Source organism: Vicia villosa, linkage group LG7, assembly GCF_029867415.1.
Source record: "Vicia villosa cultivar HV-30 ecotype Madison, WI linkage group LG7, Vvil1.0, whole genome shotgun sequence".
NCBI classification, from domain to species: domain Eukaryota; kingdom Viridiplantae; phylum Streptophyta; class Magnoliopsida; order Fabales; family Fabaceae; genus Vicia; species Vicia villosa.
The window spans coordinates 79,226,016-79,297,856 of NC_081186.1; the positions used below are offsets into that span (position 1 = coordinate 79,226,016).

The 71,841-nt window shown below is 35.0% G+C and overlaps 5 protein-coding genes, 1 long non-coding RNA gene and 1 other non-coding gene across 26 annotated transcripts in view; 6 read left to right on the forward strand and 1 right to left on the reverse strand.

Moving 5' to 3' along the window:
- Positions 1-18,848: 18,848 nt before the first annotated feature.
- LOC131620938 (uncharacterized) lies at positions 18,849-24,125 on the forward strand. Of its 20 annotated transcripts, none has more exons than XR_009289358.1 (11): positions 18,849-19,320; positions 19,644-19,699; positions 19,833-20,071; positions 20,282-20,428; positions 20,517-20,621; positions 20,701-21,368; positions 21,464-22,252; positions 22,414-22,586; positions 22,666-22,798; positions 23,009-23,081; positions 23,163-24,125. It is a non-coding gene; the product is annotated as an uncharacterized LOC131620938 (long non-coding RNA). The 20 variants fall into 20 exon arrangements; XR_009289364.1 differs by having other exon boundaries at positions 22,724-22,798; XR_009289361.1 differs by adding an exon at positions 19,489-19,535 and having other exon boundaries at positions 19,644-19,724; positions 22,666-24,125.
- Positions 24,126-32,769: 8,644 nt separating this feature from the next.
- LOC131617565 (elicitor-responsive protein 1-like) lies at positions 32,770-34,022 on the forward strand. The gene is made up of 4 exons (XM_058888831.1): positions 32,770-32,935; positions 33,027-33,234; positions 33,512-33,647; positions 33,887-34,022. The coding sequence occupies exons 1-4, from the start codon at positions 32,869-32,871 to the stop codon at positions 33,956-33,958; spliced, it is 483 nt and encodes a 160-aa protein (XP_058744814.1). The 5' UTR covers positions 32,770-32,868; the 3' UTR covers positions 33,959-34,022.
- Positions 34,023-37,542: 3,520 nt separating this feature from the next.
- On the forward strand, positions 37,543-37,614 carry TRNAK-UUU (transfer RNA lysine (anticodon UUU)). Its single transcript has one exon. It is a non-coding gene; the product is annotated as a tRNA-Lys (tRNA).
- A 449-nt stretch (positions 37,615-38,063) lies between these two features.
- On the forward strand, positions 38,064-40,666 carry LOC131620941 (uncharacterized). The gene is made up of 9 exons (XM_058892132.1): positions 38,064-38,179; positions 38,261-38,380; positions 38,627-38,909; positions 38,983-39,385; positions 39,474-39,573; positions 39,683-39,742; positions 39,819-39,902; positions 40,027-40,134; positions 40,247-40,666. The coding sequence occupies exons 1-9, from the start codon at positions 38,111-38,113 to the stop codon at positions 40,553-40,555; spliced, it is 1,536 nt and encodes a 511-aa protein (XP_058748115.1). The 5' UTR covers positions 38,064-38,110; the 3' UTR covers positions 40,556-40,666.
- Positions 40,667-41,143: 477 nt separating this feature from the next.
- Positions 41,144-52,126, reverse strand: LOC131620940 (AP3-complex subunit beta-A). Its single transcript, XM_058892131.1, has 11 exons — positions 51,684-52,126; positions 51,334-51,410; positions 50,720-50,969; positions 49,860-50,477; positions 47,958-48,131; positions 46,046-46,172; positions 45,862-45,971; positions 45,422-45,622; positions 43,552-44,528; positions 43,063-43,332; positions 41,144-41,575 (listed from the first exon to the last, which is right to left on the reverse strand). Exons 1-11 carry the CDS (start codon positions 51,897-51,899, stop codon positions 41,212-41,214), a joined length of 3,384 nt encoding a protein of 1,127 aa, XP_058748114.1. The 5' UTR covers positions 51,900-52,126; the 3' UTR covers positions 41,144-41,211.
- Positions 52,127-52,883: 757 nt separating this feature from the next.
- On the forward strand, positions 52,884-55,817 carry LOC131619441 (uncharacterized). The gene is made up of 10 exons (XM_058890534.1): positions 52,884-53,024; positions 53,124-53,391; positions 53,506-53,724; positions 53,983-54,073; positions 54,162-54,300; positions 54,399-54,514; positions 54,600-54,720; positions 54,811-54,981; positions 55,067-55,123; positions 55,602-55,817. Exons 1-10 carry the CDS (start codon positions 52,884-52,886, stop codon positions 55,815-55,817), a joined length of 1,539 nt encoding a protein of 512 aa, XP_058746517.1.
- Positions 55,818-67,487: 11,670 nt separating this feature from the next.
- Positions 67,488-71,841, forward strand: part of LOC131619442 (uncharacterized) — a 6,921-nt gene continuing 2,567 nt past the window's right edge. The window contains exons 1-8 of the mRNA XM_058890535.1: positions 67,488-67,831; positions 67,934-68,089; positions 68,420-68,566; positions 68,658-68,851; positions 68,986-69,075; positions 69,175-69,616; positions 69,734-70,647; positions 70,733-71,841. The exon at positions 70,733-71,841 is cut by the window's right edge and continues 94 nt beyond it. Of these exons, the coding sequence (XP_058746518.1) occupies positions 67,488-67,831; positions 67,934-68,089; positions 68,420-68,566; positions 68,658-68,851; positions 68,986-69,075; positions 69,175-69,616; positions 69,734-70,647; positions 70,733-71,841 (3,396 nt within the window). The remainder of the gene's footprint in view (positions 67,832-67,933; positions 68,090-68,419; positions 68,567-68,657; positions 68,852-68,985; positions 69,076-69,174; positions 69,617-69,733; positions 70,648-70,732) is intronic.

Below are 71,841 nucleotides of genomic sequence, written 5' to 3' on the forward strand. Positions count from 1 at the left end.
TTTCTTTTAGCAGAAGATATCTGCATATTTGTAACAGCCAGTAGTGTTGCGATTTGTAAGCCCAAGTTCAATTGGAAATAGGTTATAAATAGAAACCTTTGTAACCTAGATTAACATATAGAAAAATAGAAAACCGTGTTTAGAAAAGATGTAGTCATTAGGGTTTCTATAGGTAGACCACCCAGGCATTGGGATGGCTTCCATGTCCTTCTCGAAACCTGTAGGTAAGAGAAGTTATTGTTCTCACTCAAAACCTGTAGGTAAGAGTTGAGTATTTTGTTCTTGATTGAAGCTGTGAAGCAAGATCAAGTTAGTGTTCATTGTTAATTGTTTAAATAGTTGTTGCAGGGTTGTAACAGTTAGGTATCACTAGGGAGTGAGCAAAGGTTCTCTTGTCTTAGATGGAGTTCTAAGATAAAGGTTGCATTGGGTAGTGACTAGGTAACCCAAAGGTTGTTTATCTGTAAACTATAGGTTGTTTACATAAAATAGTACTACTGATAGTGAAATCTTCTTCCTAGCTTGGTAGCCCCCAGAGTAGGTAGTTAAACCGAATTGGGTTAACAATTCACTGTGTTATTTATCTTCTGCAATGTATTATCTGTTCAGTCTTGGATGTTGTAACATCGTGTATAACATCAAATTCAGGTTTGATAGCTGATCCATTTACAGAACCAGTGATGTTTACAATCTGGTTATGTTGACTGAATAAACATGATCCCAGTACTCATGGACTCCTTCTTAGGGGTAATTAAAAATTGGGGATCTTTCTGTTCTGCCTTTGCTAAGTTAATAACAGATCAGATGTCTTGACATCGTGAGTGACATCCTGAGTCTGTCATACCAGAATTTCACGATCAATCCTTCAATATATTGTGTTTGGTTTGAAATTAAAATGGGAATTTCGAAGGCAGAAACAAACAAGCTCCAAATATGCTTTATTATTCGTTTTGAATATCTTGCCTTATGCAACATCTTATGATTTCCTTGTTAATAATTCTATCAACTTGAGCAGTTCAATTCATATGGGTGGAAGTCTTCATTCTCAATCATATTGATTTGTTGCATATATTCCTGCACAAGAAATATTAGTGTTTTGTCAGTAAATATTACATTTGCATGAAGATGTTTGATGCAACTTTCGTAGAAAAGAGAGTAGTAAATGACCAATATCCTATCTTTATGCAGTTTCAATTTTCTAATCAGTTGTTAATTGTTTTTTTGGGATTTTGCAGCCTGAAGTCCAGCTACATCAAATAAAACAAATGGTACATCAAAGACCGTATATGTGGGAAACTTGTCATACACCGCAGAACAAGCTAGTTATTTTCTTTTTCATCATTTTCATTTTACTATTGTTCAGGGAAAAACGTTCAAAGATTATGAGGAAATTTTTTATGTTCGTCTCCATACAACCGCAAAGGGAAGTTTAATGGCCATATACATGTTCATTTTGCAAGAGAAGAGCAACACAAAAGGCAAGCATTGTGACCTGCAATTTATTTTAGAACTACCAAAAGGCAATAATAGTATATACTTTTCATATATACATGCGGTGAATTTTAGCAATCATATTTTATTCCAACACTTTTTTAATTCCTAGAATTTTCAATGGAATTTATTAATTTCATTTGGTCGCTTTTCCTAGATGAAGTCCATGATACCATATTTAGTAGTATTGTCTACTTTATGTCTTCAGTAAAGCCATCACAGTTTTGTCCTTTGACAAAATCTCTATAGATGTAATATATTTTATGTTACTTGACGCTAATGTGTAAGAGAATTCCTTCAATGACAAAATCTCTATATGTCACAAGCTTTCCTTCTATGGAAAATGTGTAAGAGAATTTGAAACCCTCAAATATGGATGAGTCTAATGTCATGGCTTCTAATGCTCTTAATGTTGAAACTAATTCAACTTGTGATTAAATTGAAAATGCAATTCCATGTGAATCTGAGGCTGAGACAGATGGTCCTCGAAAAAGAAAGCTAACTTCATATGTTTGGTTTCATTTCAAAAGGTGTACAATAAATATAAAGATGAAGGCCATTTGCAACCGTTGTAGTGCAAAACTCTTGGGGTGATCCAACATAAGGAACATCACACTTGCGTAGTCATTAGAAGACTTTCACACTTGAAAATACTCAAGATATAAGACAAGTTATTATCAAAATTGAACAAGTTGATGTCAAACGGTAATGGTTGGTTCTTATCCATTTAATCGAGACACAGCAAGATGTGCAACTCCTAAGATTATAATTCTTCATGAATATCCTTAGCGATGGTAGACCACATTAGTTTTGAAGAGTTTTGTGTTCTTATGCAACCATTATTTAATGAGGTTTATCACAACACTATCAAGTTTGACATCATGAAACTATATATGGATGAGAAAGAGAATACAATGAAGTTGTTGTCAAAAAATCAAAATCGTATTGCAATTGTAAGTGATATGTGAACTTCAAGTAACCAAAATAAAAGCTATATAACAATTACAACTCACTTTATTGAAGATTCATGGACACTACAAAGTCCACTCGTGAGGTAATAACATTAAACAATTTTGATATGCTTCTATATTTGAATTATGTTATTATTTTGTTATTGTGATGATATTTTGGTAGAGTGGTATTGTAGTATTGTGCATGTATGTTTGGTGTTGTGCATAATTTTGATATTCTAAAGCATGCATTTTGCTCTTGTGCATCATAGAATTATAGAATTATGCTATAATTTTTGTTTTTGTTTTTAATTTATAATAGGATCATTTATGTTGTCATACAATATAATGATGTGCTTTATCGATTAGCGGTACGAGATACTCAATATAAAATATTTTCTAGCGAAATTGAATGGATGGAGGCAAAAGAAATTTGTGAAAGGTTGAAAGTTTTTTATGATGCTACAACCCTATTTTTTGGTACCGCGTATCCAATTGCAAATGTTTATTTTCCTTAAGTATGTGAAATGAAATTGGCACTATGTTAGATCCAAAGTATAAAGTTGGTTTGTTAGATTACTTTTTTCCTCAAATTTATGGAGATGAAGCTGATACTAAAATTGAAAAGGTAAAAAATTTCTTTCGAAAAATGAGTTGAGTATGAATTGAAAATCAAAGGAGGATGTTTCTTAATCCTCAAGTGTAGTTGTTGTTGAAAAAGAAGAAGTCTGAAGGTTTAATTTTGCAAAACATGTTAATGCAAAAAAGAGTATCATGTTTAATGTGTCTAAATTTGACCATTATACGGAGGAGAAAGTGCTACTAGATAATAAAAAATTTGACATCTTAGATTGGTGGAAGGTAAGATGATTAAAATATCATATGATGCAAATAATTGCAAGAAATTTCTCAATAATTCATATCTCAATTGTTGCTTCATAATCTTATTTAACACTATGGGTTGGATTCTTACTCCTTATATAATAGATTGCATTCAGATACTCTAGAGGCTTGATGTGTGTCCAAGATTAGCTATATGGACTATGTGAAAGACAATAAATTTGTATACTTTAATTATAAATTTATACTAAATATAATAACTTTAAAATATAAAAAACTATTACTTAACTTATTCTTTTTATTTGTCAGGTTTTACAAGATTAAAAGTTAACAATATTGAAATTAATTCAGTTTTATAAGATACATATGCTGATATTTTTGAGGAAAAATTATGAGTTTCTTTTACCGGTACTTTTAGAATTTATTTGGAGTTTTTTTTTTATTTGGAATCAATTTTGTTTTGAAGTTTCTTTGTCATGTTAATTTAAAAGTTTATTTCAGGAACTAGGTATCAAAGTTTTTCTGGAGAATTTATTTGGAGCATGATATGATAAAAAGTTTTTTATTTTTTTGTTAAATGCAAATAGTAATATGGTAAACGAGCTTCTGCTAAGGACGTAGTTCGGAAAATATCGAGTTTGATTCTTGTTGGGAACAATATTTGACCAGTGTTATAACCTCTCGACACGAACTCTAAATTTACTAAGGCCCCTTATATATATATATATATATATATATATATATATATATATATATATATATATATATATATATATATATATATATATATATATATGAGGAGGGATCAAATTACACCCGGAGAGTTACACCACGAGTTACACTCGTTCAATAACTACATCTCGAATTAATATTTTTTAAATTCAACCGTTGGATTGAAACATAATATCATATAGATCATACCTATAAAGTTTGAGCTTAGTCTATAATGATTTACTATATCATCAAGATATCCAAAGATTAACGTCAAAATGAGCTTTCATATAACGTTAATTTTGATGTAATTCAATGACGTAGTAAATCATTATAGATTAAGCTCAAACTTTATAGGTATGATCTATATGATATTATGTTTCAATCCAACGGTTGAATTTAAAAAATATTAATTCGAGATGTAGTTATTGAACGAGTGTAACTCGTGGTGTAACTCTTCGGGTGTAATTTGATCCCTCCTATATATATATATATATATATATATATATATATATATATATATATATATATATATATATATATATATATATATATATATATATATATATATATATATATATATATATATATATATATATAAAAGATTAATTTGTTGCCGTTAAAATATATTTTTAATTAGACAATACTAATAAGCAATAATTAATAACTAAAATTCCAAATTTGAATTAATGCTTTTGTATTTTATTTATCACTAAATTTGAATTAATGCTTTTATATATTTTTTATTTGCAATTTAGCTTTTATTTTAAAATATATAAAAATATATTTATTTAATTTGTATCAAACTATATCAGATAATTTAGTAATGAAATTCACCAAATAATTTGTAATTAACTCAACCTCACCCTACTTTAATTTGATGTTAGTGTATTATGTGTTTGGATAAAAAATGTTGTGTAATATTTGTTGCTTCTCTTTAGAATATCTCTATTTTCAAATTTATGTAATGTTTGTTTAAATATATGTAATATAGGTACGTACATATGTTACCTTAATATGCATTAATTTTTGCTCTGCGTTAATTTTTACCATATTTATATTAAGGTTGATGATACTACATAAACTCTCTTTAAAATTATTTCTATTTTCTAATTTATTTATTTTTTCAATTTCTTTTCCCATTCTTGTATTATATGTTCTCATAGATATATCTTTAAATTAATTTTTATTTTTAAATTGAGAGAAATTTTTAGAGATACATCTCCGAAATTTTTTAATGTATATATAGTGCGCGTCAGACCTCCCTTTCCTCCATTTTCTGAATATTTTTCTTTCTTCAATGGAGCTCATGAGCGACACTGTACCAGTTAATTTTTCAAGCAACAAAAGAACCCCTACTTCAATCTTACCATTTCCAACTCACTCCACATACTACATTGAACATTATTCATTCTTATCAACATTTATTTGAGTAAGTTTTTCATTTAATTTTTTTTATTAATGTATTAGGTAAAAAAGTTCACTTTTAATGCATTAGGTATTATTAGAATTCGAAATAGGGTTAATACTACTTTACCCCCTGCGATATAGGCGAGATTCGGTTTACCCCCCTTTAAAAAAAAACTTATTGGACAAACCTTGCAAAATAAAGATTCCATCAAATTTGACCCTGATCAATTTTTTTTGGTGAAGATTCTAAGAATCTTGCCTACGTAGCATTTTTGGGAGTGCTGACTGTACAACACATAAGCAATGTGGCACAGTCAGCACTGCCACGTGGAATTTAATTTTTTTTTATTTTTTTTTAAAAACATTTTTATTAATTTTTTAAAATTTTTTTAAAATTTTTTTTTATTAATTTTTTTTTAAATTTATTATTTTTTTACGTTTTTAATTTTTTTTTTCCAATTTACTTTTATTATATATAAATTCGCAGGTATTTTTAAACTCGTAGGTAAATTCGCAGGTAAATCCACAAGTATTTTTAAAGGTAAATCCCCAGGTATTGTCAAATTTGTAGGTAAATTCGCAGGTATTGTCAAATCCGTAGGTGAATTCGCATGTATTGTCAAATTCGCAGGTAAATTCGCATGTATTTTTAAAGGTAAATCCGCAAGTAAATCCGTATGTAAATCCGCAGGTATTGTCAAATTCGTAGGTAAATCCGCAGGTATTTTTAAATCCGTAGGGAAATCCGCAGGTATTGTCAAATTCGTAGGTAAATCCGCAGGTATTGTCAAATCCGTAGGTGAATCCGCAGGTATTGTCAAATCCGCGGGTATTGTCGAATCCGTAGGTGAATCCGCAGGTACTCTCAAATATTTTTTTAAAACGTAAAAAAAAAAAATTTTAAAAAAATATATTATTTTTTGAAAAAAAATATTAAATTTTTTAAAAAAAAAATTCAATCAAAATTTTTTTTTAAAAAAATTTTAAAAAGTTTTAAAAAAAAATCAAAAAATTTTTTTTTTTAAAATTAAAAAAAAAATTAAATTCCAGGTGGCAGTGCTGACTGTGCCACATTGCTTATGTGATGTACAGTCAGCACTCCCAAAAATGCCACGTAGGCAAGATTCTAAGAATCTTGGTCAAAAAAATTGATCAGGGTCAAATTTGATGGAATCTTTATTTTGCAAGGTTTGTCCAATAATTTTTTTTTTAGAGGGGGGTAAACCGAATCTCGCTTATATGGCAGGGGGGTAAAGTAGTATTAACCCTTCGAAATATGTAACGTTACAGACATGCACTACGATTTTGATGCATTTTGAGTTGTTAGGGTAAGATTAAGAACTGATTATGCCATTGAAGCAAAACACAAAGATTTTATAGAGATGCATCTTCAAATTGGGTCCTTTTTTGTTTTCGAAGTTGCATCTCTGAATTTGGTCCTTTTTGCTACATAATTTCAAACTAATGTCTTTTTCCTTTTTTCAGGAGAATGACTGCAAACAACAGAATGAGACTCGGCCGTGAAATCCTAACTGCATCTGCTCGCCATGAGGGGGCTCTTAAAATAAGCAAACCATTGTTATGCGAAAAATCGTCCCTAGGCCTCATAACGAAGAAGTATCGACAGCTAGGAGTCACCTCTCACAAGGGTCTTCATCCCAAACTCACATGCACCAAGAGGAATCCCCCGCTACACGTGATGGCCTTTCTCCACTTGCAGACCCTTATTAAGGAGGGCTCATTGATACCTCATTATTGATACAGTATGGAGATCACTTTGCTCCGAATGTTCCACTTCCCCATTGGCGATATGACGGTTATGAAGGAAAATTGCGATACAATACGCAGCGGAAATTAAAATTTTCCTTTGGTGATCCTTACGAATTGGCATGATCAGTGATAGAAACGGTTGCCTCTTGTGGCGATTGAAACCTTTGATGCCAAATCGAATGAGTGATCACGAGCGTTGATGAAGAACAACGCCTCTACTCAGTCCTCACGAACAGATCCCTTCAATCTCAGTGCTAGCTAATACGAATGAAGGCTTTGAGTTAGAGAGAAGAAATACGTCTAGGATTTCTCAGAACGAATTTTCATCAAGTCAGAATGCTTCTTCACAAGGGTTCTATTTATAGAACCACTTGTATGGTTTGTAAGCTAAAAAGCCCAATTAAGTGTACGTGCACCATACTTTATGATGTACCGTATATCACTTAAGCGCGTGGTACTGATCCGCTGTCGCTCGCGGGTCAAAACGAGTAGTTTTCAAAACGTAGTATAGCGACAATGGCTCGAGTCGTATCGCAAGGATTCTTGGTATTATTAACTAAAAGCAAATTCGAAATTAGGGGGAGGTTTGGTTTAAGGTTCGATTTAACAAAAAGAGCAAATAAGTGATTTTGAAAAGTGATTATAAAATAAGTTGTTCTACTGTTCGGGTTCACCACTTATCATCGGTAATTATAAATCTAATCCCCAAGCGAATTCTATCCCCTATTCGATTACAGCAACAATAAACAAGCGAGATTGATACTATACGGTTTATATTCCTATTATCCGAATTAAGCAAACGGATTCAGCACTCATGAATTAAGCAAACATGAATTGACATACGCGAGTTAACGATAAAGCAACGTTAAATCACGAAACAGATCAAGAAACATAAACTGGTCGAATTTAATCAATAATATTATGTATGAATCGAATTAAGCATGCAACACATATATAAGATTATTGAAAGGGAAAAGAATTGGGATTAAATTATAAAACCTCAAAGATTCGGTGGAACATGAACAGTAGATCAACGATAGGATTAGTTCGCCATAGGATTCGTCAAAAGCTTGCCAAAATTCGTGAATGGAAGATGATCCGTACAGTAACTCGGCTGCTACCTTAAGGGGAAAGTGTACGACCCGTTTTACAATCCAACTGGGTCAAACATACGACCCAGGCCCAAAACTAATTGACCCGAAACTGAAATAAAACTAGTGCTGCAACTTCAACGAATATTCTGGCCCTTCTACAGTCCGATTCTGACTTTGACTCCAACATAAGAATTGTAGCTCTTTCTCTTAGCTTTCCGGCGATTATTAGAACGCCTCAATCGGACTCCTGGAACTCCATATATGATCGTTTCCGTGCAGACTGTTAATGCTGAAAAATTAATACGAAAAACAAATAAGTGCAAAAATAAAATAAAATATAAAAACATATTAAAACATAAAAATAAATAAAACAAACCGAAGAAATGCTTGAGTACAAACATGGAAGAACGTGCATTAAAATGCACTGATCAAATTCCCCCACACTTGAACTTTTGCACTCCGAGCAAAATGAAAAGAAAGCAGAAATACATCAACAGTTACTCATCCTAGGCTACAAATCTTCTTCGGGTAAGTTTGCATTGACAGGTACTAATCTTGCACACTAAGGACATCGTAAGAACACTAACCACAGATATGCAGACATAAGGCTCCTAAATACACAAACCAATTCAAATCATATTATTATACCATAGCCTAACTTACTCATCCTTTTTGCTCTTTTTCATTCAGGCGCAATCACATTAAGCCTGTTATCTCCACACACTTATAGCAGGACAACCGGTTAGTGACTCTGATCCTTTTGCACGGGGTTCCGGTACTTGCGTGGCATAACCCTTTGCTTACTCAGATGTAGTTGCGGGGGATCGGACCGTAATCCTCCCTACCAAGTTCAGCACCAGAAACCGCTGAACCAACTAACAAAGAGTTTTGGAAAATTTTTTTTTTTGAAGATTACACAACCGTTGGGTTAAGTGACCGGGTGAGGATCACCAAACTTAGAAGGTGTATTACATTTTTCTTTTCTCTTTTTTTTTTCTTTTCTTTTTGGAACATTCACTTATATTCATCGGCTTCCTGCGTAAAGTGTATGAGAGATGGTGCCGACTGCTGAAATAAACTACTCAAAAGCTGTCAAAGAATGAGAAATTAAGGCTAAAACATAATAACAAATTCAAATCAATTTCCGTATGCAGGAGACTTACGGTGTTAGAACGATACCGATCTTGTGAACTTTTCCCAAGTCTCCGCAAACCCGACTCAAATCAGTGTGTAGCCTAAAACTTTCAAGAAGATGCATTTTTTTATTGAAATTAAACAAAATACTAACACACAAAAAACAAATAAAACACACAATTTCCTCCCCCACACTTAAACTAAGCATTGTCCTCAATGAAAAGACATTACTAACAAAGTAGAGAGAAGGAAAGAAGGACTCCCTGATCAAGTTGCAGTGTAGTCAGGTGCTTCTAAAGAAAGCTCCTCTATGCTGACATTTTCAGGCACCGAACTTTCATGGAATAACTTCAGCCGCTGCCCGTTAACCTTGAAGACTTTGTCAGTACCTGCACTTTTTATTTCTACTGCACCATGAGGGAAAACATTAGTAACAACAAAGGGGCCAATCCATTTGGATCGAAGTTTCCCAGCCATAAGCTTAAGGCGGGAGTTAAATAGTAAAACCTGTTGGCCCACAGAAAATTCCTTCCTAGAAATCATTTTATCATGGAAGTGCTTAGTTTTTTCTTTATAAATCCTAGAGCTCTCATAAGCCTCTAATCTAAGCTCTTCCAACTGTTGCAATTGGAGTTTTCTTTCAATACCTGCTTGTTGCATCTCCAAATTACAACTCTTCACCGCCCAAAAAGCACGGTGTTCTATCTCAACAGGAAGATGACACGCCTTACCAAAAACAAGTCGATAAGGAGACATCCCAATGGGTGTCTTGAAAGCTGTCCTTTGAGCCCAAAGTGCGTCTTCTAGACGACGGCTCCAGTCTTTCCTGTTTGGCTGCACCATTTTCTCTAAAACCTGTTTGATCTCCCTGTTGGAGATCTCAGCTTGCCCATTAGTCTGTGGGTGATATGCAGTAGAGACTCTGTGCACAACTCCATACTTTCGGAGTAAGGCTTCCATGGTGCGGTTACAGAAATGAGTGCCTTGGTCACTTATGATAGCTCGCGGTATTCCAAACCTGCAAAAGATATTAGACCTGACAAACTCTGCAACAACTTTAGAATCATTAGTCCTAGTGGGGATAGCTTCCACCCACTTTGAAACATAGTCAACAGCAAGCAAAATGTAAAGGAAACCAAATGATACAGGAAAGGGACCCATGAAATCGATCCCCCATACATCAAATACCTCACAGAAAAGCATAGGATGTTGAGGCATTTCACTCTTGCGAGTGATGTTGGTACCTGCTATCTGGCACTCTTTACAAGTGCGATAAATCTCAAAAGCGTCCTTAAAAATAGTTGGCCAATAGAAGCCTGAATCAAGGACCTTTCTTGCAGTCCTTTGAGGACCGAAATGTCCGCCGACTTGAGATGCATGAGAAAATTTTAAAATAGATTCAATCTCATTGTCGGGGACACATCTCCTGATTACCTGATCACTACCAAACTTCCATAGATATGGATCATCCCAAACATAATATTTGGCATCACTTTTGAGTTTGTGAACCTGTGATCTAGATGCACCTGTAGGAAAAACACCAGCAACAAGAAAATTAACAATGTCTGCAAACCAAGGCGTAATCCCATGCAAAAGAAACAACTGCTCATCAGGAAAATCATCCTTAATAGGAAAAGGATCTTCATCTCTCTCTATCCTGCTCAAGTGGTCAGCCACTAAGTTCTCAGCTCCACTTTTGTCTTTAATCTCAACATTAAACTCTTGGAGCAGCAACATCCACCGAATCAATCTCGGTTTTGCATCCGGCTTCTTCAGCAAGTACTTTAAAGCTGCATGGTCAGTAAAAACAACAACCTTGGAACCTAGCAAATAAGATCTGAATTTGTCAAGAGCAAAAACAATAGCTAGCAGTTCTTTTTCAGTGGTAGTGTAATTAGACTGTGCAAAATCTAAAGTCCTAGAAGCATAGTAAATAACATGGGCAGCCTTGTCAACCCTTTGTGCAAGGACAGCCCCAACAGCATAATTCGAAGCATCACACATAAGCTCAAAAGGAAGTGTCCAGTCAGGGGGCTGAATGATGGGAGCGGAGGTCAATGCTTTCTTCAAGAAGTCAAACGCTTGTTTGCATTTGTCATCAAACTCGAAAGTGACGTCATTCTTCAACAAGTTCGACAGCGGAAGAGCTACCTTGCTGAAATCCTTGATGAAACGCCTGTAAAAACCTGCATGACCAAGAAAAGAACGAATCTCGCGAATGCAAGAAGGGTAAGGCAGTGTAGAAATCACATCAATCTTAGCAGGGTCAACAGAAATTCCTTTTTCAGAAATAATGTGACCAAGAACAATTCCCTGCTCAACCATAAAATGACATTTTTCATAATTCAACACAAGGTTAGTCTCGATGCATCTTTCTAAAATCAAATTTAAACTGTTCAAGCATGCATCAAAAGAAGAACCATAAACAGTAAAGTCATCCATAAACACTTCCATGCAATTTTCAATAAAATCAGAGAAAATACTCATCATGCATCGTTGGAAAGTGCCAGGAGCATTGCAAAGGCCAAAAGGCATCTTCCTGTAAGCAAATGTACCGAATGGGCACGTGAAAGTGGTCTTTTCTTGATCTTCAGGTGCAATATGAATCTGAAAGTAACCTGAAAAACCATCAAGAAAACAATAATGTGATTTACCAGCTAGCCGTTCAAGCATCTGGTCAATGAACGGCAAAGGAAAGTGATCCTTTCTAGTAGCCTGGTTCAGTCTCCTGTAATCAATACAAACTCTCCAGCTGTTCTGGACTCTAGTGGGAACAAGTTCATTCTTTTCATTTTTAACCACTGTGAGTCCAGATTTCTTAGGCACAACCTGCACTGGACTTACCCACTTACTGTCAGAGATAGGATAAATGATACCTGCTTGCAAGAGTTTGGTTACCTCTTTCTTTACAACATCAAGAATCAAAGGATTAAGCCTCCTTTGGGGCTGCCTTACTGTTTTCGCTCCATCCTCAAGTAAAATCCTGTGCATACACATTGAAGGACTAATACCTGGAAGGTCGGCTAATGTCCACCCGATTGCTTTCTTGTGCCTCTTCAATACCTGCAAAAGTCTGTCTTCTTGATTTAAATCAAGGTTAGAAGAGATAATAACAGGAAGTTTTTCATTATGCTCCAAGTAAGCATATTTCAGGTTCCCAGGGAGCTCTTTTAGCTCTAAGGACGGGGGCTGAATGATGGATGGAAGGCTTGGGGCAGCCGGGATGTCAAGAGCATCGACAGCAAAAACAACCTCATCGGTAACAACTTCACCTGTAGGAAATGTATCAGGCTGCAAGGAAGCATCAATCTCAGCACAAAGGACACAAACGTTAGTGTCAGTGCAGTCAGGACATGAATAATCATCATCAAAATCAGAGAGAGATGGAAAATCAAATGCAAATAATTCAGAATAACTCTCATCAACTAGTTCAGAAATCAACTCAATGTTAAAAACCGAATGCTCCTCCACAGGGTGTTTCATGGCATCGAAGATATTAAATTTTGCGACGATGTCACCAAATTCCATGGACATGGTTCCATCATCAACATCAACTTTTGTCTTCGCCGTTTTCATGAACGGTCTGCCTAAGATGATGGGAGCTCTGCTTGACTTAGTTTCTCCTTCCATGTCCAGAATGTAAAAATCTGCAGGAAAAATTAAATCGTTAACTTGAACGAGGACGTCTTCCACTATGCCGGTGGGACGTGCATTGCTCCTGTTCGCCAGTTGAACGATTAAACCTGTATGCTGCATGGGACCAAGGCAAAGGTTATTATAAATAGAAGTAGGCATAACATTAATGCCCGCTCCTAAATCAAGCAAACAGTTATCAAATTTCTTATCCCCGATAGTACAAGGAATAGTAAAAGTTCCCGGGTCCTTGCACTTTTGTGGCAAGACCTGAGAGATGGCCGAAACACTTTGTTCGGGCTGAATGAAAGCAGAGATGCTTCTTCCCAAGTTGACTCTGTCACTTCCTTTTACTTTTCTCTTGTTTGTACACAAATCCTTCAGAAACTTTGCATACCTTGGAACTTGCTTAATCACATCAAGAAGCGGAATATTTACCGCTACTTTTCTGAACATATCCAGAATTTCTTTTTCTTTGTCTCCTTCCTCAATTATTTTATTTTTTAGAACTCTATGCGGGAAAGGAACTGGTGGCACATACTCCTTTTCTTTATTTTTTTCAGTTCCGACCACAACAGAAGAAGGAGAAGAAAGCTCAGTTGGAGGAGGTTCAGAAGAAGAAAGTTCAGAAGTTACCTCAATGATTTTTTTATTTTTTTCAGGGGCTGGTTCTGTAACCTTTCCGGATCTCAAAGAAATAGCGCTCACATTAGCATTACCATTCGGATTGACAACAGTTTGTGCTGGAAGTTGGTTCGAACCTTGAGCTTGCATATTATTTATTTGAGTAGCAAGTTGTCCCATCTGTGTGGTCAAGGTCTGAATGCTAGTGTCGGTTCTTTGTTGAAACTGAAGGTTGTTCACGACCATTTGCTTAACAAGATCTTCCAAGGATGGTCCGGAAGTAGTAGCTGGAGGGGTGTGATGTGGCTGGGGTAATGGAACGGTGAGCTGTTGTTGGGAAGGCTGCTGATTTCCATATCGGAGGTTGGGATGATTCCTCCAATTGGGGTGATATTTGTTGGTAGACAAGTCAGGGGTGTTGTTGTACCTGTTCTGGTTGTAAAGGTTGGCTGCATAAGCTTGAGGCAGCTCGGTAACAGTATCATCTTTCAGAAGAGGACAAGTATCAGTGGGGTGATCATGAGCTGTACAAATGCCACATACAATTGCTGTTTGAGGTTTCGCAACTGCAAGTTGTTTAACTAAAGCAGTCAGCTCATCAAGTCTGGTTTCTAAAGCTCTGTTCGAGGAACCTTGAATTTGATGTACACCCTTGGTCTGGACAGAATTGGTTCGAGTGGTGAACTGCTGGGAATTTAAGGACATATTTTCAATGAGGGCCCTGGCAGCAGCTGGAGTTTTGTCAACAAGTGCTCCACCACTAGCAGCATCAAGAATGTTTCTATCCATAGGCAACAACCCCTCATAAAAGTACTGAATAAGAAGTTGCTCGGTAATCTGGTGTTGAGGACAGCTTGAAACTAACTTCTTGAACCTATCCCAATATTCAGCCAATGACTCGTTATCTTGTCTAATGCCACATATTTCTTTTCGGATTGAAGCAGCTCTAGAGGCAGGAAAGTATCGCTCCAAGAACACTCTCTTCAGAGCATTCCAACTTGTGATTGAATTTGGTTCGAGATCATATATCCAGTCCTTCGCTGCACCCTGCAAAGAAAAAGGAAAAGCACGAAGTTTGATATGATCTTCAGTGATCCCTTCAGGCTTCAATGGTGTAGAGCACACCACCTGGAATTCCTTCAAATGTTTGTGTGGATCCTCACCTGCAAGACCATTAAACTTTGGCAACAAGTGTATTAAACCCGATTTTAATTCAAAAGGAACAGCAACAGCATCATATTCAATACACAAGCCATTATAATTAACATCAGGGGCTGCAAGTTGCCTTAGAGTTCTATTTTCAGCCATTTCAAAAGCAAATTCAGAATCAGAATCAAACAAATTATGCAAATAGTCAGACTCAGAATCAGACTCAGCTATGGTCGGTGAATGTGAACTATTGCTAGCCTGGCCTGCTCTACGAAGTGTGTGCAAGGTTCTCTCTACCTCAGGATCAAAAGCAACAAGTTCAGGACAGGAAGACCTAGTAGCCAGGACTAGTGCACAGCAATGCAGCAACAATCGTGAAAATACCAACTATGTCCCTAAAACAACACAATGAAGCAAATCGATTAAAAATAATTCAAAAAAATAAACTGACACCAAAAATAATCTAATGACGTAAAAATAAAATTTTGATATTTTTTTCGGAATTTTTCGACTCTATGAAAACAGAAAATAAATCATTAAAAATAGAAAAACGATGAATTTGGCGATTTTGGGGTCGAATTCCCTTACTCTTTTAGAGTAAGGGAGTATTGATCGCACGATTTTTCTACTTCCAGTAGGCAAAAACAGTTTACAATCGAATACAATTTTTTGCAAAAACTGATTTTTCGACTCAAAAAGTCGTTATGGCCGAAACTGCGAGGAATCTATGGTCTAAACGCACAAACACTAAACCTAAGACTCTAAAATCAATTAATAACGACAAGAATCCCCGGCAACGGCGCCAATTTGATCCGCTGTCGCTCGCGGGTCAAAACGAGTAGTTTTCAAAACGTAGTATAGCGACAATGGCTCGAGTCGTATCGCAAGGATTCTTGGTATTATTAACTAAAAGCAAATTCGAAATTAGGGGGAGGTTTGGTTTAAGGTTCGATTTAACAAAAAGAGCAAATAAGTGATTTTGAAAAGTGATTATAAAATAAGTTGTTCTACTGTTCGGGTTCACCACTTATCATCGGTAATTATAAATCTAATCCCCAAGCGAATTCTATCCCCTATTCGATTACAGCAACAATAAACAAGCGAGATTGATACTATACGGTTTATATTCCTATTATCCGAATTAAGCAAACGGATTCAGCACTCATGAATTAAGCAAACATGAATTGACATACGCGAGTTAACGATAAAGCAACGTTAAATCACGAAACAGATCAAGAAACATAAACTGGTCGAATTTAATCAATAATATTATGTATGAATCGAATTAAGCATGCAACACATATATAAGATTATTGAAAGGGAAAAGAATTGGGATTAAATTATAAAACCTCAAAGATTCGGTGGAACATGAACAGTAGATCAACGATAGGATTAGTTCGCCATAGGATTCGTCAAAAGCTTGCCAAAATTCGTGAATGGAAGATGATCCGTACAGTAACTCGGCTGCTACCCTAAGGGGAAAGTGTACGACCCGTTTTACAATCCAACTGGGTCAAACATACGACCCAGGCCCAAAACTAATTGACCCGAAACTGAAATAAAACTAGTGCTGCAACTTCAACGAATATTCTGGCCCTTCTACAGTCCGATTCTGACTTTGACTCCAACATAAGAATTGTAGCTCTTTCTCTTAGCTTTCCGGTGATTATTAGAACGCCTCAATCGGACTCCTGGAACTCCAGATATGATCGTTTCCATGCAGACTGTTAATGCTGAAAAATTAATACGAAAAACAAATAAGTGCAAAAATAAAATAAAATATAAAAACATATTAAAACATAAAAATAAATAAAACAAACCGAAGAAATGCTTGAGTACAAACATGGAAGAACGTGCATTAAAATGCACTGATCAGGTACCTTACCATATTTCGTATTCTACTAAAGTGCATCGTACCTTATGGTGTTCCTTATTTATTTTTATCTCTCATCAATCTCTCCTTGTGTGTGACCCTGTAGGTTCTCGCGTCGTGGAAATTTTATTAAATCACGTGTTTAACATAATAAACAGTGAGTGATATCTAGCAACACATCAACTTATGTGTGTGACCCTGTATGTGATCTGACAAAAAAAAATTATGTGATAATACTATGTGTACAATTACCCTTTTGCCTTTATGTCTATATTAAACACAAGGCATAGACTGTGTCACTCTTGTCCATTTCAATATTGGACTCTTAGACATTTATCATGTTATGCAGGATGGGAAAATTCCATATAGGTCACTCATGTCCCTCAGCATGCTTGGTGGAGTATCTATCAATTGTCTTTATGATCATCCAGCTACAGACAATGTTTGATCAGCAATAAAGTATTTGACTCTACAACTAGGGTCCATAGTGGTTTCAGATCGAAGGGTGGTATACACCACTTATCACCATGAGAATAACTTATGACACTTTGCATAACATTCTATGTAGTATTCTCATAGCGGGTCAATCTAGTATAAATATTACTCCTAATATTTATACCTATGTTAAGACTTGATAACTCCTTATCCATGATCCATGAGATGTGATCATCAGTCTATCTACATAATAGTATCAATGTTTTAATGTTCTCTCACTTTGCAATAAATCTCGACTACGGATACTTTAAGAATAGTGTCCTTATGTTTAATGATTCTCATGATTAAGTCAAACTTAACATTCCATTAAACGGACTAGCTATTCTAGGAACTTTATAATTTTAGAAAAACAAACATAATAAAGAAATGTATTTTACTATTAATAAATTATTCGATACAAGTACCAAAGTATTGGCCTCTAGGGCTTACACCAACAGATTATACTAGATGATATTAATTGCCTTCTACATAGGGGTGGAAAAACAGGTCCGACCCGTCGGGCAATGCCCACTTTGCCCGCATTTTTTTGCAGGATGGGCCAAGGTTTTAGACCCTTGCTCTATAATATGCTTGTTGCGTATTAGTTTGTTATTGTGTCTTAATTTCTCATCATATAGGAAACAATCTTAACATTTCTACCACCATTTTTTACAGATCTAATGGTGAACCCATTACGAAATCGAGTGGCAACGACCACAATCGTAAAATAACCCCGTCAATGACACACCCTATCTAAAGAGACTATAAGAAGCATCCCTCTATAACAAGAAGATGTGATTGTGTCATCCTCATTTCCTGAAGTCCATGCACAACCATAGAGATGAGGGTTCCTTTATCTGTTCAAAGGGTACCCCCTTTCAAATAAGGGAGTCCATGAGATCCCACTCTCCATCTAGGAAATCATCAACTTCTTTAAAGTGTATTTGAATGAGGTAATTGAGAATTTTTAAATAATTCAAAATTCTAAGCAGTTTAAATGATTCAATTGAAATTCATTCATTTTTAATTTTTTTTTTGTTTGGACGGAGTATTAAAATGATTCATTGTTAAATTTCTTGGGCCATTTTCATACGTTTAAAAAAATTGGCCAAATTTAAAATAGAAAAAATAGGAACCAATTTGCAAATTTTGAAAGTTTCTAGGAACTAATTTGTAAATCTTAAAAATTATTATGGACTTATTTACAATTTTTAAAAATTATGATGATAAATTTGTAATTTTTATAAAATATAAGGACCATCTTGCAAAATTTCAAAAATTAATAATAAACAAGTTAACATTAAAGTTATTGAGCAATTTCAAATTCTTTACTCTTTGGTGTCATTTGAAATTCCTTAAATTTAACTTTATTAAAATACCTCATAAATTTACATCATTTTAACAACTTTTCATGTTTTTTATCCAAACAATGAATTTTGATCAAGTCATTTTAAATTTTTTTCAAAATATTACTTTCGCTCATTAAAAAGTTTCATCCAAAAATCTTGACCAAAATCAAGATGGTTTCTTGGTGGTGGTTGCAAATAGGTTCGAATCGGTTAAATTGCAATTTCTATAAATGGTGTAAAAATCCTTTGGATTTCCTGTAAAAGTTGGTTGAAGTTTTCACTAGTAGGCTATGGCTCTTGCCTTTTCCTTTGTATTTGGGTTTGAGTTTCCCTTGAACTCATCTACAATATAAGAAAGTTAGATGTTCTGGAAAAGACCTAACTGCCCTTTTGCTTCCATGTTGCTCCACGTGGATAACTTACTAGCCTTTGCTATGCTCCCAAAATACTTCATGCTATCACGTTTTCTGAACAAAGCCAAATACAAGCATTTCCAAATATTTTAATTTCTTTTCTATTTCTCTCTCTAGCACATCCTTCTCCCTTCTTTCTTCCTTCTTCATTCTTCCTATTCCGTCTTCCTCTTCTGTCTTCTAATCTTCTTCGTTCTTCCTTTTTTTTCTCCTGTCTTCTACGACATGACTTTATGATTTCAAAAACAAATCTACATTTGTTATTAACAATATTGCTAACGAAACTCTAGCCGAAGACAAAAGAACGGCTCGAAGTCTTCCTACAGATGTCAGTTTGCTTTCGTCGCATTTGTGACCGGCATCCACCGTTTGGGGTCTAAATAATCCACATCTGCTGATTCAATGGTATGTTTGATAGTTATTGAGATTTCAATTTTAGGGTTTTCTTTCTTTTTGTATTTTTGTTGGAAAAATTCAATATTTTTTGGATTTTGAATCATGGATTTTCTTTGTTTTGTTATATCCATTGGAAAAATGTAATCTTTATGGATTTTGAATCTTGGGTTATGGTAGGTTATTACGAAGAGGTTGTCCAAGGAAGAAATTGGTTGTTTAAAAGAGTAGGTTTTACACTATGCCGGTGTTGGTTCGCAGCGGACGACGATTATTATTCTGAAACAGATTCGATTCCAACTTTATCTTTTTTTTTCTTCTGATGTTGTTTATAGGTGTAGATTTCAAATTTGGAGTGGCATGCCCTTTTGATTGATAACTCAAATAACAGGTAATAGTTAGTTTGGAGTAACTTTGTAACTTTTAATTTTAAGCTATATTTGATTGAATTCTTTAAGGGCTAATGTGTTAGTTTATTTTACACTTTCTTTATTGCACACATGGTGTTTGATAAAATGTCTCAGCAAAGGAGAAAAGGAGTCGGTGAACGGGCATATGGCAACTTATTTCTTTGTTTCACAAGTTTTAACAAATGCAGTAATTTTGGTATGTTAGTATTACTCTTCTGTTCACTGATGTTATTATTTTTCCACTATCTTTTTGTTATACGTCGATTTTGCTGTTGTTCTTTGGTTTCACGGTAGTTAAAATGAGCATCAAGCACGCGTACGCATCGAGGAAACAAGGGGAGGTTGTTTATAAAGTAAGTTTTTTGGTTTTAGGTTTGTAATTATTCGATGAAAGCTCCTAAAAAAACACGTTATTTGGTACGACAGTCCCTGTTATAAGTGAAATAATTTATTTCACCTAAACTATTTAGTAAATAAAATTTACCACACCGTTGAAGCAATATCTCAAGACTAAAAACTAGCTGAAACATATTTTTTTAAACCTTTTTCCCTTTGATTTTTAGGTGTGAATGAATGCAGTTAGACAATGGTGATATCATATGCTTTCATAAAGCTTCTGCAATGGGTAACGGGTAACGGGAGAAATTAAATATACTGATAAAGCTTCATTGGTTACAAGATTGGTCAAAACTTTCTCGATGTTTGCATAGGTTCGCACGGGTTTTTGAGATTCCAAATTTAGGCATTAACTATGCAGATTATCTCAGTGATAATTCTTTCCATCTTACAATATTATAGATTAAAATGTTTGAGTATTGAGGGAAGAGGTTGCAAATGGAGCCATTGAAATTCAGCGGTGCTTATCCGTCGAGTGAGGAGTTAGAATCTCTGGAATTTAGAGGAGTAAGTAATGATTGAGGTTTTATGATGTTTACTAATCATTTATAATTAACATAAATAGTATTATGGTTCCACGGTGCAGACTAAAGCTCTTCCAAATATTAGCATTGTGTGAAAAGAAAAAGTGTCCAGGAGAGGTTATCTTGATGAAAGCAAAGAAGCTGAGAGAGAACAAGTTATTGAATCTGAAATTGATTTGACGACTGGAATTTACTCTACTGAAGTCATCAATACGGTATCTACATAGTTCATTCAATCAAAGGTTGACTGGAATTTACTTTTGCAGGTTATAAATAATTTTTTTATTGTTTACTTTTCATCTAATGGCATAGTTGCTTGGCTCAGTTTAATGTCGCTTGGCATCAAGGTTTCGGTTTCGGTGTTGCAACTGTGGTATTTGAGACACTACTTTCATTCATGACTACTAAAAGTATTGATAACGTGTTTCAATATGAGGCGGTACTAAGCTTGAATCATTCCTTTTGCTGTTTGTTTTTACTTCATCTACTTCTTCTCTGGTCCCTGCGTATTTCCGTTGTGCAGGTTGTCGTAACTGTCGGTATTACTTTACAGGTTCTGCGTATTAGTTCTCAAAGTTTCTGAATTTCTAACATGTACAAATAATAATGAGTTTTTGGTCTCATTGTTGTTGCAGTAAGATACTGGACATGGTGGTTTCTGTGGAGTATACTCTGAGGGATGATAGTGAGAGGGTTGATTAAAGCTGTAGCAGTCCCAGAAGAGGAGGAGGTGGTATCACATGTATTGTATTTGAAGTCAATTTTATGCATTTCCTACAGTTATGTTCCTTTCTTGAACTAATTTATTCTGTTATTTATCTACAGTCGTTCACCGGTACGAAGGTCAAGGACTTAGGTGATGTCTGGTTTGAGAGTAAGTAGTAGGGCTTCAATGGCACTATACAGAAATCTGGTGCTGAAGTCCTTTCCCTTGGAGATGCTTCTGGAACAACTGTCTCTCATGTGTCTGATATTATTGGTCCAGTGGGTATTAATTAAATATTGTGTATTTAACAATTTGTGATTAAGGATTGATTAGAATAACATTTTTTGTTTATGTAGACTGGAGTTGTGTATGCAGTAGAGTTCTCCCACCAAAGTGGGCTCAATTAAATCATGAAACTTATTTGTTGTACAATCAGACATGGGCGTGAGGATATATTATTCGGTTTCAGGATCGAATTCGTATAATTATTCCACAGTTTTCTGGTTGTTCGAATGGTGTTTCAGACCCGCTGATGGACAATATTACGTGCTCCGTTTTAGATTTTGCACCTGTGCCAATTCCTGAAACATTTAGTTATTTCCAGTGGTTGAAATTTCGAAAACTCTTGATAGTGATATCCTGGAAGAATACTTGGGCTGAATGAAATTTTCTGCATTTTATAGGTACTGTGAGTTTGTTTCCAATAAGTCAGCTTTTGCCAAGTATATATGGATACAAATCTGGTTCAGGAGCTTGCAGTATTTGGGTGGACCCATCAAAAATCCTGAAAGTTTATCAAAAGCATGACGAAGTCTTAGTTATAGTCCGAAAACAACTCTCGGTAGCATGATTTCTCACTTGGTTCTTTGACTATTGGATTAGCGTGACATCGACGGTTGTTATTTAAGGTAAATATCCTACCATTGTTAGATCATATCGAAAGAAAAATCATAACAACTATTACCTAATGTTATTTTTGTTATATTTTAGTTTCAAAATTTACCAGCTATTGAATTATATTTCAACAACTATTACCTATCTTTGTATGATTAAATTGAATTATGCACAGTGACTTCATAGATGATTGGGTGAAAATTGGTTTTCCTGCCAAAGTCAAAGTGCTGAAAGAATATCCAAACCATGATTTCAAAGAACAATGCAGACTCTGTGAAGTAGTTAGTTAATTATGTTGGAGAATATCCAAACCATGGATTCAAAGAACAATGCAAACTTTGTGAAATGGTTAGCTAATTATGTTGGAGAATATCCAAACCATAATTTCAAAGAACTATTTTATTTTTATAACTAATATTATTTATAGTTGTTGATATGTGGATGTCGGGATATCTGATGTGTTGGATTCAATTCGTTGAGATCAGAATCAATGTCCGGTTGAAGCTTGCATGTCAGGGTGATTTATCGGTGTCCTTGAATTGAATATTATTGGAACTTTGGTGATTTTTCTTTTCCTTGCTGGTTTAGTTGGTTTTTCTAATTAGTAACAGCTATGCAGTAACAGTTGTTTAATTAGTTGGTTTTCTTATTAGTATATTTTGGGATGGCCTGGTTTTTTACAATTTGATTGAAAAATTGTGTCATCAAGATATGAAAAATCCCTCATACCCCATATGTTTAACTCGTGGCCATTTTTTATGTCTTAATAGAGTTGCCAGGAGTTCTTTGGGTATTGCCAAATTCATATCTTGATGTTCCTAAGTCCTAACAAGGACTATGGATGTGAGTGAAGTTGTTTAAATTAAGAGTTTGGTTAACTATTGGATCATTGTTTGTTAACTTGGTTAATCTTTCCAATTTCAGGTGATTTGTTTATTGATGGTAAAATAATCCTTAAGCACAACTGAAACTAAGTTCAGGGAGGACATATGCCACCATAAAATTCTAATGAATAGTTGAAATTTCTCTTAGGTGGTGGAGAAAGCCATGAAATGTATATTCGTTTAAACAAATATTTGGTGGGAAGATCTTTGTTTTACATCTATCATTGAAGTTACTTATTCCATTCTTTTGTTTAGAGCTGCACCTGTATGGATCTTTTGCTTGATTGCATGCATTAATATTATTCATATAATCACATCTCATTTTGTGTAATCCTGCATTGCTTTTGTTGAATCAGTCATGTCAATTCTCATATCAATTTCAAACTTTAGGGCAATATGAGTTTTCTTTCATTGGGACAATTTTCAACTAACATGGATGTTATTTACAGATTTTAAAGGTGATTACAAGATATTTTGGTAAAAAAGTCAGAAGATTTTTATAGACTTCGTAGGAACATATCGGTACCGGTCGGTTCAACCGGTTGGACCGGGAACCGGATTTTGATATTCGGTCTATTTAACTTTGAAAACCACAATATTAAAAAACCGGATAACAAACTGGAAAACCGGTCGAGAACGGCGTAACCGACCAAAACCGACGGTTTGAGCGATTCTTATGGTTTGACTGGGCTTTTGAGTTTTCTTCAATCTTCATCCATGGTTACATGATAAAAATGCATTGAATCCCACTTCTATGAAAATCAACCAAAAAAAAAGTTAGAGGAAGTGAGATTTCATTCAGATGAAATGAACTTATGAAATTGAAAGGGAGTTGAGAAAATGAAAAATGAGATGAAATAAGAGTAAGAAATTGAGATGAAAGAGTGGAGGCGCATCCTCTCTCATTTTAGGTATTTAGGGTTTCATATTGAAATTGGGTCGGGTCAATAATTTTGAACTTAACTAAAGTAAATAACAAATAAAAGAATTAACCACGTGACAATTAATATTTTGGCATTTAATAAACTTAGAGTACATTTTACGGTAAGATAAGAAAATGTATAGACTAAGAATTTTTGAAAAGTAAATATATTAAATATAGCTATTTATTTTAGGGGTGTTCATTGATTCGGGTAAATCTGAACCAAACCATAATCCGAACCAAACCATAGTGTTTGAATTGGACATTTTTTTAGTTCGGACAAGAACCGAACCAATCCAATGAAATCCAATGACAATCGGTTCGGACATCGGATTTTCAATTTTCCACCCGCAAGTCAACCCAAACCAACCATAATTAATTATCATAAAAATTACTATCAAGCATTCAACTTCAAGAAAAAAATAAAATGTTGTGTGTGGACAAATTTTGCTATTTTAATTTGTTATTAGAAAATTGATAGTGTAATATGATAAATGAACATAAAATTATGAAACACATTCATTATCATTTTATTTTGAAATTATATTTAATTTAAAATACAATAGATAATGTATGAATAATTAAAATATATATTATTAATGTCTTTCTTTTAAAAAAAATAAAAAATCCATACAATTTAGATTGTATTTTAAAAATAATAATTTATTTTCATAAAATTATTTTATTTTTCTAATTTACAATTTTTTAAATATATATGTTTTTCATTTTAAATATAATACTTCTCAATTTAAAATTAAATTTAAAATTTATCTGGTATACTCAATCTAACTTAGAAGGGTGTATATATCACTTAAACTTATTTGAAATAAGAATAAAGCCTCTTCACATAAGAAAAACTATAGCAGTATTTTTGGTATAGTTTGTAGGTGACTTTTAGAAATGTGAGTTTAATTATGTATGTAATTTATATATCAAAAAATAAAGTATTGGTAATTCAAATATTTTAATGATTTAATATATTATTTTTTTTGTCAATTTTAAATTTTTATATTTATTCATAATTTTGATGTTGATCAATAATAAAAAACAAATTTCAATCATATCATAACTTAAAGCATTTATAATTACTCATTTATTATCTTTTTTTAATAATAAACTATTTTGCATAGATAAAAGTTTTTACATGTTTTGTACAATTAAAGAAAATAAAAGTAAATATATTTAAAATAATGTATAAATCCAAATTATATGCAGAAGAAAATATTGAAACCAATTTATTATCGCTTATAGTTTTAATAAACAATTTTATTTAGGCAATTTTGTCTATTTTTCACAATTGTTTTTTTTTCAAAGTTGTGTTTAATAGTTTTTCTTAACAATAGTAGTTTTTAAAAACTTATAAAATTATCTTGCAGTCCATTTTTTCTTCTTTTTTTTTTTCAATAATCTTTTGATATTTTCTAATTTGTTTGAATTTGCATGACAAACTGGTGACGTATCTACGGTCCACACACAAGACTCGTGCACGCACGGGTAACACACCAGTACCGTGTGAACGCACGGGTAACCATACCATAATTCCTGCGAATCCACGGGTTATTACATGTTTCGTACAAGTAAAGAAAATAAAAATCATGTATGAATCTAAACACGACAAAAATAAATTGTTTTTAAGTTATTCATGTTGCTAATATTCTTATTTTGAAACTATTTTTAATTTAAGATACAAAATTATTCAAAATAATATATGAAAAGTTGAAATATATACTATTGATGTGAAATAATTTTGGTAAAATCATTATGTTTTTACTTTAAAAATATGTTTTTCTTTTAAAAATTATAATCTATTTTGGTTAAATAATTTTTTTTATTAACATTTTTATTATATTTTGAAAATAAAAGCGTATATACCACACCAGTACCCGTGCAGACGCACGAATATCCCATTAATATTCAAAATATTGAATATTAACGGGAGCACGAAGTTATTGATAAATTTTGGATATTTATTTGTCTAATTTATGTTTTATATGTAAGATATTTATTTTTCTATTGATATTCAACTAATGATAAATTTTAGATATTAATTGTTTTTGACATTTGTATTTTTTATGTAATTATATCAATGTCTTTGAACAATAATTTTTTATTTTTGCTTTTCCACTTTAAAGTATATATGTTTTTTATTTTATATTAAATACTTCTCGATTTTAAATTAAATACAAACTTTCTGATATAACTGCTTCTTATTTTTTTAGATATTTTAACCACTTACTTAATAATTTTACTAATACGTTTTTTTTTTGTAACCCTCACATTGTTATCACAAGTTATATTTATTTTAAATACTTCAATATATATATATATATATATATATATATATATATATAAAATAAAATATATTTACAACTCCCCCATAATATCTGGTATGCATGTATTCTCTTTAGGACAGTGATTTCTTTTACTCGATATTTACTTTAAAAATACATCCAGCCTAATTGTTTTTTTACTTATACTATCAATTTTTTTGTTTTACTTATTTTTATATAATAAATATATTATAATATTAAGTGAGGACTTAAAATAAATGCGCGTCACGTATCAGAACCCGTGCAAACGCACGGGTTAGTTACTAGTATTGAATACAATTGTTGCTTATCAAAAAAAAAGTTTCATCCAAACACACTCTTAAAAATCTATTTGTAGTTGTTATGATCATGAGACCAACTAAGCCATCAAAATCCCCCTTTTATTCTCTTCCACTATATTTTGGTATGAACTATAAATTCCGCGAAAGATTGTACTCACCTCTCGAACTGACAATAATCATGTTTCCAAGGACCTTCAGAAACCCTTAGAGATGGGATCATACAAATGAGTCAGTGCTCCCAACAATAAGTTAGGGGTCGTGGATACAACTCTCATTTTATTAGAGTTGTCAAAATGGGCTACTCAACCCTAAACGTGTCGGCCCTGGCAGGCTCTGGACTTTTTAGGGTTGCGCCAAAAATGCTTTGTGTAATATGGGCTCGAGATTTACTACTCGAGTCCGACCCTAGATGGGCTTTGGACTATCCGGTCCTAAATGGGGTTTTTTATTTTAAAAAATTAAAATAAAACTCCATAATATTTACTATAAATAAAATTAAAAATTATGCTATTTTAAACATAATGCATTTTTAAGTACTATATTATCTCTTATAAATAATATAATATGTTTCTAAATACAATATAGGTCTAAATTGTATAAAATAATAGTTAAATATTTATTATAAGAGAAAAAGTAATCTAATACGATGAAAAAATGTTGATTATATTAATGTATAATATTGAAAAGAGAAAGATTGAATAGAATAGAAATAAAATTTAGTGAAGTTAAAAAAATCAATATGCATTTTGGATTAAGATAATATAGATATGAATAATTTTTTTAAAATTTATAATTATGCGGGCCTAATGCGCTACCCACGGCTCATATGGGTAGCGGATTTGTTGTTCTCTGGTTCAGCATTATGAATACTGGCCAAACATTGTTCCCACCACCAGAAATCGAACTCGATATTTCTCGAATATCGTTATTTGCAGAAGCTCATTTATTACTGGAGCCCAAGTGCTTGCTTAATGTTATTTTCATTTTTAGATGTAGTAATAATTGTAATTTTTTTAGCTATGCTTTTTAATTATTAATGTGGACAGTACTTCCAATATATTATTACATTCTTTAATTTGGATGAAAAATCTTAGATGACACTAATTTTGAAATGGAGTAAATAGTACTTCATCTGTTTTAAAATGAGTGTCGTTTAAAGTCTTTCACACAAATAAAAAAATATAATGATATTTTCATAAAATATTATATTTTTATCAAATTATCCCTATTAATATATCAGAAGTTGTGTAATAGTAATAATTAAAGAACACAATTGTAAAAATAACAATATTTTTATATTAAAAAATAAAAATAATATTTATTTTAAAACAAAATTTTTCTTCTAAAATACTGTAACATTCGAAGAAATAATAAAGGACATTTATATGAAAAAAAGGGAATAATAAAGGACATTTATTTTATAAAGAGAACAAGTGTGGAATACTTTGGAACCCCAATTAAATAAGGACAATTTGAAGACGTGACATTAGACCGAGACTTGATAGAAAAGAAAGTATGACAATACAACACAATGGTTGATTTGATTTGAGGTGGAAGATTCTCGTCACTGCCATTACACATCTAACACAACGAATTAGAATTTTTAAGTTGGACCAATTCATGCCTCCTTCTTACAAGACTTGTAATTGCACATTAGATAATAGATATTACACCTTCTCCTTCCTATTTCTATTCATATTTCCATCTAAAATATCCCTCACTAGTCCTAACAAAATTCAAATATCAATATCAAAAACCTAACAATTACTAAGCTTATAGATTCCATCTACAACATTACTTACTTTGATAAACGTTTAGTTTTAATATTTAAGATTAAACAATAATTTTATTACTTTTTCCATTTTAAAATAAGTGTTAGTTTTTATACACAAAATAAAAAATATAATAATAGTAATAGTACTATAAGATATTACACTTTTATTATATTATTTGTATAAATGATTTGAAAGTAGTGTAGACTGTAGAGAGTAATAACTAAAGAAAATAAATTGAAAAATAATAATATTTTTATATTAAAAAAGGATAATGACATTTTTTAAATAAATTTATTTGTTAAAACGACTCTAATTTTAAAACAAATAGAGTATTATTGTTATTATATAATAATATAAATTTTCCAATATTTTTAAAAACATAATAGTGGTCACTTATTTTACGATGTCCAAATATGAAGAAAGTTTTTTTATTTTATTTAAGTTTTCACTTGCAACTAGCAGCAGATAACTAAGGAGGATTATATTCCTTAACTTATAGCACCTCACAAAAGCTATTAAGAGTGTGTTTGGATTGGCGGTGGACATAATTGATTCTGAGAAAATTGAGTTTGGTAGAATAAATTTCAAAATAATTGACTTTAGAAAAATTGATTTATGTTTGGATACAATGTGTTTGGTACACTATGTTTTATTATAGCACCTCACAAAAATACATTTATGTTTTCAGGTTTCAAAGATACATTTTCGAACGCACTAAAATCAATACAATGTTGAACAAGGCCTTGAATCGGTGGAAAAAATTTACCGGGGATACATCTATGTATATATTACGTAGATGCATCTCCGGACGCACCCAACTTCAGTATAATTCTTGGCCAAAACATAAATTCATGCAAAATTATTTCACGGATGCGTCTCCGAAAGGTTTACATAGATGCATCTCTGGATGGTATTCGTTCAAATATGCGCTAGAGCCCCTTCCTCTTCCTCACTCAAGCAAACTCAATTCAAACCCCATTTCCAAACTCACTTATAACACACCCAAGAAAAATAAAAGAGCATTAAACATCCAACTTCAAACAATATGGAGCAACAACAATCATCTTGAAGACACAAATTTTAAATTTTTTGCTAAATTTACTGAGTTTATGTAAAATTGTGTAGAAGTTGAGTTTTGGGTTATGAAATCGAAAGATTTTTAGTGTTTGACAGCTTATAACTAATGAGGAAAGATTTAGTTAGGTAGTTTTTACGAGCAATGGATTATTTTTATGTTTAATGAGAATGCATTCCGCCATTGGCGGTGCTTGGAGTTGCATGAGATGCATATCCGAAATGTTTCAACGTTTACCCAGAACCGGATATGCATCTCTGTAAGCAGTCTATGCAGTGTGTTTGCCTCTCTTTTTTGTAATAAACTCATTGTGTAACTTTTGTCTTGTCTATTTATAAGAATTATGGTTAAAAGACCATCCCCACTGAGACACGACAGGCTTGTACAATATGGTTCCGTTCGGAGGAAAAAGAGTCAGTAATTGTAGGCTCCTTCTACCTCTAAATCGGTTGATATGGAGGCGTCGGGTTCCAGGGCTCATGTATCTCCGTCTTCTTCTTCATCTTTCCATAGCAAACGAGGGTCCCTTGCACATGCCTCCCCACCTCCATCTTCACATAGATGTGTGAGCTCACCTATTCAGGCATGAGAGGCATCCCAATCCCAGGTGACTGAGGCGGCACCTGAGGCATCCCTGGCCCAAGCAACACCTAAGGCACCTCAGGGTTTTGGAGGAGGTCCGTCAGACTTTTCACTACTGCCTCTTTACCCGGACCATGTTGTTAGACATATCTAGGATAGAGAGGTAAAATTTAGTTGGACTCAATCTTTTGAACCTATGTTTTTTGTAATATTAAATTATGTTTGTTGGATTCATTCTTATTAAATTATGTATGCATGAACGTGATCCGCTAAAAATCATCAATCATGGGAGGAAGATTACTGACCTGCCTTAGCCTAATAAGTCGTGGTTTCAGAAAGTTTTGCAGCAATCCGGGATGTGATACTTGTGCAAGATCGGTTATGTTACAGTTAACCATGGTATGCTTAATGCGTTTGTAGAGAGATGGCACACGGAGACGTCAACATTTTGTCTACCATGTGGTGAGATGACTATCACACCGGACGATGTTACACGTCTGCTGCATCTTCTAGTTAGGGGCATCTTTTACATCATGGGAAAATTAACAAATACGAGGGGATGGATTTAATGGTAAACTATCTAGAAGTTAACCCAGAGGTTTCCATTGAGGAGTTTGATTTCACCTGAGGCACTCATGCTAGGTTTACCTTCTTGGAGAAGGTATTTACATATGAGGTACTGAGAGCATAGCAGACTATTGGTGATGGTGAGCAGGTAACGCAACATCGAGTGTATGCTTTGAGAGCATACCTGTTTTATTTGCTTGGCACTGCCTTTTTTTGTGGACAAGAGTGCCACTTACGTGGATGTCAGCTACTTGTGGTACTTCGATAACTATGAGACGATCCATGAGTACTCTAAGTTATCTGAAGCTTGTATGTGGAAACGAAGCAGATGACAGGCAGTATCACACTTTTGACGGTAATATTTCTTGGTCTTTTAGTGCTTATGTGTCATTAAATTATTGCAACGATGTTATTAACTAATGATTTGTGTGTCCTCCAATGTTTTTCAGGTTTGGATCCTCCATCAATTCTCATGCATATCCGGCTGATCATGTTTACCGACTTATACTAAGGACATACTGCATGCTTCTACATTCTCCCCACTCAGAGGGAACCAAACGACGCAGTTGTTTAGAGTTTATATTGACCGCTTGATAGAAGAGGATATACACTTTCAATCGTACATCGATCACCATGATACGATTTCCTTTAATGCATAGTCATATACTCTGGATGGTTGGCTTGTGGGTCAAGTCTGACATCTCTTTATCTGCCTGAGTGTGTCATACGCCAGTCGTCTACATGCAGTACATTCTTAGAGATCCTTATGTGTCTGCTCCTCCCAATTTGAAACGTAGAGATATGGATGATATGTTTGATGATTATGTTAGTCATCTGGTACCAAATAAGGCACGGAGTACATAGTAGAGAACAATTGGAGCTACGTAGACGGTTACATTTGGTGGTTCTTCCATGTGTCATATCCTTATATGATACAAGATGCTCCAGGAGATCCACCTAGGCCGGCTCCTGAAGAGATACTCGAGGAGGACCAGGCTAGAGCGGATCATGCTCATGATGAGGGCCTAGGTGTCATCGTATCATGCAGATTAGGCAGACGGGTATTGACGGAGGACTCTTTCTAGATGGCTCTAAGGCGAGGGGCATTGTAGATCCCATGATGGTGGAGGCTCGGGAGACTCTGCAATACAGGAGACAGCGTAGGAACTGGGGGGCACGAGGGCGATGCCGACTCCGAGTTCGTCATACGCAATTAGATTATTGTATTTGTACTCTTGATACTTTTTAGGTTGTATTGTAACTTTTAGATTGTATTTGTGTAATCTTGACTTGTAACTTTATATATATATCATTTCATTCATATCATTAGTCTTGTCGAATCCTAGAATACTTTCTAACTATTTGATATGAGAAGCATTTAAAAATAATCACCGTTTTGTCTGCATAAAATACGGAGATACATCTCTGAAAACTTTACGGAAATGTATCTCTGAAACAAACTGCCTTGTAACTTAAAAAAGATTTCGGAGATTTATCTCAGAAAAAAATTTACGTTAAACTAAAAAAGATACGTCCGAAAATACATTTTCAAAAACTAAAAGATATTCTAAAAACTTCATAAAATCCAGAATTACATCTCAAAAAACTAAGAGACATTTTAAAAATTACATAAATTCCTTTTCAGATGTATAGGATTATGCATTAAGAATATCTCTGAATGTTTTAGTAGCAGCCCCAATTGAGTAATATCAATTGTTTTACCAAGTCATAAATACAGTTACATTAAAATCTGAAATAACTTAAAATATTATTTTAATACAACAAATGTTAGTGTCCGAAATTAATCCATATTCCATAATATACGAAATTTCGAAACAATTGTGTTTGATTTATTTTCCTATGGCAATTGACAATTATTTATTTATTTATTTATGGTTTTGGAAATGGGAAGACCAATGTTGTGGCATACAATTGACCCGTGTGTGGTCCACGTCGTTTCATTTGATTTTTCTACCAATACCATACCAATTACCAAGTCTTCATGCTATGAAAATTCTATATATATATATATATATATATATATATATATATATATATATATATATATATATATATAAAAAGAATAAACTTCATATCTCCTTCCATAATCATAAACATCCACTTAAACCCTAAAATAGATACTTCAAATTAATACATCATAATACAACAATATTTTCTTCTCAACTTGAATCTAATCTTCATATACTCAAAGACATGGCAATTGGATTCATGGAAGTACATCTTCTCAAAGCAAAAGGCCTCAATACCACTTGTTTCTTTGGTACTATATACAAATTTCTTTACTCTTATTTTAAATTAATAACTTATTTTTAGTATATAAATATATAAAAACTCTTTGTTTATTACTATAGGTGGAATGGAAGATCCCTATGTTTTGATACAATATGAAGGCCAAGAACATAAGAGTAGTGTCGCCAAAGGTAGAGGAAGAAACCATGTATGGGATGAGAAATTTATGTTCAAAGTAGAGAATTTTGGATCAAAAGATAAACACAAAATCATTCTCAAGATAATGGACAAAGACACCTTTTCAGCTGATGACTTCATGGGACAAACCATGTAATGATTACTACTTCATTATCATCTATGTTTTTTTTTCTTCTTTCTTATCACCACCGGTATAGTCTTGTTCGGAGATCAGTTTTGACATCAAGTGGGTTCAGTCCCCTTCCAATCACAATAGTGGGGATCAAACTGTGGTTCTCTTTACCAAATCCAACGTTAATCACCACTAAATCAACTAACAATTGATTATCATCTATGATTCTAATAAGTCACATTTTGTTAATTTGTTCATGTGTTGATTAAACTAGTATTTTCGTTATTCTTTATATAGGATCTATGTGAAGGATTTGTTGACTCAAGGTGTAGAAAATGGAGTTTCTAAGCTACCACCTCTCAAGTATAGAGTTGTTCGAGCTGATGAATCTTATCATGGAGAAAATGATGTTGCCATTACTTTTACTCCCAAGGTAAAATATTGTCATGTTAACTAATTTAACAATTGCTAATGATGCTAACTTGAAGTGCAAATACAAATCCAATAATATTCTACTTTATAATGTTGAATGTTTATATATATATATATATATATATATATATATATATATATATATATATATATATATATATATATATATATATATATATATATATATATATATTGAGTTTTGGTTTCATGTTTGGTTATTTTTTTCTTTGTCGGAAATAGGTGGAAGATGAACTTATTATTGAAGAAGACATAGGAGAATGGAAAGAAAGTAACTACTCCTATCTATCTTAGATTAGCATGGGTAGCATATGAAAATAAAATGTAACTTCATAGTATTTTTGAATTTTCATTATGTAACATCATTATTCTTTTATTTATTTTCTTAGCAATTGTTAAAATGAAAAGGTGGTTAGAGGTGATTGTTAGTTAGGCTTATAGTAGTTGTTACATGGAACCTCTGTGATGCTTGTATATTCATTTCTAAAAATTCAATTTAATGAGTGAAATTAATATGAAGAAAAAGTATAATAGATTTCTTTTCTTGACAAGAAAATCATAAAAATATGAAAGAAGGAAGAAAAGGAACATAAAGAAATTGGTTATAAACTGTTATTCTTTACATTTTCTTTGAAATAAGATTACAACTGTTATAGAATAAAAAATAACCTTTTCCATCCTAATTAGAATTTGCAGTGTGCAATGATGAGAGGACAACGAAGGAAGGCTTGAAAAGTGAAATGGCTTCAAAGGAAAGAAAGACTTCAAACAAAGGAAGGCTTAGATTGCATGGGAGGACAACGAAGTAAGTTCATATTCCAATTCAGAACATGAAGAAAGATCAAACTTTGCATTGATGGATTCGCATCATTTTGATGATGAAGAAAAATGAGATTAATAATTTTTGAAACAAATAGTAAACCCTCATATGATGAATTTCCAAATCCTTTCCTTGAACTGGATGCGGAATGTTTAACACTATCTAGACAATGTATAAAACAAAATAAAATAATGGCTTAAATGCACCTTTGGTCCCTGTAAGTTAACGAGTTTTTGATTTTCGTCCCTATAAGTTTTTTTTCTGGGTCTGAGTCCCTATATTTTACTTTTGCGTCTGTTTTAGTCCCCAAAATCAAAATCCGCAGGAAAACCTGCAGATTTTCCTGCGGATTTTGGCTTTAGGGACTAAACCGCAGGCAAAAAGTAAGATATAAGGACTCATACCAACAAAAAAAACTTATAGGGACGAAAATCAAAAACTCGCTAACTTACAGGGACCAAGGGTGCATTTAAGCCAAAAATAATTTCATGTCTAGAAAGTAAGGCTAATACGATGCAAATAGAATTAGAAAAAGTTATGTTGGAACAAAATATGTTCATGCTCATACTCCTTGAGTTTTGATGATAACAAAAGTACTTAAAGAACAAAAGGGTATTATTAATGTTTGATTAAGTGTGCAGGTTCATTAAAGCTAGTTACTACCTTGGTTCTGACCCAGTTAATTAGCTTGTATAGAAAAAGCATGAAATTTAGATTCTAAAGGATCAGAATCTAGATTTCAAATAAAACCTCAACGTCAAAAGAGACTCGGCATCTGATATTCAAATTGAAATTCAAGCACCTTGATGGAAACACAAGTACAAACGGTCATTAACCGTACTCTGTGCAAAATCAGTGTCATCTTATCATAATGCTAGAATTATGGAGAAAGTCAACTAGAGGTTTTAGCACAAGGATCAAGACTGAATGATATGATTTCTTCAGTCTACCACTTCATGTCTATGGACAACCTTACTTGAGAAAGACACAAAGGATAAAGATATTACTCAAAAGATGAATATCGTCATCGTACCAACTCCAACGTCTCTCTCTTGGAAATTGCTTCTTCAGCAAAGACACTTGTGCAAATAACTTTCAACGTCTCTTTTCTTCTCTCTATATAAGGAGCTGAAGATTCAAAAAGGAAGTAACAAGATAATACAACAAGAAGACACGACAAGAACAGAAACTATTATGTGCTTTTAATTTTGTATATAATTGTTGTGTATGCACATATTCTTGAGAAGGTTCTTACATCTGTATAACTTAAAAATCTCAGGAACTAAGATTTTTGCGTGTGTTGTATTATTTGTATATTTAATTGTATATCACGTACATTTTGTTGTAATTCTAAACACTTTGTTTAGAATTTGTAAGAAGTCTCATGCTTATTGTTTGAGTACAGAAGTCTTGAACGGATAGTTTAGGCAAGGAAGTCTCTCATATGCGTGCTTAAGCAAGGAAGTCTCTTTTTGGTATGATTAAGTAAGAAAGTCCTAAACATGTAGTTTAGGCTAGGAAGTCTCTTTCAGGTAAATTGAGCAAAGAAGTTTTGGACAGTGTGTTTGGGCAAGAAGTCTCTTTCTGGTGAGATTGAGCAGGAAGTCTTGGACTTGTGTGTCTAAGAAAATTGTAATCAGGTTCTGGTTATAGTGAAAAAGCTCTTGCGTGACAAGGGGATTGGACTACTCTCATTATAGAGGAACTAGGATAAGTATTGTGTGTGATTTACTTATTGCTTCTGCACTTTAAATATTCCGCTGCTGCATACTCCAACTTAGAATCTGAACTTGGTCAGATACAGAAGTTGTTTTAAAAAAGAGCATAAGTTATCAAAAACACAATTCAACCTCCCCTCACCCCTTCTTGTGTATTTTTCTCATTTTCAGTTGGCATCAGAGAAAGTTTGTGCTTAATACTTAACAATGATACAGAAAAAGATCTTGAAGAGAAAAAGTATATTAGACAAGAGATATTGGTGATAGTCATGTTACTAGCACTGATATTTCACATGATTATAGTGCCCATGAGAAGAGTCATTACTCTGCTAAACCACCTGCATTCAGTGGTGTATCTACTCATTTTAAATGGTGAAAAAGCAAAATGTACACCAATGAATCCAATGCACACTACGAGTCTCACCATTGCCACGCCCAAAAAAAAAGATTTAAAAAGAGATTTAGTGTTAAAGATAATGTCTGAGGGAGGGATTTGAATATAAAAATAAAATAAATTGAAAGAGTTAAAGGTACTACATCTCACAATAGTAACTGAAATAGAGAATAAAGAATGTAAGCCTTCAATAACGATTAAAAAGGGAAAAAGAGACAAACAATCTTTATAATGTAAGCCAAACTCTAAGAAAAACTCATTACTTCACCACTAATTAACCAACACAGAAATAAAAGCCGAATTCACACAAGTCGTGATCCATTTCATCCACCGACTATAAAAGTTTATATGAGCCAAAACAAAGTCAAGGTAATCCTATTCCACCGAGTTGAAAGATTTTTTAAAATCAACCTTAAACATAAGTAATTTTTCTTGTGTTTTTTAACATCTTCGAAAATTTCATTATTAATGAGAATACCATCCAAAATGTGTCTCTCTTTAACAAATGGTTTTTTATTCTCCTAAATCAACTTTTTAATCACCTTTTAGAGCATATTAGCCAGAATCTTAGTCAACACCTTATAAACACAATCCACAAATATCCAAATATATGAAGTGAAAACCACATAACCTTTGTAGAGCATCAACTTATGGAGTCAAACCAATAAAAGTGTAATTTGAACCTTTGACTAATTTTCCATGAACATGAAACCTGTGCATAAATTTCAAAAAGTCCTCCTAAAGATCCACCCTAAAATCCTTGAGAAAACATAAATTAATATCATTCAACCCAAACATTTTAAAACTATCACAATTCTAAAGTGTTTAACAAACTTCAGCCTCCATAAAAGGATCCTCCATCGCACAAGTTGTCTCAAGTGATTTTTTGCTTGAATTGTAGAGTATAATAATATAAATACGTTGCAATTACACTTTTATCAAAACAGCCGACTTAGCTCAGTGGTAGAGCGCGTGGCTTTTAACCACGTGGTCGTGGGTTCGATCCCCACAGTCGGCGTGCTGTATAATTCACACTTTTTTCAAATTTGTAGAACCTGAATCTAATGAAGTTCACCATTGTTTTCAATTTTTTTTTTTTTTTATGACTTTTTTGGTTTTGTAAAGCCATGGTTCATGAGCTTCATGACACTTGCATTTCATTGATGTACTTCACGTCACCACCTCCACCATTTAATTCAACATTCCACAAAAGGAAAAAGTATATATATTCATATGATCTCCATGCAAAACTTCAACCCAAAACTCATTCCACCGATTCCACTCCACCGCAAATTCTCATATATAAATTCACACATTCACATTCCTAGTTTTCATTTTGACTAAAAGTCCATTAAATGTAAAGCATAATAATGTTCATTCATCCCCTGCACCTAACTATAACTATATACTTTAATGGCACCCACTATATAAGAACCTTTTGACCGTGACCAACTGCATTAAATAAAAATTGAACTAGAAGGTCTCTTTGTTCTTGATACTCACATACATAGGCAATGAAATTCGAAGACTATCTCATGGAGAAAAGCCAAGAGTCTCAAAATAGACAACAACTTGAGAACGAGGTGAGTAATGAGTAACTTCATTTCAACCCTTTTTTTTATTTATTTATGTGTCTGTTTTTTATTTCATATATGTTCTCATAGGTTGTTCAATACCAAGCACAATTGAAAGATGAAGAGGCACTCAATAGGGTCTTACTTTGTGCAACACTGCATGGACCTGTTTGTTCTCTTCAACATATTCCTTCACAGTTTCCACCTCAGGTTTAGTACTCAATACATGTGTATGTGGATACATTTTATTTTTTAAAAGGACATAATACATTGGACTATTTCGACCTATTTAGCACTGACACCTCGAGAAAAATGTGTATATGTGTCAGTTTAGTGTCTAAAACCGACAATGACACTTGTAGTTACATTTAATTTATTCATGTTTTTAAATTATTATCAGTGTCAGTCTCGCATTTCATGTACTTTATGGATTTTGAGATATATAGCATATTGTAGGTTTATGAGCTTCTTGAAGAATTGGCATTTGTAGAGGAAGAGATTATTTTGCTTGAAAGAAAAGTTAAGGAACTAAAACTTAGATTGAACCAGGAGAGAAATGAGACGATGGATTGGAAACTACGCCATGGAAGACAGCCTAAACTAAGTAACCAGTTCCAAGGATCATTTTCACACAACTTTGAAGTGTTCAATAAAGAAAGAAAATCAAAAGATAGAAGGGCCTCTTTAGGTTCTTCATTGGATATTCATAGCTTATTTTCCACCCCAAGAACATCAAAAGGTAAGCCTTGTGTTCAATTTTCTTCTTCTTCTATTGTTCAATTTTCTGACAATTTTGGATATTTGTTGAACAGAACATGAAGTGCCAAGAAGGAAAACAGGTCAAACTCCAAGACAAAATGTCATTGAGAAACCAAATGAATTGTCAGAGGAACTTCTTAATTGTCTAATTGGCATTTTCCTTGAATTGAACCAAGCATCATTGGACATAAGAGAATCAGAAACTACTGTCCCAAGACTCACTCTTTCCTGCATGAAGTCGAAAGGCTTCATCTCAAAGACTAATTCATCCAACTGCAAGACAAATTCATTCCTTTCAAATGGAAATGCATCTTGTCTTGACCCATATGGTATATCAGCAGATTTGGATTGCACAGCAAGAGATGTAGGACCTTATAAGAACTTCATCCAAATTACTAGCAGTTCATTAGACACTGAGTTTTTTTCACACTGTTTGCCAGCATTCAGAAAATTGAGGTTGGTATTTAGCTTTTAGTAGCTCAATTATTATTGTTTAAACATTATCTAAATGGTATAGATGTTATCTATTACCCTCCTTTTTTAGGGTCTTGATGCATAAGCTATGTGATGTTGATTTAAGTTTCTTGAGCTACAAGCAAAAGTTGGCATTTTGGATCAACATATACAATGCCTGCATAATGAATGTACTGTAAGGAATTTCAAGTTTGCATTAACAAGAACTTACCAAGCAAGCATCGGACACGATACATGTTGAATCTTAGAAACCTTTTTGTATTTGTTATGAAATTGCAGGCATTTTTGGACCATGGCCTTCCTTCTACACAAGATAAATTGTTGTCTCTTATGAATAAGGTATAGGTGATAAAGAGACTCTTTTTTTTTGTTAATGATTGTGCGAATATTAACTATGTAGTTATGCATGACTCAGGCCGCAATGAATGTAGGCGGGATAGTGCTGAATGCTCTGGCTATTGAACACTTTATTCTTCGGCATCCATGTGAATCAAAACATGTATGCAACATATTTTCTTATCCTGCAACAATGTCTCGTCTAACCTTTTTCTGCCACAAGAATTAAATATTACTGAAATTATTTACGTAGCTCAACTAATTATGAAGAACACAAAAATGATTAGGGTCCTGTGGATGAAAAGGAAGTCCTGGTGAGGCATGCTTATGGTGTGGGGTATCCAGAACCCAATGTCACGTTTGCTCTCTGCCGAGGCACTTGGTCTTCACCAGCTGTAAGTGTATTCTTTCCAAACTGGTAAATTAACTTTAATGAAACAAATTGAGGAACCAGAGTGCAAATTTGATGGGAGGAAGTTAATTAATATCAGGCGTTTCTTGTGGCAGTTAAGGGTGTACGCTTCAGAAGAAGTTGTGAACCAATTAGGGAGGGCCAAAGTTGAGTACTTGGAAGCATCAGTTGGTATAACAAACAAGAGAAAGATAATTGTGCCTAAGCTTCTGCAGTGGCACATGCATGATTTTGCAGATGAGATGGAATCACTAGTGGAATGGATCTATAGCCAACTGCCACGCTCAGGATCATTGAAAAGAGCCATGATGGAATGCCTAATAAGGGAAACAAAATATCCCATGTCTAAAATGGTAGAAATCCAGCCATATGAATCAGAATTCCGCTACATCCTACCCATTTAATCTACTGAAGCACTAAGAAAAAAAATGGTGTTATACTATTTGTTTGATAGATAGAGCACTACAATGTTTCATCAAACAATATCTACTAACATTAATGCATTAGACAGAATTAAACAGAAAGCTATCAAATAAAAAACCCCGCATTTTTAACAATAACATTTCTTGGCTTAGAGTATGAACTTCTTTAAGTAATTAATTTTTGTTGCACCTTAAGGTGTTGATAGTGTCCTCCACGAGAGAGTTGATGCCTTTGGAAGAAGGAAAGATTTCCCAAGTACTAATATCATTCATTTTCTATTTAAAGCTCGTAGCAAGGCAAAACTAAAAGGAAAAAAACTGCAGCACAGTACAGAATATAATTCTTCATAAGTTGAATATTTTGCTTACACTCATCTCGTCATAAATTAAAAACTTACAGGAAAAATGTAAATGGTGCAACTTAATCCACAAGAAACAATAGATACACACAAACATTAGAAATCCACCAAATAAAAATGAAAAGACATATGTCCAAAAAATAAGGATTGGCCCAAATAGTAAAAATGATTAATCATAAATCAAAAACCTCGCTAAACATAAACTCAACAATTAGCCAAGAATTTAAAGTTTTTCATGTATACGTCCTCAAATTAATCACTTTTATTTTCTGTCCGGACTTAAGAGTGGGTAACAGGAGGCTCAGCTAAGAAATTGACAATCCTATTTAAGAAATTTAAGCCAAATACAGTTTCTTCACAGTTGACCTTTACAGAAACAGTCAATGGGTCGGAGCATTTACCTTCAACGGTAACTGTAATTAAGCATGGCATGGAATTACTCAATATCTCACTGCTGAAACGCAAACACAAACCAGAAGCATCATCAAGATTAGAAGCAACAGGCAAATCCACAGATACAAGAGAAAGATTGGCATTGCTCAGCATCTTCAGTGCTACAGTTTCACATATCACAATAAATGTGTCCTCTGTTGGAGAGTTGCTTTCCTTGTTCAGCTTTAGAATGTGATCATTAAATGTGCAACTGGGTGTCAATAATGCAAGAAAATCTTAGTTAGAATACTCGGGGATGAAACCGGAAAAAATAAAAGGGAGAAAATGTTGTTCCTGAAGCTAGCAAGTAACTACTAAGATCATTTTGTTTGACAATTGTAGATCCTAAGGTTTTAAGAAAATTGGTGAAAAACTAGACTACAAGTTCTATTATGGGCTGCTTGGGCAGATTATTATAAATACACTTAGTCTACATTCTGACAATATTAAAACCAAATGGACAGAGAGGGTCTACTTTTTTAATTTTTGGTCTGACATATTATCTAAAGGATCCAAAGAAACATAAATATATTTCAGAAATGCCTTCCCAAGGGCGCCTAAAGGATATAGAAAATAAAAGAAAGAGCCCCAATGCACAAATTCCATACTATCAAAATTATAGTGTCCTTCAAATTTTACATGCAAAAACTGCCACAATATTAGATCAATGACTGCAAGTTAAAACTCAAAAGAGAGTACAACATTTATTAATGAGAAGCTTTCTATTCTGAATGGTTTTAATTTCAAATTTAAATTAAAATCTCCATCATTTTTCTCCCTGGCATTCTATTCTCATCTTGGATATGTGTGGCATGACATCTTACTGCTTACTGATGTGTAAATCTCTAACAAGACAGTTTAAGTTCTCGAGCATCTTAGAATTCCAAAAGCTATAGCATGGGGATGAGGATTGCATAATTCTTATAAAAACTGCTTTGGTCATATATCTAGCCAATGTTTGATCTGAACACACGCAAGACCAGAGACTTCTAGAGCATGGACTAATGCAAACAGCCGAATAACAAATCTATGATGGGATCTAATGCCATATTAGAATTTATGTTATGTCTAACGCAACTCCAAAAACTAGCTCAAGAACTGAGGATTGTCTTAACATTATGAGCATTGAGCACTACATTTGCCATATCTTTAGTCAATGATGGATCTCAACAAATATCATTAATCTTCTCATTCATTATCAAAAAGCTTTAAGTATGGGTAAAGAGGGCTACAAAGTATGAAGGAACTACCTGTCTTCGTAAACAACAGTTTGATCAGATAAATGGTACATAAAGCCTGTTGTTTTAGGATTTGTAAAAATCATTTTTTATGTGTCAGCTATGGTTGTGTAAGCTTTTCTCAAAAAAAAAAAAAAAAAACTAACATGATTTTATGCAAAAAAATAAAATAGCTACTGCAACTGACTTCTGGAGAAAAATAATTAATAGAAGAGAGAAAAAAAGCATATTTTATGGTGTCTGCTTTTTCAACCATATTAAAGAAAAGCTATTTTGACATGCATAGTTTTCAACTTGAATATTTTTTGTTTATATTTTTCTTAAAAGTCTCTTAACGAATAAACTTCAAATAATTTAATCAAAATCACTTTTTTTTAATCTATAACAAATGGGCCCATAATCTCAAGGGTTGGGAATGCAGTCCAGACTTTTTGTCCAACAAACAACAAAATTGACATACCTCCTCACATATTCAAACATCCCTGGAAGGTGTGATTCCTTATCTCTGAAATCTTCAATGTTAATCGAAAGTGGTTTTACAAAGTATCCGATGTCAGGCCTTAACTTGACAGGGAATTTCTTGTCATTGCAAAATAAAGCCAGTTTCAGAGGCAAAAGATGGTGATGGAAGCGAACTAGTAGAGTCCGTTTTCCTTTCTGACCAGGATCCAGGGAAGGGATAGCCTCCATTGAAATCAGTGCTGGTTTATCGATATGAGATTTTAAGGTACTGCAAGAAAAACATAAAACATGTAGTATGCATAAGCACTTACAACGATAGTAAGTAAAACTTGAGATATAAGCTAGAAATGCGGAAGGTTCAGTGACCACAACCAGTACATAGAACCCCAATTTACAGGCAATATAAATTCAAATTATAGATATTGATTTATACATGCCGACTAAAATAAACATGCAAGTTAACAAAAAAAGGAGGAGCAATTCTTACTTTTCTGCTGCTTGAGATATTTGATCGGTAGATTCTGCACTTTGGCTAGAATCCTCCTCTATTAAGACTATATCGAACATGGGCTCCAAAGAACAATTTTCAAATAATAATTCTAAACATACAAGATGAGAGGATATGCTTGAAGTTTCAGATGAAAAGGAATAATTCACCAATAAACCATTTCCATTTGCAGGATCCAAGAGAGTGTAGCGTTTGGGCTTAATACGGCTTTTAATATTTCCAATGGTTATTCTTGCTGAAGATCTTCGAACTTGGCTTTGTTCAGTTTCACTTCCTTTAGATGACTTGGATGGTTCGTCCAACCAAGACTCAAGAGACTTTGTTGACATCAAGTCACTAAAACCAGAAGTGCCAGAATGATCCCTGCCATTTTGGTTTTCATTAACATTGCTAGTGTCTGAAATCTGAATCAACGGATCATCATTGTTGACACCTTCATCGCCAGATACAGTCTCATTGCTGCCACTGACCTCACTGGAGCCAGAAATTGACTGTTCAGAACTATAATCAGAAGCATTTTCGTCATCTGAAGACCCAGATGTACCAGGATCATCCACTTCCCCAGAATCACTTTTAACAGCTCCATCATACTGCTCAATGTATGGAAGGCTACAAGGTTTTGGGAGAGGCTCGTAGCCTGGAGCTGCATGGAATACTAACTGTGAAAGTGACCCTGGGAGATAAAACCTGTCATTGATAGGTTCAGATGGAACTGTCACAGTTTTTGTATGTCCACCAAATATGCATTCTGCAAGTACACAAGACTGGTCCTTCTTTAGTGATTCACAACTTTCCTCTTCCACATTTTGAGATTCCATATTGCTTGAGAGAAGTTTCTTCAAGAAACGCGAACGATCACGAATATCATAGTTCAGATCACGCTCGGCCAATTCAATAACATAAGTCCAAATTTTTCTCAAGGTCCGACTATCTTCTCCTTTAATGGACAGCAGGAGCTGGGGACAAAAATCACACAAATCGTCAACACATTTCTTTCAATGTACATGTATATCAAATCCAGGAGCCGAGAACTAAGGTTCCAAATTCTAACAAGGGTTGTTAACTTAACTCATTATACAGTCCTACATACATTTAACAGTACACGAAATTCAACCGGACAATATAGAATACAGTGATATGATATACGTCAACCAGACACTCAAGTGCAAAGAGATATACATAATGGAAATAGATCACGCTGCATGCGAAGGTAAGCTAAGAGCACTCAAGTGTTATAAATGATTTGATTCAAAATGCATAGATGCCTACCTTCTTAACAGTCTATGCTACTCACTTCTAGAAACATCAACCTTACAAATCTCACTGACTTTCAATCATGACCACAAAAAGATATCACCGATTTATACAAAGATGTATGAAGCTGTAAAAGTGTAAGGGTGGGATTGTGAAGAACATCTTATAATTAATGGAAGAAAGATTAAAGATATCTATGTAGACATAAGACAAAAAGAACTACGATATTCAAGATCAAATATCGATGAAATTTATTTAAACAGACGCAAAGCAACTTCTACTTTCTGAAGCTAAAACAGCCGCAAAACATAAGCTATTCGCTAAATAAAACAGATTTTCAGTTTACAAGCACTTCTCTAAACAACCAAACTATCTAATTGGGGACCTTGACAACTATTCTCAAGCAGGATTTAGCTACATTTTGTCACAGTTGACAGCTATTAACATCAAGTCTCGAAAAAGTTCCACTAAAGAAAAAGAAAAAACTAGTAGAATACATTTTTGACCAGGTATTATATTAATCAATCAATAAGCAACAACTTATATAAGAGCCAGCTTTTTTGTACAAAAATACAAAATTAACTTAATGATATACCTTTGTGATCGTATTAAGAATCTGAAGCTTAGTTTCTAATTCCTCTGAAGTAAAACACCAAGCAAGATACTTGAGTACTGTACTCAACATCCTTGGAATTATCTCACCCAAATAACCATACTCCCCTAACAACCAGACAATCATTGCACGGGCAGCAGGGACCTTGATTGTATCCAAGCTACGAACCAACTGAATTATAACCTTATAATAACAATTAAAACAGTTTGAGATCAGTCAATACTGCACAAGCAATGTATCAAAAAATTGCAAGTACAACTAACTTAATAATTGCTAGACCAAACACAAGATATTACTAAACACATGCCTACACAGTTCCAATTCCAATACATCCATATTGTTATTTGAAACCTACTTTAAATCAATACAAAAAAAAAAGCACCACTCGAAATAATCTTTATGAGTAAGAATCAGAAGAATACCTTCTCGTAACTGGGCGGTTCTAATTTTATAATTGATATGATGGACATAATTGCCTGAATTAGTACACCCTCTTCTCCATCCAAGGATCTTATTTCACCACACAAAAAGTCTGCAAATGTAGATATTAAACAAGAAACATGAAATATTTTTTCAAATGGTAGAATAAATAATCAGGCCACACACCTTGCCTAATCAGAGTCAACAGTCCTTCAAGGCACGTAGTTGCCATTTTTGGAAGTCTCTGGGCACATAGACCAATGGAAGCAATTGTGTCGGCAGCAAATCTCCTATCCGGATCTCTAATATAATCCTAGCAACACACTAAGAAAAGCATCAATTAATGCACCAAACTCTGATTCTAGATGTTATAGCAAAGACATAACCATAATAATTAATAAACATTGGGCGCCTAACAAAACTTATGAGCAGGTTACAGTGATTTCCTCATTCCTGCATAAGCAGATCTAGGTCCTGGATGTTTATTTTTGTATTTATTTAAATGAGGTAAAAGACCCATGTTGGCGTACGGGATGGCAAAACCCTACACTGATTCAGGTCATCAATAAAAATGGGTATTAATAAAATAGAAAGGGACCAGGGGATAGTTATTTGATTGTATAAGTTATAGAGAGGAATACAGATGGGTAGAAAAGTATAGATTGGGAGACACTGGGGGTTCTGTAATTTCCTAGTATGTATTCTTGTTTTCTTGTATCTCACATTGAGCAGTGGCAGTTCATTGTGTTCAAAAGAAGAGGAAGGATCAGTATTCCCTGAGGAATAACAGTTGAGATATAAACTATAATCAAAGTTGGCTCTAGAAGGGGAGTGATCAATATTCCCTTGAGGAATAAGATGGAGATTTGGATAGAAGAGCTGCCATGTTGGAGTATGATGTGCAGAGTTTACATGTCTAAGAACCAATAAATGACAGATGTCCAGATTCATGGTACTGAAGATAAAGAAATTTTTCACTAATTAGGGTAGAAAACCAGTTGTTGGGATTCTTGCACTTATACGCGCCAGAATCTGTAGGAAACTGGCAGCAAAATACCAGTGCTGGATTTTATGAAAAAGGGTTACAAGGGAAACATAGATGAAGCACGGAAGATGAGGATACAGATAACTGTCTATGGGAGATAACGCGTATGGGTGGCAGCACCGCATAGAAAGGAACTTTCTTCATAGTGTATTGGAAAACAGGAGGATGAAAATGGATATATTTTGACAATTATCTAAGCATTTGGGAAACCCTCCTTTAAAAGCTAGCTATCAAGGGAGAAGAACCAAGTTTCTTAAATACTCCACCGGGAATTCCATACTAGATAATACTCGATGTGGGACTATGGCACCCTATAATACCCAAGTCCCTAGAGCACCTCCCCTAAGACTCCACTCTCTATGACACTTTACTCATGCCTTCCTGATCAGCTCCTCCAAAGGTATCCCTTTCCAAGCCACCAGCAACCAACTCTGATACAAGTTTTAAGAAACTAGTAATCATAACTAGGATACTGAATTCAAATAATTTAATCGAATAGTTCTGGCTAAAGAATCTAGAATTTGGATTACAAAAGGAGTTCCAATTTACATAGGAATGAAAGAAAACAAAATTGAGATAAACACAGCAGGTTCCCCCAAGGACTCGAGAGCTTGGTCTCTCCCAAGTAATTGCCTATGCCTACTGACCTGTCCTTCAATTTCCCTACTTATTGAATAATTGTTTAACAACATAACTGCTGCTTCATGTTATGATCAATGAATTGTATATAGTTTACCACTCGTGCTGACTGAACCAGATAATAAAGAATATATTTGCAAGGCAAAGCAGAATCAAGAACACTCCTGTCTCGGGTAATATATTTTGACATTATAAGAGTGCCTTATATTAACAATATTGAAACAACAACAAAACGAGGCAACCATTACACTAAGCATAGCAAGAAGCAGGTAGAAGTATCAAATCCATTTCATATACACAGAAAACAAGGGAAAATAGTAAGGAAGTTCACAGCTGAAAAAAGTTCAGACGGTGTGAAGTTGACGGATCAAATAAATTAATAGTCCAAATAAATATATACTTGATGTGAAATACCTGAAACTCTTTAAGGATGAATGAAATAGATGCCTCCGAAGCAATAATAGAAAGTATTTCCAGCTTAAGGGCTTTTATTTGATAGGAATCTGCAGTGTATATGAAGAAGTCTTCATAATGTGGAGCAAATAGAGAGGGCATAGCTTTGGCAAACACTTGGATATTGCACAATACCTGCATAAGTCATAGAGTAAATAACTATTAATATCAAAGTCAAATATCAGAAATCGATATTTGATAACATACATTGATTAACAAGAATTCATCATTTTCTTGCCGTCTAAGGATATTTTCTTTGTACTTCATTTTCCTTCATATTATAACTTTCCATACCATCAAAATATAATTTTACTCTCCAACCAAAAAAGTTAGAATTCAATATTGGAATTGGAAGTAATGCATAATAATAGCAACAGTAAGTGAGAAATCTCTCAAGAACAACTGAACAACCCTAGCCTCAAAAGATTAAGTGAGTAAATGTTAAATTGTCGGTTGTGGGAAACATGATGTTAATAATGCCATTCAAATATCAGCCAACAAAAAAGGTAAAATAAAATTATGTGTTTGAAGGAAAACCATTAACATTGATCTCTAAATTGTATAGTCCCTACTCCTTTGGTTTAACAAAAAAATATTCAACTTCAAACTCAAACCACCCATATAAATATTTTGGCACTGCCTATTGTATGGGTAAACCATCAAGGAAACGTGACTCCTGACTCCTAAGGAAGAGGATGTTACTCGTTCGTAAGTTCTAGGGGATGGCTGTTTGTACCCTTGTTCACAGAATATGAGTTTAATATTTGTCCCACTGGCATTAAGTTATGCAGTGACATATCCAACTTCAAACTCAAATCGTCCATATAAATAGTATGGTGTTGCCTATTATATGGGTAAACCATCAAGGCAAGGTGACTCATAACTCCTAAGGAAGAGGTCGTTACTCGTTACTAATTTCTAGGGGATGGCTGTCTGTACCCTTGTTCCCAGAATATGAGTTTAATACTTGTCCCACTAGCATTAAATTATGCAGTGATTATGATGTGTCCATTCAATGTTTCAAACCATCCATGTAAACAATGTGGTGTTTCCAATTATATAGGCAAATCATCAAGGAAAGGTGACTCCTAACTCCTAAGGAAGAGGTTGTTACTAAGTTCTAGGGGATGGCTGTCTGTTTGTTCCCAGAATGACATCAATACTTGTCCCACTAGCATTAAGTTATGCAGTGAATCAGTGACTATGATGAGTCCATTCAAATCATATATGAGCCATAAACAAAATATATAACAAAGATAATAATAATCCTTATATATCTTAAGTACATCACAACTGTCAACTGCCATGTCTAGACTAGTATTGGTATTCTAAGAGTGACAGAAGATGATTCTCTTCTCTTGAGCATGTATTTTAACCAGTATCACAATAAACAGATATGTAATGAAGGCTGGAATTGGATAGGAACAAGTTTACACCATTTTGCACACAATTTACTAGTGATGAATATATGATTCAGACTTCAACTCTAGGGCAAGTGTCCCTGGACTCTTCCTCTAAACCCAAATCAGATCCTCTCCATCTCAGCTTTCCATTCTATTACTATTTATGTGAACACACTAACATAGTAACATACACTCGTAACTGCTAATGGCAATATCAAGGTTTGATCCACTGTTTTCCCAAAAAATTTCTAACAAAGAAGAATCAATTTATTGGACATAAGATGATAAAAACATGACCTATTGTAAGATAAAACACATATACAAGCTTAAGAGAAGAGCCCATGGAAAAAAATGCAAGTATTACAATTTTAAAATAACAAACAAAAAAGTATAATAGCGAATGTAGATAACACACAGAAATTAAACAAGATAAATAAAGGTTTCAAGGAACGTTAGTTACCACATATCTTGAGGCAGGTGATGATCGCAGGACAAACAAGAGGGGTTTAACAATTCTTTTAACATCCTCCTTAGGTGCCATTATCCAGTGTACACCTGCAGCTGCAAGTACAACTGCACTGTTATGAGACCATAACAATGGTGATGTACACTGCAGTAGGATCTTCACAACTTCATTGCTGAAAGAAGTATATTGTGATTCATCCAATTTCGGAGTGACCTTAATAGTAGAACTAGATCTTGATAAGTACTCATCTGGCCCTTCAATGTAACACTGGAAGATCATTTGTGCTAATTCCGACACAGACGTCTCAGCCGCATAACCAGCATCTTCTTTCAAGGTAACATAGTGCTCATCTTCATCTAAATTTCTATGATCTTTATTATTAGAAGAAAACATGATGGATTCTTTGACAAGCCCATACCTCGCTATCACATACCGTAGAAGAATCCCAATTAGCATTATTTGACCCCACTCCTCCACATCAGGAAGAATCTCACACAACTTTTTGTAATTCCTTCCAATAAGTGAAAAATTGTTTGGGCACACAGAAGTAAATGCAGAAGCAGCAGCTCCAACAACTCCCGGGGAATGATCATTTAACAATAATCCAACAATCTGTACCACATGAAGTATCAAAATTTATTTAGACAACTTATATGGCCTTCCAACCATACATTGATGAAATCAAATATCTTGCATAAAACTTCCTTAGGTTAATTAGTTCAAAAGTATGAAACCTAAGAAAAGCAGGGAGAAATTAAGATGTTTTTCTATTTATTAAAATGTAAGTTGTAACCTAGGTCCTATAGAAGGAAAATCTCAACTAGTGCGATAAAAAGTACATGTGTCTACCAGACCTCTTCAATTGCAGATGCGTGTTCCTCCATTCGTAAATCATGAAGCTTAGGAAGAGCATTAGCAGCACATTTTCTAACATAGACAGAAGGATCTCTAGCACACTTTCCCACAGCAACAAGAACAAGAGGTGCAATTGCATGAAGGCGGATTCCCGCCATGGCTCGGAGTGCCCATGCCCTAACCAATGGGTTTGTATCCCCCAGGTCCTTTTGGAAATAATTGATCGACAACAATGCTTCATTTGGACGCCTAAACAAAATAAAAATATAATTGAAACTATAAGAACAGCAGCAAACAACAACCAACTATATGGAAAAACTAAGAACAAAAAAGAGTGCTAAGGTAAAGAGCCATGGCCATAATTTTATGTATCAGTAGCATCCCAACTATGTAGAAAGAATTGATAAAACAAATCAAATGACCTAGAAATGCGTAATAAATATACTATTCTACAAGTCCACGAACTAACCAGAAAACAAAAACACATGCCTAAATCATATTTTCAAATGCTTGAGTAAACATAGTACTCATTTAATCAACTAGAGTTTAAAACAACAAAACCACTGCTAAATGCAACAAAATGAAGAAGAAAAACACGTAGAGTACAACATACTTTTCAGCATACTGCAGCAGGTACAAGTAAACCAGCTTCTTCACTTCTAATGACGGAGACGCTACGTTCTTTACAACCTGTAATTTTCATCCGCAAAGAAAACTAAGTCAAAAAAATCGAAAGAGAAAACAGATACTAGTAACACTAGTAGCAAAATCTAGATGCAGAATTTTCAATTGTATAAATGAACAAATATCAATTCAACTAAATCACGGAGAAAAATAAACGCCAATGCATAACCTAGATGCAGAATTTTCAACCTAACGAAGGTGAACCAGATCGAATGTTCTGTAATTGAGTAACCGTTATGGATATATAAGCGTGAATCGGAGAAGGAGTGAGGGAGTGACCTGAGGGAAAAAATTGGAAACGTCAAAGCCTTGAGCGATGAGAGCGAGCAAGCGTTTGAGAGCTTCACATTTCTCGGAATCGAACCTGCTGTCGAGGAGAGGGGCGATGTTGACGTCTTCGGGATCGTCGTATAGGTGAGCATCGGTGCCGATCCGGAATACCGCCGTCGACGCTTTGCTCAGAGATTCCGCCGTTGCTCCGAATTGGGGGAACATTTTATCTTCTCTGTTGAAATCAGAAGCAAATGTTTGAGATCTGGTTTGTTTTGATTTTGGTTGAAGGTGAATTCGGACGGTGGGTGTAGGGGTAAACCACTGAGCATTTGAATACCGGAAAGGTAAAAGAGCAAAGTGCACGTGCAAGAGAGAAAAGTAGAAAAATTCTTTATAAAAACTCCCAAAACACCATGAAGAAAAAGAGACACTTCCTCGTTACCCAAAAAAAAAGAGATAGTATTTCCTTCAAATATCTACTATCTACCCAATACTAATAAATTGGCCAAAGTTACCATTTAACCCTTCTATTCAAAACATTTCCCACAGGCAAAAGGATGTTTCTGTAAATAACAAAATCAATATTACATCTGGCCAAACGTGCTCTTTTGATTGGCCACACTTCCTATTTCTCTGTACTTTTCAACAACACTTTTTGTACTTCACTCAACCTTTTTCCCTCCTTCCAAATACATGCTTATACACGCTTATACAAGTTTATAGAAGCACAGATTTATCACTCTTCCTTCTCAACTATCTGCATAACTCTCAAGCACCGTGGTCAACCGAACTCCATCATTTTCAAACGCTCAGGTATCATTTTTTCACCCCCTATCTTCGCCGTATTTCCTCTCACCCTACATCGCTGAGCATCTCCTTCATAATCTTGCGAAGTTAGCTGTATCTTTCTTCGTTTCCATACCCCAAAATGTTATACCGTTTATTTGATTTGCTCTTCCTTCAAAGTTGTGGTTTTTCGGAATGTTTGTGTTGTTGCTCTGTTCTTCGTTTCATGTTTACATTTGATTTTCTCTTCCTTTTCACTCTCAAACCTGTTTGGTGTCTTAAAGTTTTGTTTTTTCTGAAATCTGGCTTGAATGTGTGTGTTGTTCCTTTCCACTCTCATACCGGTTTTCTGTCTTCAAAGTTGTGATTTTTATGTTTTTTTATGATAATAAGCCACACTTTACATTTAACGCAGGAACCATGTCAAGGGCTCCGATCCTTATCAAAGATCTGGTCAAGGGAAACCAGATTTGGAAAATGGCTATTAGGGTTGTTGATTTGTGGACTGTTACTGAAAAAAATGGTTATCAGCACATTGAAATGGTCATTCAAGATGGAGAGGTCACTTTGTTTATTAATGTTGTTTATGGTTTTCTTTACTTCATACGTTATACTGATTTGTGTGAAACTAATATATTACTTTGTTCATCCTTTTAACAGGGTGATAAGATTCATGTCACCACCAGGAATAGAGACTTCAACGATTGGGTTCAACAAGTCAAGGAGCATGACACTTTTTTTCTGTATAATGGAGAACCTGTTGACAACGATGCCCCTTTGAAAGTTTGCTCTAACCCACTCAAGCTCGTCTTCAACGGAGGAACTACGATGACGAGTGTCGCCATACCCGGAATACCAACTCACAAATTCTGTTTTCACCCGATTGAAAACTTTCTCAAAGGGAACTTCAAACATGACTTGCTATATGGTCAGATACCACTTAATATGTTCTTTATACTATTTGCTCATTTTTATGCCTTTTTGTTTCCCATTGAGTTTAGACTTTAGTTATGTCATTCTTTTTCCTCATTCAAATTTGCAGATGTCATTGGAGTGTTGCAAGATGTTGTTAAGACCCAACATGGAGGTGGTGGTAGAAAATCTTGCGTCAACGTCACTTTACGTGATGTCGAAGGAAATATCATTGAGCTGGTCTTATGGGATGATTACGGCAAGCAATTCATGAACTACACTACCCCGGATAACATTTCTGGGCCTACTATTGTCATACTGACACATGCCTGGTGCAAGCCAAATACAGGTTTCATTACCATTTCAACTTGTGTGTTAGTCGTTTATTTATAACTGCTTTTAAGGTTACCAAAATTTTCATGGGATGTTTACTTATTATCATCCACATTTTACTGATAGTTTTATAATCTAACTATCAAACCATCACATGTTATGGCATAACTGCTTTTAAAGCATAAAAAAATTTCATGGGATGTTTACTTATTATCATCCACTTTTTAATGATAGTTTTATAATCTAACTATCAAACCATCACATGTTATGGCAGTTTCCGGTTTCCCGTGTCTATCCAATGCATGGAACGGCTCAAGGCTTTACATAAACTTGGAGCATCCACAAGTCGACGAATTCAAAGCTAGGTAATGTCTTATGAACCTAATAACCATCTTAATAAATATATGACTATCATACTACAGCATGTTAAATACTAATATATTATTCTCTCAGTTTTGGAGCAACTGCTTTGTCCAATATACCTGCCCTTTCCCAATCACTAACCTGTGATTCAACCATTCAACCTGCTAACAACTTCTGGACTGGCTTGGGTGAGGTCAAGAGTATCCAAGCAATCTCTGATTTGGGAAAGGTCTGCCTTTTATTTTCATATTTGTATCATTCTACATTTTTTATGTTATATAGATAATTGTTACGCAACTACGAAGTTTATACTGTTTTACGCAATAGGATTGTTATGCAACTACGATTGGGACTACCGTCGGTTTAAGAGCCTCCAAAAATGGTTGGTATTTTGAGTCATGCACTGGATCCTCTGGGAATGCAAATTCGGAACCTGTTACCAAGTGAGAAGTCTCTCTTGCCATTTCAATACATGTAAATAATTGTTGTAATGCCTTCATTAACTTTATATTGTACTATTCATCTTAGATTCAAAGTTGAAGTGGAGGTAGTATATGATGGACACAAGGGGATCTTTGTTTTTTGGGATAAGGATTGTATTCCTTATACTAAACTGACTGCTAAGGAAATTAGAGAAGTTATGAAGACGGTGAGTTTGACAGTGCCGCATAACTTCCATTCTTACGTCCAGTTTATTTGTTTAGCTATTATTAACTATATTAGTTGTTGTTATCAATAGGCTGGAGAGGACAACCCAAAGATTTGGCCTGCTCAACTCGATGTCTTGCTGAATAGAGAACTCGCCTTTCGTATCAAGTATCAATCACAATACCGGCAATTCTCAGTCGTGAAAATACTTAATGAGGAAGACCTTTACAACAAGTTTCACAACTACCTCACCACCAATCAGGTTCAAATATCCGTGTCATTCTAATTGCTTAAAACCTTTACATTTAATTCTGCAAACAATAACCATTTTTCTGCACATTTTTCAGAATCCAACCAATCCTCCTGTTCTAGAAAATTCCACCAACGCTCCTAATACAAACCAAGTAAGTTACTCATGTTTGACTGTTCCACCTCTGCTCCACAATAGTAGCATATTCATGCAAATCATGTTCCAGCCCTGCTCCACAATTTCTCCGATTTCTCATATATATGCAACACTGGCCATAAATGTTGTTTTTCTTAGCAGTCTGAGAAAACTCATCATCTATAAGTGTTGTGAATCAGTTCTGGAATGCTGTGGGATTAACTTCATTGTTTTTACATCTAGCATATATATTTCACTACAATCCCTTTGTTTATTTTTCATCCAAAACATTCAAATGATCCATAATATACACATATATCAGAACTGTGTGTTAGCTTTATAGAGGAAGAAATTGGAAAGGTTGAATTAAAATGAAGTTATATTTTTCTGTTTGGCATTGTAGTCATGTGGTTTTATAAGCCAATCTGTCTGCGTATTATTGCATTGCTTCCAATGTTGTTTCTACATTGTAACTCCTTTGTAAATGGCATATGCAGGCCTCACAAACATCTGAACAATCTCTTTGCGCTAGAGCTGACTCGGCTGCTAACCATACTTCGAGTCCAGAAGCAAGCTCCAACACCACTCCTGCCAAGAGGATTGCTATGTCAACATCGGTTAATGATATCATACTGGCTGAAGAACTCACTCCTAAGCAATCGGCCACAAAACCCAAGCCTGGAAAGAAGATTAAGCACTTGAAGAAGGAGTAATTTGGTGGGGTGATGGAAGATATTTGTCTCATTTTTTGATGCTGTTTCTAGCATATAATCAGTTGTAAGGATTTAATCCAACTATTCAGTACTTATTTTGTTGCCCACTCTCAGTATGAGTGTTCTATGCCATGATGCACTGTAACTAAAACTCCTAACTCGAGATAGTGCTATTTTGTGTTAGATTAATGCTGGATGTTAAATTTAATTGTCAAGTTATTTTATATATGTTGATGTTATTCTTAGATCTCCATACATGTGCAATCGAAATAACTTCCACTTGAGCAGACAATAGCAAGATTTGTTAAAAGTTCGTCCCCATGAGTTTTAGGACACAAACATAAGATTATTTCCCTGTACCAGATTTTTAGAAAACTATTGAGTATGATATCTTTTTCTAGCCATAGTATCTCCCTGCTATGATGGCAATGACAGTTCTGGACTATCCTTACACATTAACCCATCAACATTGAATACATTAATTAGCAAGGGATCTTCGATATTGGCTACCCAATAATTCGCAGACAAAAGATTAATTAGTTCTGGACTATCCACTTAAACCATTATTTAGAAAACTGTTGACTCCCCAATAAACAAAGGGATCTTGGCTGAACACACATTAACATATTTGTGAAGGATAGAAAAACACTTAGAAAGGGGGGGGATTGAATAAGTGTGACTTTAAATCTTGAGCGATAAAAATAAAATGCACAATTATTTTTATCCTGGTTCGCTGTTAACGAAGCTACTCCAGTCCACCCCCGCAGAGATGATTTACCTCAACTGAGGATTTAATCCACTAATCGCACGGATTACAATGGTTCTCCACTTAGTCCGCAACTAAGTCTTCCAGAGTCTTCTGATCACACACTGATCACTCCAGGAACAACTGCTTAGTTCACTCCTAAGACTTTTCTAGAGTCTACTGATCAACACGATCACTCTAGGCTTAGTTCACTCCTAAGACTTTTCTAGAGTCTACTGATCAACACGATCACTCTAGGCTTAGTTCACTCCTAAGACTTTCTGCTCAGCCAACTGCCAAGACTTCCTAGAGTATACTGATCAACCGATCACTCTAGTTCCTTACAACTTAATGTAATCAATTCAAGAGTTTACAAATGCTTCTTAAAAGCGATAATCACAACTGTGATATTTCTCTTACAGTTTAAGCTTAATCTCACTAAGATATTACAACAGCAATGTAGTGAGCTTTGATGAAGATGAAGATTCTGAGTTTAGATTTGAACAGAGTTTCAGCAAGTTAATTTGAATTGTATTGGTGCGAAAATCGTTAACCTTGCTTCTCATCAGAACTTCATATTTATAGGCGTTGAGAAGATGACCGTTGGGTGCATTTAATGCTTTGCGTGTTCCGTACAGCATTGCATTTAATGTTATACGCTTTTGTCAACTACCTCGAGCCTTGTTCACGCTGTGTCTACTGACGTTGCCTTTAGTAGCTTTAACGTTCCTTTTGTCAGTCAGCGTAGTCTGCCACGTGTACTTCCTTCTGATCTGATGTTTGTGAATACGACGTTTGAATATCATCAGAGTCAAACAGCTTGGTGCATAGCATCTTCTGATCTTGAAGTGCTTCTGTTGCGTGATACCATCTTCTGATCTTCAGTGCTTCTGATCTCTTGTTCATCTGATGCTTCATAGACCCATGTTCTGATTCTGCTTCGACCATCTTCTGATGTCTTGCCAGACCATGTTCTGATGTTGCATGCTGAACCATTTGAGACACATCTTCTGAGCGCTGAATTATGCGTACTCTTTATATATTTCCTGAAAGGGAAATTGCATTGGATTAGAGTACCATATTATCTTAAGCAAAATTCATATTATTGTTATCATCAAAACTAAGATAATTGATAAGAACAAATCTTGTTCTAACAATCTCCCCCTTTTTGATGATGACAAAAACATATATAAATGATATGAATTTGCGATCAGAAAGAGTAGACGGCAAAAGACAAATTACACAGCTATAGCATAAGCATATGAATATGTCTCCCCCTGAGATTGACAATCTCCCCCTGAGATAAATAATCTCCCCCTGAAATAAATACTCGAAGAACTTTGATAAAAGACTTCCCTGATTATTTCGGTAGAGACGATCATATAAGCTTCTGCCTTCAGAGAATTCATAGCTTCTGACTTCTGCTTCCATTGGACAGCTTCAGAACTTGAATTTCTTTAGATCTTCAGAACATTCACAGCTTCTGACTTCTGCTTCCATTCAGGACAGCTTCAGAACTTGAATTTCTTTAGATCTTCAGAACATTCACAGCTTCTGACTTCTGCTTCCATTCAGGACAGCTTCAGAACTTGAATTTCTGGATCTTTTGGAGCATTCACATCTTCTGATTTCTGCTTCCCTCGGATAGCTTCAGAACTTTGAATGTCTACCAATCATCACTTCATGCTAGATTTGTATCAGAACATTGTTGAATGTACCAGAGCATCATCTGAGCATCTCTACATCCTGAAATGTTACAGAACACAAACTAAACGACAAAAGTCAGCATGAACGAGTTAGAACATAAAATGTATATTCAAATACATGATATGTATCAGAGCCAAATGTATCAGAGCATTTAGGCTAAAAACGTGTATCAGAGCAAATAATGTATCAGAGCCATAACATTATATGTATCAGAGCAAATAGAATTTTGTCATAACAGGATAGACAATGATATTCAAATTCTATTATCAGTGCTTCTGATTCATTCTTCTTTCTTGCTTCTGATCTCTGAAGCTTGACAGCACTCAGCTTGCTTCAGTTTCCAAGAGCTTATTCCTTTTACAGAATAACGCTGCTTATGGTTTTGCTTCTGGTGTTTGCTTCTGAAGATTCACTTCACTTCTCTGTACCTGCAAAACACTTAAACCATATAGAACTTGCAGTTCTTGTTAGTGAATGTGTGGGAGCCTTTACCCAGCAACTGATAGATTTAATCAAATCATTTATCATTTATCTTCTCCCCCTTTTTGTCATATCATCAAAAAATAGAAAAAATTCAGATGAATAAAACAGAACACATGGAGGAAGAGGATGATTTCATTAAGGTTCAACCAAAAAATTCAAAAGTACAGGATGAAAAAAAAAATAAAAAAAAACCAGATGCACAGAAACAAAACAGATGCAAAGAAAAGAAAGAAACAACATAGACTCAATCTAAGATGGCCCTAGTCTTGACAAGATCTTGGCCAGCATCTGTTTAACATCGTTGTTGTGTCCTTCTTGCCTCTCAATGAAAGCATCATACTTCTCATTGAGTGAGCTTTGCTCATCCTGTCTCCTTTGAATCGCTTCTAGAGTCCTTGCGAGACGAGAAGGTTCATCAAGAGAAGTTTCACCGCTTTCAACCACAGGAATGACATGTTGATCTGCAGCTTCCATAGAAGTATCATTTGCTGGGATATCCTCAACAGGGTCTGATTTAGCAACATGATCTTCAGCATCTGCTTCTTGCATAGAAGCATCTCCATACTCTGCAGCAGGAATTTCAGAGTCTCCATTCTCTAGAGCCTGAAGAATGGCAGCTAAATTCCTGGGAGCAGAAGGACCTTCAACTACTGGTGGATCAACAACTTCTGGAATGACCAAGCTAGGGTCTTTCTTAGAAGGGTTTTCCCTCAGAAAGTCAAAGAGAGTCTTGAAGTCTCCTAGCAGAACAGGATACTCAGGAATCCAGATAACCATGTCCCTGCATGGGTTTGCTTCCATTGCAGCAGCCAGTCTCAAAACTTCCAATTCATCCACAAAGGGCTTCTCCTTAGCAGCAACACAATTTCTGAGAGGATGATAGTATTTACCATTATCTTCCTCCAGAAGGTAACCAGGGTAACCAGGGGCAGCAGCCACTAGTCTTTTCTGAACTCCCATTGCTTCTACTTGGAAATCCTTGCGAAATCTTCTCCAGAGATTTCTTGTAGAAACATCATCCAGACCATTTAGGAATGCATCCTTCAGAAGGTCTAGACTGCTAATCACCTCATGTCTGAAGAGTTCCAGGAATGTAGAAGGTTCAGGTTCAGGCGGATTGAAGGTGAATTTGTAGTCAGGATAGAGAAGACAGTAGGGTTGGGATTTTCTGGTAGGTAATGGATGGGATAAAGAAGATGGAGGTGCGGTGGTTGAGGAGGAGGGAATATCTGAGAGAATGATTGATGATGTTGGAGTGTCAGATGGAATGAATTTAGGAGAGGGTGGAGTATTTGTAAAGGGAATTGGTGAGGAGAAATTATCAGAAGGAGTTGGTGGAAGAATGCTCAGCGGTGTGGGGTTTAGAATGGGAGAGGAGAAGGATGATGGAGAAGGATTTTGTAAAGTGAAGTTTACTTTTGGTTCAGAAGGAGGTGATTGGGGAGAAGGTTTAGGAACAGAAGGAGGTGGAGTATAAACCTGCCTTGAAGATCTGGTTCTGTGTAGGGAGTCTCTGATCCTCTTATTTCTGTATTCAGAAGATCCCACCTTGTCAGGATCATAGGTGACCCTTAACTTCTTGGCTCTTTCAGCCTCATCTTCTTCAGCCTTTCTTTTTAACCTTGCCTGTCGTTCCTTCTTATCCTTCTTCAGAATATCCTCTTTAGACGGAAGTACTCTGCCACGGATCCAAGCAGGATCAACATCTGATTGCTTCCTCACGCAATCTTCCAAGTAAAACTTGACAACTTGATCAAGTTCTTTATGAAACAGAGAGATGAACCCTTTAACAGCAATTCTTCTGGAAAGAATGTCAGGAAAGCTTGTGCACATAACAGGTACATTCTTAATGACTTCCAGTCCGAACAGATCAACACCATTGAAGATGGGACCTTGAGTTACTCCAAGAAAATGCGAGGCATTACGATTTCTGATGGAGTCCACCACTTTGCTTTCAATCAGAATGTCTGAAATCATTCTTCCGAAAGGAATGGTTGTTCTTGGAATATGAGGGTACTTCGCCCTTTCATCTTCTCTTGACTCAAAGATAGAGGTTTTCAGGTTCTCAAATAGAATATGAGAGATGTTGATCTCTATCTTTTTGCCAATGCAGAAAAGAGTATACTTGTGAGTCGGACTGATGTAGGAGGAGCAGCGCATCTTTTTTCTATGGTGAAGAGAACCCAGGATAATCTCAGCCCATACTTTATAAAAAGGCTTTAAGTTGCCCGTAAAAGCAGAGTCAGTTCCAACAACCGTAGAGATTTGTTTTTCAACTAAAGTCCAGTCAACAGTGTGGGGTTGAAACTCAGACCAACTTTCTTTATCATCAAGATTGTACAGCTTTCTGATGAGTTTCTCAGTGATAGTCACTTCATGCCCTAGCACGAATGAGATGATGGCAGTTGGGGTAACTGTTGCATGTACCCAAAATTTCTTTACAAGTTCAGGATAAATTGGACCAACCAATCTATCAAGATATTTAGACCATCCTTGCTCAAAGATTCTTGCATCACACTGAAAGCCATTTGCCTTAAGGTTATTGACGTCCACTGCCGATTCACATAGAACTTCCAGTTCTTTCGTGGGTATTAAGCATGTTTTCAACGGAGCATCATTTTTGCTTAATCGGTTCTGTGTGGAAGTGATACTATCTTTAGAGATTGATGAACGGGAAGATGGATTCATTATGATAATGTTTGAGATCAAATCAAGAACTAGGGTTTGAAGAGAGATGCAACAAGGTGAATGCACAAAAGATAAAGAAAGAGAGAAAAAGTGAGAATGAAGATGAAACGGGTTATTTAAAAGATTTAAAAAGAAATCTTTATGCATTTAATGAGAAATGACATTAGGAGAGAGAATACAGTAAATGAAATGATTTAATACAGTTACCTAGGTCGGCGTCTTTTCAACTGCACGCTTTGTACAAACCATACAGACACGTGTTCATCATTAGATAATAGATGACAGCTGTAAATATCAGAGAGATTTTACGCCTCCAGATTCTGATCACTGCTTCTGAGTTGATCAAGTTTCTCTTCTGGAAATACTCCTTCTGAAGTGTGCTGATATAAGTCTGAATGATCTTCAGATCCATTACTTCAGATGTACACCGCTTCTGGAGGTTCACTTCTTTGTTCTGCAGCTTCTGATAAGATAAAACTGTATCTGCAGAAATTCTTAAGCTCTTTGTTTCATCAGGAACAAGTTTATCATCAAAACAGATGTTTGTTGATTTGTCCACAATCAATGTTTCAATGTTGTATATTCTGTAGCATTTAGAGCATTCAGAATAATCAAGAATGAAACACCAAAGCCTTAGAGGCAAACATCATAGATGGTTCCAAGACTAATAAGCTTCTTTTCAGAATTCCTACAAACAGATTTAAGAACCAGAACTTGAGAGACAATCTTTCTTCCCTTCAAGTGTTGAGACCAACTTGAATCCAGGTGTCAAGTCATGTTGAATGTTGTCTTCTTTGTTATCAGGAGAATCTGCAAAAGAAATAATCTTTTTCTTTGGTACCCATATCTTCTTGGGTCCTTTCTTGTTAGATTTTCTCAAGTTCTGTTTGAACTTGGATTTAACATTGTAAGCAATAGGAGGAACAGCATGATAATTCTTAATGTGAGTTTCATGATATTTCCTAAGTTGTGTCACATGCTTCTTAGTGTGTGTAATGTGAAAACTTTGTGCATGTGAAGTGTGCCTAATATCATGAGAGTGGCCATACTTGAACTGATCATACAATGGCTTGTATGTGAGTTTCATTTCATCAACAGGTTCAAGTTTGTATGGGGTTTCACCCTCATAACCAATGCCTACTCTTTTGTTTCCAGATACAGCATATATCATAGAAGCTAGTTGACTTCTGCCAATACTTCTAGATAGGAACTTCCTGAAACTTAAATCATATTCCTTCAGAACATGGTTTAGACTGGGAGTGAATTTTTCTGAATCAGAAGGAGATCCAACATTATTGGATAGTTTTAAAAGTTTATCTTTCAATTCAGAATTTTCCAATTCAAGCCTCTTTGTTTCAAATTCAAATAGTTTTTTCAGCTTTTTGTATTTAATACAAATCTGAGACTTGGATTCCAGAAGTTCAGTTAATCCGGAAACTAACTCATCTCTAGTAAGTTCAGAAAATACCTCTTCAGAATCTGATTCTGATGTAGATTCTGATCCGTCATCTTCTGTCGCCATCAGCGCACAGTTGGCCTGCTCATCTTCTGAATCATCTTCTGACTCATCCCAGGTTGCCATAAGACCTTTCTTCTTATGAGACTTTTTCTTGGGACTTTCCTTCAGAAGATTCGGACATTCATTCTTGTAGTGTCCAGGCTCATTGCATTCATAGCACATGACCTTCTTCTTGTCAAACCTTCTTTCATCAGAAGATTCTCCACGTTCAAATTTCCTTGAACTTCTGAAGCCTCTGAACTTCCTTTGCTTGGTCTTCCAGAGTTGGTTTAGCCTTCTGGAAATCATGGACAGTTCATCTTCTTCTTCAGATTCTGATTCTTCAGGATCTTCTTCTCTAGCCTGAAAAGCTTTAGTGCATTTCTTGATATTGGATTTTAATGCAATAGACTTACCTTTCTTTTGAGGCTCATTTGCGTCCAGCTCAATCTCATGGCTTCTCAAGGCACTGATAAGCTCTTCCAAAGAAACTTCATTCAGATTCTTCGCAATCTTGAATGCAGTCACCATAGGACCCCATCTTCTGGGTAAGCTTCTGATGATCTTCTTTACATGATCAGCCTTGGTGTATCCTTTGTCAAGAACTCTCAATCCAGCAGTCAGAGTTTGAAATCTCGAAAACATCTTTTCAATGTCTTCATCATCCTCCATCTTGAAGGCTTCATACTTCTGGATTAGGGCAAGAGCTTTTGTCTCCTTGACTTGAGCATTTCCTTCATGAGTCATTTTCAAGGACTCATATATGTCATAGGTCGTTTCCCTGTTAGATATCTTCTCATACTCAGCATGAGAGATAGCATTCAGCAAAACAGTTCTACATTTATGATGATTCCTGAAAAGCTTCTTTTGGTCATCATTCATTTCTTGCCTTGACAGCTTCACGCCTCTGGCATTTACTGGATGTTTGTAACCATCCATCAGAAGATCCCATAGATCACCGTCTAGACCCAGAAAGTAACTTTCCAGTTTATCTTTCCAGTATTCAAAGTTTTCACCATCAAATACCGGCGGTCTAGTATAACCATTGTTACCGTTGTATTGCTCAGCAGAGCCAGATGTAGATGTAATCTTTTCACTTTCATCAACCATCTTTTAAATGAAGCGTTTTTCTCTTCCTGAATCTTTTCTAAACACGGTTAAGTGCTTGCACCTTAGAACCGGCGCTCTGATGCCAATTGAAGGATAGAAAAACACTTAGAAAGGGGGGGGGATTGAATAAGTGTGACTTTAAATCTTGAGCGATAAAAATAAAATGCACAATTATTTTTATCCTGGTTCGCTGTTAACGAAGCTACTCCAGTCCACCCCCGCAGAGATGATTTACCTCAACTGAGGATTTAATCCACTAATCGCACGGATTACAATGGTTCTCCACTTAGTCCGCAACTAAGTCTTCCAGAGTCTTCTGATCACACACTGATCACTCCAGGAACAACTGCTTAGTTCACTCCTAAGACTTTTCTAGAGTCTACTGATCAACACGATCACTCTAGGCTTAGTTCACTCCTAAGACTTTTCTAGAGTCTACTGATCAACACGATCACTCTAGGCTTAGTTCACTCCTAAGACTTTCTGCTCAGCCAACTACCAAGACTTCCTAGAGTATACTGATCAACCGATCACTCTAGTTCCTTACAACTTAATGTAATCAATTCAAGAGTTTACAAATGCTTCTTAAAAGCGATAATCACAACTGTGATATTTCTCTTACAGTTTAAGCTTAATCTCACTAAGATATTACAACAGCAATGTAGTGAGCTTTGATGAAGATGAAGATTCTGAGTTTAGATTTGAACAGAGTTTCAGCAAGTTAATTTGAATTGTATTGGTGCGAAAATCGTTAACCTTGCTTCTCATCAGAACTTCATATTTATAGGCGTTGAGAAGATGACCGTTGGGTGCATTTAATGCTTTGCGTGTTCCGTACAGCATTGCATTTAATGTTATACGCTTTTGTCAACTACCTCGAGCCTTGTTCACGCTGTGTCTACTGACGTTGCCTTTAGTAGCTTTAACGTTCCTTTTGTCAGTCAGCGTAGTCTGCCACGTGTACTTCCTTCTGATCTGATGTTTGTGAATACGACGTTTGAATATCATCAGAGTCAAACAGCTTGGTGCATAGCATCTTCTGATCTTGAAGTGCTTCTGTTGCGTGATACCATCTTCTGATCTTCAGTGCTTCTGATCTCTTGTTCATCTGATGCTTCATAGACCCATGTTCTGATTCTGCTTCGACCATCTTCTGATGTCTTGCCAGACCATGTTCTGATGTTGCATGCTGAACCATTTGAGACACATCTTCTGAGCGCTGAATTATGCGTACTCTTTATATATTTCCTGAAAGGGAAATTGCATTGGATTAGAGTACCATATTATCTTAAGCAAAATTCATATTATTGTTATCATCAAAACTAAGATAATTGATAAGAACAAATCTTGTTCTAACAATTTGTCCTACCTGAATATTCCCAATGTATTATATTTATTCAAGACATATTAATTCAACCCGTTTGAACAAGATATTTATAAGGTATTGTTGTACCAGGTATTATAAGTTGTTGTTCTATTAAATTTAAGAGGAGATTGGAATTAATAAATCTTATGATATTAGTTTTTACAAACTGTACATCTCTTTTATCCAGCTTTGCGTGTTTTATATGTGATTTATTGTACAATGGCCAGATTTTAGGGGTAAAAGATGACTGTACCGTGCCTTGGGAACTGCCAATTTGCTCCAAAAACTACCTTGCCTGCCACGGATCAGCAACTAGCAGCCACCATGTCCATAGTTTGGGAAATTTTTGGGTACAATGTCACTTCTACATTAAATGCAGCCAGCATTTTCCCACGGTCAGCATTGATGGTACATACTTTCTGAACTTTATTTCCATTCTTTCCAAACATCACATTTGCTTTTCCATTGGCAATTTAATGTTATATGAGATTTGTCCTATATCATGGATAACTTTGTTCATGATAGCAGTCCCTTGAACAGCTGGTACTGCAGAATATTAATTGACCTACATCTAATGTCAGCCTAGCATGCTAAGTCTAAACATTTTAATCTTTGCTGAATCAAATCAAGAGCTTTCCAAGGATATCTCTTTTTAGTTCTTAAATCTAACTAGATTTTGTAAGTCTCCTTTACATAACTCTTTCCTACATATATAACCTGAATCAAATCCATTGCTTTCCATGCATTGCTCTTTTTAGTTCTTAAATCTAACTAGATATTATTTAGGACTACATCTCATGCATATTTGAAAGCTGCTACGTAACATTAAACAAAATTAATATACAATGAAACAAAATAAGTTTAATTAGGAACCAGCCACGTAATATTAAACAAAATTTCTATATGTACAATAAACAAAATTAATATAATATGAAATATAACATAGGTTTAATAATCATCCTGCCACGTAATATTATACAAAATAATAAGGATATGAAACATATTTTGTTTCTTGCCTAAATCTCATGCATATTTTTGGCTCTAAATCAACAAGTATAATTTATTTTAAACAAACCAAAAAAACCCAGCAAAAAATTCCATACCTGGATCAATATGTTCAACTGCTGTGAACTGATTGGTTGGAAATGAGAAAAAGCTAGGAACCACCATTCTGTTGCCTTCGAAATTTCATGCAGCAGGTGAGCATCTTCATTGCTTATATTACTTCAAGTTTAATTATCTTCTCATAAGATATACAACAACTGCCTCAGAAGCTTAGAGAAAAAAATTATACTTTTGGACCAAATCTTGCCAAAGCACTAGGACTGTTTAGAATACCCTTTGTTGTCTAAAACATTAGAGTATTAAGTGCAATCCATTTGCACTGTGTTGTCTCTGAACAAATATTAGACAAAGTTAGGGAGGCATGGAAGCTATTAGTGGAATGAAATCAATTTTCTTGGGGAAAATGAATGTTGAAGATGTTGTTCTAATGACAATTTAATTTCTGCATCCTAATGGGGGTGTAAGAACCTCTTAATTTGTAACTCACCTTAGTGCTGCTGAGACCATAAGTTAAGTATGTTAAACAATGTCACTCTATGTATTTGAAAGTTACTCATGGTTTGATGGAATATGCCTTTCTTATAGGATTCATTTGTTTAACTCATTTATGAATGAACTCATTTATGATGAAACAACCACCTCATTAAAAGCATAGAGACTTTAGAGGTTGAGGTATTAATTGGACTTTTGTCATTACATAGAAATTAAGAATTAATTGATCTTTTGTCCATATTACATAAACTTTTATAGGTTGGAAGTTAATATGTTGGTGAACCTAATTATCTTTGTTATGCATACTATTTATGACACAGTGGTTGTTATTAGATTACAACTTATACTGTTATACTGTCATTGACTGTTGTAGATCAGTTATTTTGGCAAAATATGAACCCAGCTGAGAAAATTGTGTCCGGAAAGAAGGCAAGAGCAAGAAGATCTTTGATTATGAAGGAAAACCTAATCAAACGTCACAAAATTAATCATTAGGACCTGCTTGGTGTGAATACAATGTACAATACTCCATGCCACTTCACGCCAAGACAACCTTTGTCCGAGCTGACTCCGTCGTCTCAAAATAGTAATACAATATCACAACTCAATGTACCGTCTATTCAACTAAGCGGACGTGTTGCCGGTTCAGAACCTAGCCTACCAAGACACACTTTTAGAAGTAATTTGAAAACCTACCAAATTGGCAATCTAGGAAAAAATCTATTGTCAAAGTTTGCTACAACTTCAACCGTTGCGGAAAATGAAACGTACCAACATTCCTCATTGCAATCTGAGCAACAATCATCTCCACAATATAAAAACACGGTCATTGAAGTTGGAAGTTCATCTAATTCAAAGAAGTAAGTACTGTGACTTTACATTCTTAGCCATATATCAACCAATCTTCAAAACTATTGTATAGTGAATAATTATAATATCTTATTGATACAATACCTCATCAGCGGTGCACCGATATCCAAAACAAGCAGGGGCAGGCCTAAAAAACAATTTGGAGTTCCAAATATGGTGTTGAACTTGTGCAGCAAGTTTCCTATACTGACTGGTGCTGAAGGTACCGCCGCACCAACTCAGACGCACAGAGCATACTCACAAGCTAGGTACTTTTTTTCTGTATCATCTTTAACTGCATGGAAGAATCACTTATAATTGTTGCTACACACTGTATGGTTATATATACCATTAATTTGTGGTCACAATGTAGACAATGTTCCTTATAAAGATACAAGTTCAGCATGCGGTTTCACCGTGGTTGCATTACCGCTTTTGATACAGACATCGCGGGTTAACCGAGGTCGCGCAATTAGCTATTATATTGGAGTCTGATCCAATCCTCGAAACAGTCATGCCGAATGCAGTAATTATAATTCAATTGTTAATCTTTGAATGTTATTACCTTTAATAATCTTTAATTACCTTTTAATGTACAGATGTCCAACGCTCCATAAACCAGGTAGGGGCAGGCCTAGGAAAACACAAACAGATCAAAACCTAGCCTTCAATTTGAATAAGCATGTCCCTAACCAAAGTTCAATTAGGGGCAGGCAGTCTATACCAACAAAATCACCGCCTTCAAGGTAACAAACAGCATTCGTAGTACACCATTTTTAATTCGCTTATAATTATATAATATTCATAGTGAAAACCATTGTTCAAACACGTTCGCAGTGCACCATCTTTCACTGGTCTGCAAACACTAGAGGACATGAACCAAAATTCTATGCACGGAGCACATCCGGTATCACAGTCAACACTTATTCCAAAGCAGAGAATAGAACCAACATGTCCTATATTTACACCTACGGTCAATATGGATTTTGATAGCGACTCCGACGATGATAGCGACTATGATCCCTTTGCAAGTAAGTATAATACTTTCTTCCAGCAATTATAACATGTCATGGTTCAATTTTTGTGACACACTTTCTGCCTTGAAGCCAACAGCGTGATTACCTCATTCTAATTGGTGTACATTTACTGTGATTTAACATAACAGCTTATGAATCCGAAGAAGATGTCTGTTTAGACTCGGAAAGAGATGGAGCACCATTTACAATTCATGCGAATGCAACCGTAAATGACGAGGGTATGCAGTTTTTGATTTATTTTGCTACAATAATCAAACTTGTCCTAGGCTGCATGATTATTTTCTAATCTATGATTGCTTCTTTTGTTTCTTATGTAGAATATTACGATATCGGTTCCCCTCTTATCGAATGTCGTTATTGTAAAGCAATGATGTGGTATCAAGAGAGGATGCACAAGAGTTCTCATTCCGCTAACCCGAAGTTTATGTTGTGTTGTGGGAACGGGAAAGTTGAACTGCCACTGCTTAGACAGCCTCCAGAAATACTTGCAAAGCTATTGTTTGATCACGAGAACGTTGTTAGCCGGAAATTTCAACAACACATCCGTGTTTACAACATGATGTTTGCATTTACTTCACCTGGAGCAAAGGTGGACAATCGTTTTAACGATGGACGTGGGCCTCCAACACTAAGGATACAAGGTCAAACCTGTCATCGAATCGGAAGTTTGTTGCCTGCTCAAGGTCAGAAACCGAAGTTTGCTCAATTATATATTTATGACACGGAGAATGAAGTTGAAAACCGAATGCATGGACTAAGGTTATTGCCCCTAACATACTATTGTGGCTGTTAGTTAAATGTTGTCATCTCCCTTTTTTTGTGATATCTAATCATGTGCATTCATTTGTATTAATATTAATGTTTTCTCATGTGAAGGAACAAAGAAAACTTTGATACATTGGTTGTAAATGAGTTATCCAATATGCTGTATGAATGCAATCCTCATGCTAAGAGTTTTCAAATGGCAAAGCAATGGTTAAATAATGGGGAAACTCCAAACTTGAAGCTGCGACTCATTTCCAACAGATCCACAGATGGGAGAGTGTATAATCAACCAACTGTATCTGAGGTTGCAGCCTTGGTTGTCGGTGATATTGACACAGCTGAAATGAGGGATATCATAATGCAGACAAAGGGAGGAAGACTTCAAAGAATTAACGAACTGCATGCGGCTTATATGGCTTACCAGTATCCTTTGATATTTCCTTATGGTGAAGATGGTTATAGACCTGATGTAGCACATAGAGACTTGCCTTTCAAAGAAAATAGCATAAGAAATAGGCTCACAATACGCGAATGGCTTGCATTTCGCATTCAAACGAGGTTATCCGAAGCTAAGACTCTGTTATCTTCTAGAAGGTTGTTCCAGCAATTCCTGGTCGATGGTTACACAATGTTGGAGTCCGAGAAACTAGAATGGCTACGCAAGAACCAACCTAAGCTTCGGGTTTCCAAGTACAACTCTTTAGAGAAAGAGGGTGATCAGAGTCAACTTCCAGGTGTAAGCATAGGTAAGCGAGTTGTTTTGCCTTCGTCCTTTGTCGGTGGTCGTAGGTTTATGGATCAATTATACTATGATGGGATGGCTATATGCAGTAAAGTTGGGTTTCCTGATTTGTTTATTACTTTTACCTGTAACCCAAATTGGCCTGAGATTCAAAGAGTGCTTGGACCTCTCCATCTGAAACCTCAAGATCGACCCGATGTGATTTCCAGAATTTTCAAAATCAAGTTTGACCAATTGCTTTCGGATCTAACCAAAAAGGGTGTTCTTGGCAAAGTACTTGCTTGTGAGTTATTTATCCCTCTTTGCTCAAATTTTGTAGTACTATAACTAACATTGTTCCTAATTATGTTTTGCTCTTCCAATGCTAGATATGTACACCATTGAGTTCCAAAAGAGAGGTTTGCCTCATGCCCATATATTGATCTTTTTGCATCCTTCAAACAAATATCCAGGACCCGAAGACATTGACAAGATCATAAGTGCTGAAGTGCCCGATCCGGAAACACACCCTCGGTTGTACAATTTGGTCAAAGCTCACATGGTTCATGGTCCTTGTGGTTTGGCAAACGTCAAGTCATCTTGCATGAAAGATAACAAATGCACCAAGTTTTACCCTAAGAAGTTTCAGTCTACCACTATAGTGGACCAAGAAGGCTATCCGGTTTATAGGAGAAGAAACAACGGACACACAATTGAAAAAAACGGCTTCATTTTTCATAGTGGTCATGTAGTTCCGCATAATCCAAGTTTGTTGTTGAAATACCAAGCCCACATCAACATGGAATGGTGCAACCAAAGTACTTCTATAAAATACCTTTTCAAATATATAAACAAAGGTTCAGATCGAATTTCTGCCATCATACAAGGTCAGGACAAGAACAACGTTGACGAGATCAAGCAATATTTGGATTGCAGATACATCTCCCCAAGTGAGGCATGTTGGAGGATCTTCTCTTATTCTATACATGGCAGGAAGCCAGCCGTGGAGAGATTGTTTTTTCATATGGAAGGTGAAAACTCCGTGTACTACAAAGACTACGAGCAAGTTGGTGATGTTTTACTAAAACCAAGTGTAACCGAGTCTATGTTTACATCATGGTTCGAGGCAAACAAAACTTATGAAGAAGCAAGATCACTAACTTATGGTGACTTTGTTTCTAAATTTGTTTATCATAAGAGGAGTCGGAGTTGGAAACCAAGGAAACGAGGGTATACAATTGGTCGACTCATTTGGGTTCCTCAAAGCACTGGTGAATTGTTTTATTTAAGGATGATGCTCACTGTGAAAAAGGGTCCTCTGTGCTATAAAGACATCAAAAAAGTTGATGGTAAACAACTTAAAACTTTTCGTGATGCATGCTTTGCAATGGGATTTCTACAAGATGATCGAGAATTTATTGAGGCAATCAAAGAGGCACATCTATGGGGTTCGGGTCCATTTTTACGCAAGTTATTCGTGACGATGTTGTTATCTTCA

Excerpts from the sequence above, each read along its gene's own strand:
- LOC131620940 (XM_058892131.1), bottom strand. The coding sequence starts at position 51,899 with ATGTTCCCCCAATTCGGAGCAACGGCGGAATCTCTGAGCAAAGCGTCG. Across the intron at positions 45,972-46,045 it reads GTTGACTCTGATTAGGCAAG|ACTTTTTGTGTGGTGAAATA; the intron begins GTGTGTGGCCTG and ends CTACATTTGCAG. Across the intron at positions 43,333-43,551 it reads ATATCTCAAGCAGCAGAAAA|TACCTTAAAATCTCATATCG; the intron begins GTAAGAATTGCT and ends TTTTTCTTGCAG.
- LOC131619441 (XM_058890534.1), top strand. The coding sequence starts at position 52,884 with ATGTCAAGGGCTCCGATCCTTATCAAAGATCTGGTCAAGGGAAACCAG. Across the intron at positions 54,074-54,161 it reads GTCGACGAATTCAAAGCTAG|TTTTGGAGCAACTGCTTTGT; the intron begins GTAATGTCTTAT and ends TTATTCTCTCAG. Across the intron at positions 54,721-54,810 it reads TTAGAGAAGTTATGAAGACG|GCTGGAGAGGACAACCCAAA; the intron begins GTGAGTTTGACA and ends TGTTATCAATAG.
- LOC131617565 (XM_058888831.1), top strand. The coding sequence starts at position 32,869 with ATGGCAATTGGATTCATGGAAGTACATCTTCTCAAAGCAAAAGGCCTC. Across the intron at positions 33,235-33,511 it reads GACTTCATGGGACAAACCAT|GATCTATGTGAAGGATTTGT; the intron begins GTAATGATTACT and ends TTCTTTATATAG. Across the intron at positions 33,648-33,886 it reads CCATTACTTTTACTCCCAAG|GTGGAAGATGAACTTATTAT; the intron begins GTAAAATATTGT and ends TGTCGGAAATAG.
- LOC131620941 (XM_058892132.1), top strand. The coding sequence starts at position 38,111 with ATGAAATTCGAAGACTATCTCATGGAGAAAAGCCAAGAGTCTCAAAAT. Across the intron at positions 38,180-38,260 it reads GACAACAACTTGAGAACGAG|GTTGTTCAATACCAAGCACA; the intron begins GTGAGTAATGAG and ends ATGTTCTCATAG. Across the intron at positions 40,135-40,246 it reads GCACTTGGTCTTCACCAGCT|TTAAGGGTGTACGCTTCAGA; the intron begins GTAAGTGTATTC and ends TTCTTGTGGCAG.